Raw genomic sequence first — 70,900 nt, forward strand, 5'->3', positions numbered from 1 at the left:
CTTCATTTCTATCTTAGTCGCTTTCGCTTTCCTATATGTACTCAAAATTCCAAATTTAATAAATTTGTTACTTTTATAAACTTCATTCATGATCAAGTTAATAATGTTTCCAGTACAAGAATTTAATTTTTCCTATGAACCCTAACAAATAAAAACAAAAAAAAAAGTTTCTTATAAGCCTTTATCAGATCATTATCTTTTACATTGTCAACTTGAAGAATTTCACCTATCTCTAAGTATACATTTTTTTTATAAAATTTATCTTTATCTAATTTGTTTGCAATTTATTTAAAAAAAGAGATAATTTTTTTTGGGTTTTCAGTTTTTCTAACATAAATTCTAGATTTTTTTGTAATAATTTAATTTTTTTTAGATACATATGTTTTTTTTTTCAATTTATCATTTTTTATATTTTAAAAGTTTATTAAATGATGAAATAGTAATCATTTCACATGATAGTGGTGTGCATAAATTAGATTAAACCCCTATTCAAAGCAAACCAAAATATTTTATGCAAGAAGTCAAGAACATATTATGTTAACATATTATTCCTTATAAGACTTTTAAACATTCATGACATAAATATGAAAAAGAAATTATGTGTATTATAGAGTAATTGATTAAACCAATGTCTTACCTATTAAACTTCATTATTACAAATATGTTCAACATGACTAAAGATCTGTAACATGTTTGTAGCCAGTTAAGTGTTGACTATTTTGTTGCTAAGTTACAAATTTCAGAGTTCGTCTTTATCTCACTAATTTTTGCCTCTGTTCCCTATTTGACCCATCCTTGTTGTATTGCATCATTTCATGGAAAATGAAGATGCATTATAATGAATTATCCAAAGAAATAAACTTATTGTATCTTCCTTTTAAATCAATCTCAGAACATGTGGTTTTACTTCAAAGATGAAGTAAATATATCATCATAGATAATGGACGACTTTTTATATTACCTGAATTTCATTTTTCGTAAGTATCGAATATACAATCCTGGTAATATTCAAATAGAACTTGAAGAAATTAAATATAAATACATATTTATTAAAAACATGATTTTTAAGTTTTAACCCGATTATTTACTGAGGCAATACGTTGAAGAGCTGAAAGTGAGTAGAATAAGAGAAGCACAAAGACAAAAAAAATAACCATCTGCATGTTTCTTGCCTTGGGAGCAAGAAACATGTAATCCAAACAGAGGCATTACAAAATCTGTCCAATGAGACATCAACAGGAGTAAATTGAACATTGCAAACTTAGCAAAGGAAAACAACTGTTTCACCCTATTTTTTGGGGATGCAATGAACTGCACATTACAAAAAGGAAGAAGAGGAAGGGTTTACAACTAGCCACTCACATTATCCTCACTTCCTCTCCCTTCCAATGCTTAAATAGAATGCCGTCTACTCTTTTTCCTTTAGGACCTCCTTTTGTAACCAGAGCTTCCTGCTTCCCCATAACTGCTTGCTCCTGCAATGAGTGAGATCATAGCAACATGAAAACCGGCTACTCCCTATAGGGGTGAGAAAAGGGGGTTGAATGACCTTTCTTTCTTCCTTAACCAAAGGCTTAATCAATAACTTGACCGTAAAGTCTCAACAATAATGCCCAACGGCAGCAAGCTATGAACATTGGAGCACTCAAAACAAGTTCGGCACTTATGGGTTAAAATTAATATCCTACTTCAAGTAGCCAAAGATCAATCAAACAGGCTAAACCAGTATTTGCACATGCAGTTGTTGCATATATTTTATTTGGGTTATTCAAATGCAGTGCTGATGTTCCAAGGGGACTGAATAAGCTGTGCCTGTCATGGAGTTTTTAACAGTTGATTCTCTATTCCATAGGACAGCAAGAATTATCTGAAAAAAGAAGTCATGTGTTACTGAGGACTTGAGCATGTCCATAATTTGTTAACAAGAAAAGCCAATTATTAACAAATTAAAATTTATAATACTACTAAAAGATAAACATACAAATTATTGGGTGTGAATTCAAGGAACCAGAAAGGACAGTTTCTACATTTTTCTAGTTAGTAATGCAATGTGCCTAGCTGAATTCAACTCTATGAGTTCCATTGGAAAGACATGTTCTTGCAATTATGCTACATGCATGATGACATTTAGTCGTTCTCTAGAGGCCCCAGAGGAAGCTTAAAGCTCAGATTGATTACTTTCTGTGGAATCGGGGCATATAAACTTACACACTCTTGTTATGTACCATGTACCCAAGAGTTTTAAAGGTAAAAGATGAACTGAAAGGTGCATTATATGCTTAAGTTGCTAACAACGCCGGCTAGAAGAACTAATAATTTTCATCTTCAATCTCAGTAGTTCTACACAATACTTTCCTGTACCTAAAATATAACAAGAAAGAAAAGTACAATAACACACATCCATAAATATAACAAAATTTATATAATACACAAATAATTAATACGATTAACAGAAAACCAATGTGCTTATTGTAAGAACTACTCAAAATGAACAGATTCTGCAACTGGAGGAGAGTTATGTGTCCTCTCAAGGTGTCAAGTCTCAACCACCAATCAAGGTTTCAATTGTAACTTCTCCTCCTTAAATGGTTGCGTCGATGCATCAGACAAACTCGGTAACCTTGAAACACTGCCCTTGCCTTTCCTTGCATTAGGCCCTATCTCCTCTATCATGTATTTCCACCCATCAATAGGTCTCCTCCGGCTAAATATGTGAGTCTTAATAAAACTAGCTATCTGTATAATTTCAGATAGCCAAAGGCAGCTTCAATGTTAGAGTTCAATAGACCAAAGTACCCATGACAAGAAGCTCGTAAATAACAACACCACACACACACACACCTGGAATTTACAGTAAGCAATTCGGCGATCAAATTCTTGGAGGAGAATATCTTCTTCCCTCTGTGACATCTCCCACACGTTTCCATCAGGAGCTTTTGATGTTGTTTCCCAACCATCAGGCTTAGTTTTTAACTCAGAAGAGCTTGGAACTCTTGAATTCTCCAAGTCAGCATTGGTAGAGTCAAAAATCCTTCACAATATACATTATGTGTCAAATCCCACAAGTACAGCAATAAATTGCTGGTAGAACCTAAAGATGTTGTTAGCTATGATATGAAGACAAGTTTCAATATGGAAAGTAACAGAAACCAAAAACCCTTCCAAAATATCACATTAAACCAACATAACGAGGAAACAAAGTGTATAAAAGAAAAGACATACACAGAGCAGCTATCAAGCAATCTATCAATATCATCCGCAGAATCTCCCAATTTAGCTTCTTCCAATTTGTCAATCTCCTTCATCCACAACCCAGCATGGATTCTCTGCTTCTTCAACCTATAATCTTTCTTTATGTTCTCCAAACTATACAATCCACCACCCTCTCCTTTCCCCTCCTTTTCTGCTTCCTCTTTCTGCTTCTGCTTAGGTGACTTTCGTCTCTCATTCCAATTCTCATTCATGTCTTCGACAAATGCCTTGGTTTCAGCATCTACGTCCGATGAAAGCGCCATTTTTGCTGATTCTTCATTAGAAGGGAAGTTAACATCAGCTTCCCAAGGAGCTCTGTTCTTGGGAGAAATGTCATCAGGGAGCCAAGCTGTTTCCCAGGCATCGTTCCAAGAGTCATCTTTGCCATTTTGAGGAGGTTTAGTGGAGAGAGTTTTGAAAAGGGTAGTCAGATTCAAGTGGGGTTTACCAAATTTCGAGTGAATTGTGTACATCACTGGCTTTGTGATGGATTTGGCAATCCAATTAAAGGAGTACATCATTTTAGGGTTTACGGCAAGCAAGTTTATAGCTTTAAAGAAATAGAAGTTAAAGATGTAGAGAAACAGAAGCAAGCTATGATATTTTTACTAAAATCAATTGTGAACGAGAACAAGAACCAGGGCGTCAATGCAAAGGTAGTGCCATTCAATAAAAACATAAACTTACTACTAATTATAAAAGATCACCCTTCTTCCTCTGAATCTCCTACCAAATTGGTTACCACACAACACCGAAACTGCAAACGTAAAGCTCTGATCAAATGCAAATTTCCAAGACAGAATAAGCAAGGAAACGCTAAAAAACTCTCCAAATTATACTAAAGCCAAAACATTAATAAAGAAATATTACTAAAGGGAATGACATGAAGCCATCATGGGCTGGGCCAGGCCAGGCCCAAAAATTTTTCAGGCCGCTCCCTATGCCCGGGCCGGGGCCCAGCCCGTTGAAAAAATATGAAGCCCGGGCCCAACCCGGCCCGACCCATTTTTTTGGTCAAGCAGTAAACTAAATTAAACCTTGAATAAAAATTTTAGAAAAAGGAGAAAATGGAGCAAATCTTTTGACATAGAATGTAAATTGCCCGCTAATTTGTCGAATTGAAGCAATAGCTGCCATTATTATATCACAAAATTAATATATGAAGCTCTAAGACTCGATTTCAGAGACTCGGATGATTCATTCATTTTGCTTAACAGAGAGAACGTTAAAGATAATCAATAACATATCACATAATGTCTAGCAAACAAAATGGTAGTTCAGTCCAATCCTTGAAACCAGTAAATTAGAGGTGCTCATGGGCCGGGCCGGGCCCAAAAATTTTCAGCCCACTTCCTAGGCCCGGGCCCAGCCCAAAATATGGGTCTGAGATTTTGTCCAGGCCCGTCCTGGGGAAAAAATATGAAGCCCAGGCCCGGCCCTTTTTTTTTTGCTTTGTTTAAAACTAATTGTTATTAAAATTATATCAAATTATTTCTTTTTGTATATAATGAACAAAAAAATACAATAAGATTACTTATTTTTTTCCATTAGATTAAAATTCACTAACTATTTAATAAATCACCATTAGATTAGAATTCACTAACTATTTAATTAATTATGACCCGATTAAGAATAACATCAACCGAATAAAACACTTAATACATGTAAATAGGGGTGAGCATTCGATCGAATCGAATCGAAAATTTTCAAGTTAATCGAGTTTTCGAATCTCATTTTATCATCCTAACTTTATTTGAAATTTTATTGAATCGAATCGAGTGAGATAGAAATCGAATCGAATCGAATCAAATTATTTGTTTGAGTTAAGTTTAAAAATAAAATAAAATTATTGTTGTTTATTTTTATGTAATTTTTCAAAAAATAATTTTCTTTAAAGTTTTTAAACATAATCATACAACAAAAAGTTGAAGTAAATAAGTGAATAAATAAAAGTAACACAACATCAACCCAAATAAACAACATGATTCCAAAAAAATAACAAACATAATACAAAAAGATTATAATAAAAAACATAAGTAAAAGTCCAAGTAAATAGCATGAGTCGAAATAAACAACATTATAATAAAAAAACAAAACATAAGCATCAAGCTTACTTGTCTTCAATAATCAATTGTTTGAAATTTACTAAAAAGTCATCCAAAACTGCCATTTCATACTTCACAGTTTTATTGAACATATAAACCAATCAAAACTTGGGGGTTCATATCAGCTGCAATCAACTTTGCTGTAATTGCAATCAACCTCAGTATTTATAGTATTTTTGTGTGTGTATATTCAAGTGAATTGGATGAGTAAAAGAGAGACAGAAATAAGGTATATAAATGCCCAAACATCAAAAGAACAATGAGATTAATGAAAAATTGTCTAGTCACAATCATCAAATGCAAGTTCAACAAATAGTTCCATCCTTAACATAAGTAAAATCCTAATACTGAAATCAGATGCTTCTGAACCTAGTTCACAAGCTGGAAGAACACAGATCCATAAAGTTAGACCACAAATACAATTTTGAAAGTTCATGCTACAATATGTAGGACAACTAGGGATTATTAGATACTGTTAAGTTGGCCGGTTGAACTATATTGTGAGAAAAACAAGGGAATAGGGATTTAACCGTGTAACGTTTTATCCTTGCAGTATGTTAGGAAGCCAGTCGACTTGAATTATAGAAAAAAGATGGCTCTTTCACATTCCATATACCTAGCCTCCCTTTACAAGATCTGAATCCAAATCCTCCAAGTTGAAGTCCCAAGTTCTAAAAATTATAGTGTTCCTTTATTCACTTGAAATAAGGTTCACCTACATGTTGGAGACACAAGGTGAGGGTGTTTTTAGCTTTGAATCTAGTACCTTTCATCCTGTTATTTCCACCTAATTTCATCTTTCTAAGTTTGTTGAATCCTTTATGAAACATATCAACAGCATGCGTGCTAAGGTTACATTAAAGGTAGCTATTTTATGAATTATGAAGTTACAATTAATATGCTTCTTCCATTAGGATTTAAATACCGGTGGGAGTGTAATAGTATTGAATTTAAAACAGTTAAACATTCCATCAAGAAATTCTATGTTAAACAGTTACAACTAATATGTAAGCCTTTTACAAGAGTAATTAGCTAAAGGCAAATGTGTATACTGCATCACAGAAAAAAGAACACAATACAATTATGAAGACCAAAAAGCAGCAAAAGAGAAAAGGAATAAATCAAATTTGGATACAATTAAACAAATACGCAAGGACAGACAGGCAGACACATAAACATATTGCTTACTTGTACAAGTGAAGGCTTATATCGCAGCTTCAGTTTGGGAAAGGCATGCCCGTTAAACGCTGGAGATGTCTGAACTAGTATATCTGAAAATCTGTCATCTTCTTTTAACCATTCAACATATGCAAAAGAATGTTTTGAGGGCCCACTATACTGCAAAATGAAGGCGTACAGAAGAAATTATTAGTGGCAAAACATGAACTACTCCAAGGAATCTGATAGGCATTATGCACTGCAAACCAAGCTATGCAACTTTCTAGCACTGCCATCAATATCAATCATTTACTTGCATTCAAGAAATACTCTGCCCTTGTTTTTCCAAACAACATACGACTTGAGTACTTTAAAAGGAAAGGAGGAATGGGAGGGAAAGAAGAGAACAAAAAAGACCAAACTATACTATCTTCTACAATTAATCAATATGCTGGAAGGAACTAAGCACCAAGAGAGTGCTGAATGAAGATAGGAAAAATATGCCTGTACATACATGGAAAAGCATATGAGAACTATATGCATTTTCAATTACTAAAATTTCTGTAGTTTAAATTTGAAAATAACTGTACAAGGTCAAAAATGAAGCAAGCACTAGCATTTGCAACCTAATATTTCATTTTCGTTAGCAAAAAAAAAGGGATAAAAAACACCCTTTTGTTTAGTCGAGCATGAAAAATCGAATGAGCAGAAAAACAATGTCGATTCATCACCAAATTATGGAGTGGTAGAATATGACAGTAATGACAATGCTCAAATCGCCTTGAATAATGGAATGTAATTATTTGCTCAATTATTAATTAATAAAAAACGCAAGGGGCGACTGACAAAGTACCTGTGCGTTAATCCCTTGTTCGTTTATACAGATTCGGCCATGTATGTCCAAACCCTGAAAATAAAATTGAAAAAATAAATAAATGAAACGCCTGGTAGAGCAGAAGAAAGGAGTTTGGTTATCGACGATTTGAGTTTGGATTTGAGTTTGGTTTATGTACCGAAAACTATATCTGAGTTTCTGAAAGAAGTTTCGAAGATCAAAAATGGGTTTCAAAGGTTATCCAAGATTACGGATTATCTTCAAAGATTGGAAGATGAGATGAAGAAAATTGATGGATCAGTGTAAGGAGGAAGAAATACAGTGTAAAGAAATACAGTGTAAGGAAATGAATAAAAGTTAACAGACCTTTGAAATTCAAAGGTAGAAGACGTAGAACGGTAGAAGCACTGCTCTAACCTCTGATTCTGGAATTGGGTGGAGCCGTGTGGTGGACGGGAGGTGGATCGGTGGAGGTGGATTGGGTAAAAAAGGGCAGAGGAAGAGGGCATGGGCTGCTTAGGGATTTTAGAAGTGACTTTTGTTTTAAATGTAGGTGTATTTTAAAAATAAAAAAAATATGGTTTATATTCGAATTATTTGAATTATTCCAATTCGAAAATTCAACTCGATTCAAACTCGAAATTCGAAAAAAATTCGAATTGATTCGATTAACTCGATTCGCTTAACTTAAAATTCGATTTTTTTTCGAATCGAATCGAATTTTACTAACCCTTACATGTAAACGCTCCAAAATGTTTATGGGACTTGTAAAAGAAATTTGCAAATCCAATAAAGGCATAGGTTTCTTTTCTTTTCTTTTTTTTATTTTATTTCCACTGGCATGCATGGCCAACATATCACTTTCTAGGCTTGTGAGTACACGACTTTCCCAAACCATACATATTCACAAACAAGCATTTCTGGGCCACTCAATTTTGTCATTTGCTTCGACTTAGATAGCATAATTTGCAATAATTTCTTTCCCCAGAATCATAATGCTTAAGAATCAAAGTATTCTGATACAACCCTTTCATACATATACTGTTTATTTTCTGACCTATTCTATAGTCATTTTCAATAACAAGTATCAATTGAATATTCTCCATAAAATATTATAAGAACAATTAGGGAAAAATAAAACTGGGAATCAGATGTAAACATGAAGAAAAAGAAAGCTAGGGATTGATTGGAAGCATGCAACAAATAACCATCTGTATACTTAAAAAATTAAAAATAATTTGACAAATTATAGAAAAACACCCCAGGGTACGAACATAACATGTCTAATAAGCTAAATTAAATTTTAAACATTTAGAAAGAAAGAATCTTAAAATCTGCAACATTTAGAAAGAAAGTATCTTAAAATTTAAAAATTTAGAAAGAAATTAAGCAAAATACAACGCGAAAATTAAGCAAAATACAACGACAATTAAGTAAATTAAAATCTGCTAAGAACTCAACACATAGACAGACTTCTTTACCTTGAATCCAATTCAAACTGCATAAATTAGAACATGTGTGTTGGCAACACATTCTAACTCAACTGAAATTCCAAATCAAGTTTATGGCTTAAATTATGAATTAGCTTGAGATTTGCTATTGACTAAGTTGTAGGCTTTCAAAACATGCTCAAATCACCTAAACTCAAATTACTGAGTCATCCCAAAACATGCTCAATATCTCTACTTCTTCAAAATACAACGCGAAAATTAAACAAAATACAACGGAAATCAAGTGAATTAAAATCTGCTAAGCTCAAACCTTATTTTAATACCGCAGTCCGGAGAAATAAGCATAGGGTAAAACCATTCTCAGGACATAGAAATTAGAATCGTAGAAATCCATCATTTAGATTATAAAAGAAAAAAATAATAATTATTCAATAATCAATATCTCTACTTCTTTCCACAGAGGCACAGTCATTAACAAATAAAATTAGCAACATTATTACCCAAAAAAATCAAAATAATTAACATAAAAAATCTTATGAACATCAACGAATCAAAAAAAATTATATTAACATTATTACCCAAAAAATCAAAATAATTAACATAAAAAGTCTTTTTACCCTTAAACGCCTGATTCTGGAACTGGGTGCAGGACCGGAGGTAGCTTGATGCCTTGATTTTGGAATTGGGAAAAAAAAGGAGGAGGGCACGATAGGGTTAGGGATTTGGAAGACTGTCGGGCAGTAAAGCAAAAGTTAAAATTCTTGGAGGAGAATATCTTCTTCCCTCAGTGACATCTCCCACACGTTTCCATCAGGAGCTTTTGATGTTGTTTCCCAACCATCAGGCTTAGTTTTTAACTCAAAAGAGCTTGGAACTCTTGAATTCTCCAAGTCAGCATTGGTAGAGTCAAAAATCCTTCACAATATACATTATGTGTCAAATCCCACAAGTACAGCAATAAATTGCTGGTAGAACCTAAAGATGTTGTTAGCTATGATATGAAGACAAGTTTCAATATGGAAAGTAACAGAAACCAAAAACCCTTCCAAAATTATCACATTAAACCAACATAGCAAGGAAACAAAGTGTATAAAAGAAAAGACATACTCAGAGCAGCTATCAAGCAATCTATCAATATCATCCGCAGAATCTCCCAATTTAGCTTCTTCCAATTTGTCAATCTCCTTCATCCACAACCCAGCATGGATTCTCTGCTTCTTCAACCTATAATCTTTCTTTATGTTATCCAAACTATACAATCCACCACCCTCTCCTTTCCCCTCCTTCTCTGCTTCCTCTTTCTGCTTCTGCTTAGGTGACTTTCGTCTCTCATTCCAATTCTCATTCATGTCTTCGACAAATGCCTTGGTTTCAGCATCGACGTCCGATGAAAGCGCCATTTTTGCTGATTCTTCATTAGAAGGGAAGTTAACATCAGCTTCCCAAGGAGCTCTGTTCTTGGGAGAAATGTCATCAGGGAGCCAAGCTGTTTCCCAGGCATCGTTCCAAGAGTCATCTTTGCCATTTTGAGGAGGTTTAGTGGAGAGAGTTTTGAAAAGGGAAGTCAGATTCAAGTGGGGTTTACCAAATTTCGAGTGAATTGTGTACATCACTGGCTTTGTGATGGATTTGGCAATCCAATTAAAGGAGTACATCATTTTAGGGTTTACGGCAAGCAAGTTTATAGCTTTAAAGAAATAGAAGTTAAAGATGTAGAGAAACAGAAGCAAGCTATGATATTTTTACTAAAATCAATTGTGAACGAGAACAAGAACCAGGGCGTCAATGCAAAGCTAGTGCCATTCAATAAAAACATAAACTTACTACTAATTATGAAAGATCACCCTTCTTCCTCTGAATCTCCTACCAAATTGGTTACTACACAACACCGAAACTGCAAACGTAAAGCTCTGATCAAATGCAAATTTCCAAGACAGAAGAAGCAAGGAAAAACTAAAAAACTCTCCAAATTATACCAAAGCCAAAACATTAATAAATAAATATTACTAAAGGGAATGACATGAAGCCATCACCCCTCACCAAAAGACTACTTTCGTGGCAATGCTTTAAATGTTTTCAAAAATAATTTTAAATTCTAGAAAGTTTAAAATAAAAAAAAATATCTATATACAAATTTTAATTTTTTTATCCAATTTTCAAGTAAGAGAAAATCAATAGATAAAGGAAATGGTAACACATGTCATTGAAACTTCCCTTCATTGTTCATTAGCCAAACAAAGTTAACCTGTAATGGTAATAGATTATTTCAAGTTTCAGGTTTATAATGGGCGCTTCAGATTTACTTTTTAACATCCAATATATATTTAGTTACGTACGTATAGAGATTGCACCACTAAATAATCGAGATCAAATTTTACTATTGTAAATGAAGTCATATTATGCAGAAGTTGTATATCTAATGCATTAGCTTTCAATTCTATTATCAATAAAATTAAAATTTTTAACATATCAAAGTATATGAGTCACGCATATATAGTTTGTCACTTATTTAAGATTGAGGTAAGTCACACTATGAACGTTACAAGTGAATAAATCCAATAAGCGAATCTAGGATAAATTCAACTTGAGTCTTATTTAATGTATTGTCAGTCTAAACAATCACACCTAAGAGTCATCCGCTCTGGTACCCAAGATAAGATATGTCCCAATTTGGACTTGATAGATATATAATAGTAATTAAACTATAGACAATTTAGATTACCTACTAATATAAATTGTTTTCTCGCATTATAATCTGTCTATATAATGCAACTTAATATTAGTTAAACGTAAATGAGGTAATATTTGTTTATACATTTTGTTTTGGGTGCAAAAATTAATAAACACATGCAAATGATAGTAATGTGAATGCTGAAATTTTATTAAACCAATTTCTTACAAAGTTATAAGTATATACGAAAAATTACACTAAAAACACTAAAGCCCAACATTCCTAAGGAAACTTGATGACTTTATCCTTTTAAAATCTTGCATTTCTCTTCTTAACTCTTAAATTTATTCTTCAAAAATATCCTCGTCAAGTTGTTGACTTTTTCGTTTACGATGATCTATAGGATTGCCCTTGCTCCAAGGGTTACATTGCTACCTATGCGTGAAATGGGTTGTTTCATCTTCTTGAGGATCTTGCCTTTAGACATCCCAAATTGCCTCCAATTCCTTAATGATTTTCTCATTTCTCATTTCTTAAGTTCATTTATCGTTGTCTCTGTAGTTGTTCTTGAAGAAACCTTTGTTGCTCCTAATATAGTTTCTATTGGGAAGACAATTGCTTTTCCAAGTGTTTTCATATTCTCTTGCATTTCTATAAACTACTGTGAACCTGATTGAGAATTTTAGGAATTTTGATCAATCGGGGGGGCACTGGCATGGTTTTGAGGTTATTGGCCATAGTATTAAGGTGGTGGGTATTGATAATATTGTTGATAGGGGTTGAAATGCATGTATTGTATTTCCTGAGTTGCCTTCTCGGTAGTTGTTTGAGGTTAGTCATGACTCATGAGTGATGTTTCTTGGGGGTGTTTGGAAATTGGTGGGATGGTATCTAGGTCAATCATAGTCAGTCTATACTCATCGCATCAATTGTTGATGATGAAACCAACAAAGGAAGAAGGATGATAAGAGAGGTGACAGTCCACCCATGGGGGAAGCTATTGTGTTACGGTGGTGAAACGGTGGTGAGGATAGCAGGAAATGTTGTAAGAGAGGAATGCTAAATAGTTAAGGGTTGGTTTATACTTTGAATGTTGCTTCCGAAGTAATAAGAAAGTTTATATAAGGGGATGGCATGCTTCGGACCTCACTGACGACAAAGTCATATATTGTCTCTTTGCAGAGATGACAATGTGATCCTATAGATCAGTGATGTGACATCATAGAATAATTTGGTAATCAATGAGCGTGAAGCTCTTTGTGGTCCTGACGAGGGTAGTGCACATCAGAGGTTTGTTTGTCGTGAGGTCCACTCAAGGGTAGTTCCATATTAGAGGCTCGCTTAATGTGAGGTTCACTTGTGACACGTGTAACTGTTTGCAAATGTGGTATAACAAAAATTTTGATGAAATCCTTTAGTCTATTTATTTCTCATTCTTTTTTCTAGTAATACAGAGAATTACAAGGATTCTAATCAAACTCCCCATGGCAACCCAAAATTTTATACAAATTCCAAGCAATGATAATTTAACTTTGAAGAATAATTTTTTTTGACTCTGTGATGCTCTGTTACACCACCTAGTAATGCAGGCTGGCACCATGAAACGTGCAGATAGTAAGTTTAAAATCAGGCCGTCTTTGTATTCAAGTATGTGAAGATGATGGCAGTGAGGAAGGGGAGGAGAAACACAGCCCATATGGCGCATTTGAGCTCGAACGACAAGGGGATCGAAAGAGTGTGGGTGAATGCAGCTGCTGCCAGGAGGAGAGCAAGTTTCTGCAATGCATTTGAAGTTGTGGTGCAATATGGGTTGATAAAGAAAGCACCCAACATCAAAATGAAGGTAAGTAGAACAAGGAAGGAAAGCAAAACCATGGGAAATGGGAGGTGTTGATTGGACTGATGGGGTGTCGCATATTGGAGGGATACACCCAGTGCATATGAAAAGCAAAATGCTATTACTGTATTTTGCCATTGTTGATGGCTCTGGAGTGCAAGTAAAGGGTGTAGCTGAGAGGGCAATTGAGGTTGCGGGGATGATGATGATGGCTGACGTTCGATGTCGATACTGGCTACGGTTGCTGGCCGTGGCAGAGATGGTGGCTCTTCTTGCTGGTATAATTCAGGACAGAGTCTGGTGAAAATTGCTACAATCGAAACAAGAAACGTCTGAAGCTTTTGGGGAAAGTCCATATTGATTGGTGTAATGAAGAAAGAAGATAAAGACACACACACACATACACACACATATATATATATAGTGGAGGCGGAGCTGAGAGAAGAGGAAAGAAAAAAAGGAGAGAAGATACTTTTCTATACTATTTTTATTGCCATATCGGATCATCCGGAGTTTGGTTAAATTATTACTGAAGAAACCTTGAAAGGTTAAATTCACATATTGGAAATAATTTGAATATGCTAAGCAGTTAAAATAAAATGAAAAATGTAAGGGGGTTGGAGCTCCGGCTTCTGTATTTGTCTTCATGCTGTGATAGCCCACAAAAAAATGTAGGTCTTCCATATTGAACCGAAGAGGACAACAAGGACTTCTGTTTTGGCTGTTGTTGCTACTTTTTCTTTGCTTGAATTAATGCATGTCTAGCTTAGACTATAGTTAGGAAGTTTCTGTTTCGTAACCCTTTTTTCCCTTTCTCTTTTTAAATTCCAATTTCAGATTTAGCGGTTCTGTCTGCGTTTCAGATTTTGCTAGATTGTGCCATGGATGAAATTTTTTATTTAATAAATTTATTAAAGAATTAATATAAAAATCAAATGTTACGAGATGATAAAATTGAATTGATAAAAATTATGTTGGTGTTTTGAGTTCAAATATTATATATATATATATATTAGAGTTTATATAAAATGTGAAAGGACAAAATTAATATTATTTTGTAAAAATAATGAAATTTTTAGTAATTTCAAAATTAAATTAGAATCTAGTTGCTGTGTGATACCAATTTAATCAAATTCTTAAATATAAGTATAACAAATAATAATAATAATAAAATTCATTAAATTAGTAAATCGATCTAAAATAACTAATTGTGTAATTTGAGTTTAATGTAAATAAAATATGATTTCAATATTATGTATTTATTTTTGTTGGAATCAATCTGTATAAACAATGAAATAGAAAAGGTGGAGAAGATCGAACACACAAATTTTACGTGAAAAACTCCTCCAAAGAGTATAAAAATTACGGGCAAAGGAAGCTCCAACTTTTCAGTAAATGAGTAAACAAACGAGAGTACAATACAAAGAAAATAAACTTAAATGTATTAAACGTACAAACTCAAACCCCGGAAACAAAGCCCTAACTCTCATAGAGTTCTCTCAAAAGGGGTACAAAAATTCTCTTCATAGTTACCACGAAAATTCATCAGCGACTACATCTTGTCGCCCCCAAAAAGAAAGTTCTATAGTACTACATTCTTAATTGCCCTCTCAAAACAAGGATACAATGCCAATTTAAATAGACTAAGATTAGAGGTCTGATCATATTAAAATATCTCTAAAGTAATCAAAATTTAATGGACAAAATAGCATAGTTTAATTGGGATAAGAAACCCGATTTATGTGGGAAACACATTGCAACGTCCCCATTCACGTAATCCATTATCGCAACATTGAAAAACTTCTTATTATGATATCGTCGTCTGTTCGACCGAAAATACGAAGTAGAACCCACAATTTTATTTAGGAGGTTTGGTTAAGAAGAAATCAAAACTTAAAGAGTGCAACACCATGCAACACAAAACAACACTTTTCAATGTTCACATTGCATCCGAAATCAATTAAATACAATCAAAACCAATTTTCATTATTCTATATTTGCTTTTGACCATTGCCCACACGCATTTATATACAACACAAAGATCCGACTCCTGTTTTCGTCTGATACAGTGATAAGTTCAATAAAGTCAAAAAGGAGTATCCTCAACTTATGACAAAAGACTATGCAATGCATTTGCTAGACCCTTGAGGTACCCATAAATTTCTTTTTCTCATAATATGCGGTCAATTTTTATAAATTTTTTAAATGACTTGATCTCAACTTTGACAGTAATTTGTATTTAGTTTTTCTTTTTGTCAATTTAGTCATTTTAATTAAGATAATTACGTTAAAAATTTTATTAATCTATGACTTTTTTTTACTTTTGACTAAAATTAGGGACCTCTCTAGAATTAGTCCACAATATTTTTTTAGCTTATTTGCAACATAAAGATTTCAATAATTACACCATCAACATTGGATCCTCAAGGAATCCAACGACAGCAACAATGAACCATGACCCCACCTTTTCCAATAAGCCCATCGGCCATTCTACCGCCACCAATAATCACGACGACAATGTCTTTATTGTTACTTCAAGTAAAGCTTCTCTCTTTGTAATACTCCGAAAATTTTTACAGTAAGATATTATCTTTGATATAATAAGGAAATAAAGTGACAAAAAGGATAATTTTGAGTTATGACAACATTGGAAAGTATATTATGACATATTAATTAAAGAAAGGATTAAATTGTAAAAGTGAGAAAAGTTTTGTTACCCAAGAATAATACTCAAAATTTGAGGGATTCAAGTGTAAATATGAAAAAGTTGAAGGACCAATAGTGTAAATATTTTAAGGGTGAAATAATCTAGAAACTAAGGAAAATTGATGAATTGGGACCAAATTGAATAGATGAAGAATTATAAGGGACTAAATCGTAATTTTACCAAATTAAGTGATGACTTAATGATGGAATTTTAAAAGATCTAAAGGGCAAAATGATCAATTAGAAGAAAGAGAAATCTAGAAAATAATGATAATGTTGGAGATATTTTAGATTAAATAAATAAATAAGTATTAGTTTATTAATATTTTAATTTGATTTTTAAATGACATTTTATCATTTTATTATTATTTTATTTAGTATATATATATGGAAGAAAAGATGAAGAATCATCATCTTCTCCCATGCATTCCAACGTATGAAGAGAAAAGAAAGAAAGAAACTTTCTTTTCTTTACAATTTAGTCCTCTCACTAAAAATTCACCATTTTCACTTAGAAATCAAAGAAATTTCCATAGCCACCAAGAGAGAAAATTGATAAGGAGACCATGGGGAGCTAGAATATCAAGTTAGATTCAAGAAATAGAGGCTGGAGGAGAGATAAAATCAAGTTAAAGATTGAAATCAATAGAGCAAGGTAAGAACATCAAGATTTCAATATATTTTTGAGTTTGATATTATTGAAAAAGTATGAAATTGATGTTAATGTAGGGTTTTATTATATAAGGTTCTATGTTCTTGATATGTTAGTGAAGGGAAACAAGAGGAATTGATAGAAAATATTGTAGAGAAAGGAAATGAGGGTGTTATAAATTTGATTATCAACATCTTGCACTAAAATAGTTTTGGACAGCAGCATAGGTTAACTTTGAAAAATCACCATAAATCTTATAAATTGAATTAGAGGATGAAAAAAAATATGGAATTAAAGCTTATTGAGTCTAGTTTCTCATAGAAGAAATGGTGTAAGCAATAGAATTACAAATCATGAGTTATAATAAATTTTGTGAGATAAGGTCAGAATGATTTTAGGCTCCCCTGTTTTGAATTTGGAAAATCATCAAAAATTGGATAAAAATTATTAGGGGCTTAAATTTATATGTTTAAAATCTTGAATGAGTTTATTTTCAATAGAAACAGACGGTAACATTATCCGAATCCTGTACAAGGAGATAATTAATTTTTAGTGAAGAAGGGATAGCAGAATAGGGATGAATTTAAAGAATAAACTGTACTTATTGGTTAAACCAAAAATTCTAAAAATTTTATAGTAAGAAGATATGTGAGTCTAGTTTCATATAAAATTAACGGATCTCAATTTGGAGTTACATAGCTCAAGATATAAATAATTTTGTGACTATGACTCAAGTGGACAGCTTTGAATGAACAAATAAGTAAATAATGAAATTATAAATAATGTTACATATAAGCATGTTATATACATTAAGGATGTGGAATGGAGAGGAGGAGGAGGAAAATATATGATTATTCAACTAGCATGAATTTTCATTAAAAATGACTAATTTGCATGTTTTAGGTTCAGGGACTAAATTGAATAAAAGTAATATTTTAAGGGTAATTTTTTAAAAATGTCAAAAAGTGATCAAATTGCATGAAATGAATTGCTTTATTATTTAAATTAATAAATTGAATGAAATATTAATTTAGATCAAGATTGGATGGAAATTCGAGGAAAATAGAAAATTACCAAAATGTCCATGAATTTTGATATTTCTGCAATTTAGCATGGTAAGTTCGTGTAACTTGAATTATATTCTTAAATGCTTGAAACATATTTTTCTTGATGTGAATATGATTTGGATGTTTATTGTATGATAATTGATGAAGTATTGATATTCTTGATGAAAAGAGAAAATAAATCTCGGTTGAATGAAAGGAAAATTCGATGGATCTCTAAAAAGGAATTGACGGTAAAAAGGATCTAGCCCGGATGGGTGATCCTATCCTGATATAGCCCTCTCGAAGAATTTGTGGAAAATGGAGTTAGCCCAGACGGGTAATCCGAATTAGTGTATGAATTTAGCCTGGACTGGTAATTCAGATCCAAGCTCATTAAAGTAATTGTCATTGCAGGGGATTTAGCCTAGACTGATTATCCCGACAATACTCTATGAGTTTATATTACAGAGGATTTAGCCTGGACTAGTAATCCCGTTGTAAAGATAAGGTTCGCGGGAGTGTGCTCTCTGAAATGGAAATGTGCACACATGAATATGAATTGACAGACCCGGATTTGTACACTTAGGTGTACCCTTGAAAATCCATCGAAATTCCAAGTAGTTCAATGGGATAAATATGGAAAAATAACAAGGGAGTGGAAATCATGGAATTGATGAGCTCATCAATCATGGTATATGTATTATTGATACACGGAAATTATTGAACTAACTTGAATGTGGAGTTTGTGCATGTTAGGAGAATAATGCATTGAATGATATGTATAAGTTAAATTGGCCAACGCTACCTCATTAATATTTTGATTTTGTTTGGTTTTAAATATGAATGCTTGATGAAATGAAATGTCTTTAAATTAATTTGTAAACTCCGGTAATGCTCTATAACCCTATTCTGGCAATAGATATGGGTTAGGGGTGTTACACTCTTTTACTTCTTTTTTTTTTATTTGTTTGATAACTATATTTTTCTACAATTTTATATTTTTATTTGTTTGTTTGATGTTGAGATTGCAGCAATTGAAAAAAACAACAACAACACTTAGGAGCTTATTGATCTTCCAAAGGGGAAAAAGACAATTAGAGTGAAATGGGTTTATAAAACCAAATTCAATGAGAATGGTGAAATCAACAAATATAAGGCAGGTTTGGTGGCCAAATGTTACAAGCAAGAGTTTGGTGTTGATTATAAAAAAGTATTTGCTCTAGTAGTTAGACTTGATACATCAAATTAGTGGTGGCACTAACAGCTCTGGTCAATTTATCAGTTAAACGTGAAATCAGTCTTTCTACATGGAGAGTTGCAAGAGCAAGTATTTATCGATCAATGCTCTGATTATACGAAGCATGGAAGTGAACATAAAGTTTATAGACTAAAAAGGGCGTTATATAAGTTAAAACAAGCTCCAATAATTTGGTACAGTTGTATTGATGCTATATCAATATGACAGGTTTTCAAAAATGTCCATATGAGCAGACATATTTTACAAAATTTAAAGATCTTATATGTTGATGATTTGATTTATACTAGGAATTATCTTACACGGCTTAAAAATTTTAAGCATTCAATGATGACCGAGTTTGATATATCAAACCTAGTTTAATGCATTATTTACTGGTGGAATTTTTATTTACAAACAAATATGTTCAGTTTATTTTAGAAAGGTTTGGGATGCAAAATTGTATTTTTGTCACCACACCTACAAATCTGAGGCTGAAGTTAGAGAAGAATTTTTCAAGATTGACATCACTCTTTACAAACAGATTGTAGGAAGTCTAATGTATTTAGCAACCACTAGACCTGACATAATGTACTCTATTAGTCTTATTAGCAGGTACATGGAGAATCCAAAAGAAACTCATTTGTTGGCTGCTAAAAGAATTCTCAAGTATTTGCATTTTGTACAAGAAAAGAGAGAAGTACTTCGAGTTGTTCGTAATGCAAAATTAGAAATATTTTTTTAAAATATTTTCTATTGTAGAATTTTTTTTCAATTGAGGAAAATCTTCTGATTGTTGCAGAATATTTTTGGTTGAGGAAAATATTTTATTATATTTAAAAATTGACACTGTTATTTTACCATTTTACCCTTCTAAAAAAATATAAATAGTAGGCTACTTTTCTCATTTTTCACAACACACGAAAATAAGAAAACTCGGTTCTCTCTTTTCTCTCCATTCTTGTTCTCTAAAAATTCTAAAGGTTTACTAAATTACATTAGTGCAATATTTTGTCTAAGAGATTGTGTTTTAAGCGGGATGTCTGTGACCCATCCAATCCTGGGAATCAAACCTAGTACGGTTTACCCGAGTTTCTTTCAATTTATTTCCCGACTTTTACGAGAAGAGCAATCCTTTTGAGTTTCATTTTCCTCATTCAGTTGTACGAATTACATTTAGTTTGATTTCCTGTCAGTGCTAATGGTTTTGTTTGCAATAGTATATTTCCAACCCGAGTTATGTGTTTATGCTAGGTTGGAGCTGGTTCATAACAAATTGTTACGCTATCTAGCATAGAAGTAGAATTTGTGACTGCAACTATTTGTGATACTCAAGCCATTTGGTTGAAGAACATACTTGCAAAGATTTCCACAGCAAGAACCAACCACAACTTACTCTAATTACGGTTCAACAATTAAACTTTCGAAGAATCCAGTATTGTATAGGAGAAGCAAACACATAAATGTAGAATTTCACTTTCCACGAGATCTCACCGAGGAGAAGATCATTGGTGTTGTTTATTGCAAAAGTGAGGACCAGGTTGCAGATATCTTTACCAAGCCCCTCAAAGTTGTTGCATTCACAAAGCTTAGGTGTGCTCTAGGCATTTGTAACATGAAGAATTTGATGACGAGCTTAAACTGAAGCTAACCTTCAATGATTTCAGTTTATGAGAAGGTGTTAGATATATTTACTCATGTTCCTGAGTTTATTGATGTAATTGCCTATACAAGACACTCTTTTGATGAAATAATTTAATTACATTTCAGCTTATTATTTTCTTTTACTTTCTAACAGATACACAGACAACTTCAATTCTATAGAAAACTATACCCACTTCATGCCAAGGAATGACAGTGATCATAATCGCACACTACATTTCAACAGTTTTGAATACGGATAGCGTATTTTTTCTCAATCAAGGAACCCTAGTGTGCTTTCTATATCCCCTCCAGCATTACTTGCAAAACATAGTCCGGCATCTACTCGATATCAGATTCAATTTTATATTTGGAATTTTTTAGAAATGTAGTATCCCCGTTCCAAGTTTCCAAATGAGTGACCAACTATTTCAAGTTTGATAATGGTACAGGTTGAGGAAGGTAACCCAACTGCACTTCTACAAGATGAATCCTCCATATTTTCAAGCTTTGCTAAAGCGTCTATAATGTAAATAGATGGTTGATCTACAACTACCACTCCAAATGTAAGTTTTATGCAGTTGCTTTCGGAAAGCATCTATCACACAACTTGTTTTAAGAGATTAGTTCTTCAATCCTCCATAACTTCTGTAACATAGGTTTCTTTTCTAAATTGCAGAAAATATAGTTAGCAAAAAAAAATGGAAGAAAATCTTTACTTGATTTACTTGAAGTAATAATAGAGACTGCGTCATCATGGTCATCAGCAGTGGTAGGGTGAACAGTGGTGTTATGCTAGCAAGTGAGCTCATCAGAAAAGATGGGGTCATGGTCATAGCTCCTTATAATTATCGTGTAACATGTGGCAGCATATGATTGGTTGAATATTTTAGTTGTTAGTTTTTAATGTCCAAATGACTGAACTGAGAACATAACTCGAGTAATAAATATGACAACTCGAAATCATTGATGATTATTACATAACTTTTAATAATTGAATGATTAAATTTTAATATTAAGACCGTTTCTTTAATTTTAATAAAAAATTATTTAATCATTCCCTTCAAACACCATCGTAATTGACATAAATGTTAACTCATTGTCATATAATAACATGGATGACGGACGATAGAGAAGAAGAAGAAGAATGACTGAAATCTCTGAAACTGCCATGTCATTGGAAAGACAATGAGATCCATGCCATAGCTTGGAGGGGAACCAGTTCGTGTAATATGTCACGGAATGCATTTTAATCCTTATATTTTAAAAATGAAGTTGTTTTGTAACAATGGGGAAACAAAGTTAATTATGAAGTGGTGTTTTAATTAAATGATGCAGCATTAGTAAGAGATGCTACAAACACAACCAATTACATTTTATTCACAATTTTCTTTCCAACAGCTATAAACATAATCATGTTACTTTCTTCTTCTTTTTTCCAATAGCTTGCAAAATTCTTTTACATAATAAAGAGAAGTAGAGTATTCTAACCATGACCAGACGCCCCATGGAAACCCAAAATTTCGTACAGACTACAAGCAATCTATTAACAGAAATGCAACTTTGAAGTTCTTTCGACTCTGTAATGTAATGCAGGCTGGATCCGTGAAACAAGCAGATAGTAAGTTTTAAAATCAGGCCGTCTTTGTATTCAAGTATGTGAAGATGATGGCAGCGAGGAAGGGGAGGAGAAACACAGCCCATATGGTGCATTTGAGCTCGAACGACAAGGGGATTGAAAGAGTGTGGGCGAATGCAGCTGCTGAAAGGAGGAGAGCAACTTTCTGCAATGCATTTGAGGTTGTGGTGCAATATGGGTTGATAAAGAAAGCACCCAACATCAAAATGAAGATAAGTAGGACAAGGAAGGAAAGCAAAACCATGGCAAATGGTAGGTGTTGATCGGACTGATGGGGTGTTGCATATTGGAGGGATACACCCAGTGCATATGAAAAGCAAAATGCTATTACTGTATTTTGCCATTGTTGATGGTTCTGGAGTGCAAGTAAAGGGTGTAGCTGAGAGGGCAATTGGGGTTGTGGGGATGGTGATGGCATTGGCATTGGCATCCTCACTGCCTGACCTTCGATGTCCACACCAGCTATGATCGCTGGCTGTGATAGTGATGGTAGCTGTTCTTGCAGTCTTTGCAGGTATAAAAATTCAGGACGGAATCGGATGAAAGTTGCTGTAATTGAAAAAAGAAATGTCTGAAACTTTTGTTGGAAAATCATATTGATTGGTGCAATGAAGAAAGAAGATAAACACACACACAGATACATATATATATGTGTGTGTAGACTGCAGTGGGGCCCAGCTTGATATAAAAAAAAGAATGAAAGGTAAAGAAAAGTAAGGGTGCACTTCTTTTTTAAAAACACAAACTTGGACATCCGAATTTGTTGAACTAAGTATATAGGGTTTGGATGTTAGATTTATCACGTCTTGTTCGTTGTTTAGATTTGGCAACATGACAGGAAAGCAACCCCTTTTCCCTTTTCAGATGATTTGTTTTTTTAAGTATTTTATCACACATTTGAATAATCATATAATCATCATTGTTTACAGTTCCGGAGGTCCGCCTCCTGTATTGGTTTTGTCAAATGCGCATGGTTTAAAATAAAGAAAGAAGCCAAAGGTTGGAAAAAGAAAGGGTAAAGGGAAGGACTTCTGGAATGGTCTTTCCTTGGCAAATTAAAGTTTTTTATAAAATGGAAACTCCATGACCATGAACACCAAAATCATATTATATTGGGGGAGCGAAGTGGAGCCCCGATTACTCTATTAGTCTTTGTGCTGTTTGATAATAGGTCAAAGTCATATATCTCTGTCTTCTAATAATCGATAACCACCAAAGGACTGTCTTTTATCTTGTACTCATGGTTAGAGATGTTTAAAGTGTTAATCATTCGGTTAATTAAACTGAATTAGTATTAATTAAATTAATTAAAATTTTTAATCTTTAATCATTAATAAAATTGAAATTTTTTCAAAAAATAATTTAATAAGGAAGATGTTAATGTTTTGTTTATATTTTTAATTTTTAAGAGATTAAATTGTAGTTTTATCATGTTAAATGTATTATTTCAGTTTTTTTTAAGGGATTAAACACTTTTTTTAAGAAAGTCAAAATATAATTTTACCACATATTAGTTTTTAAATTTTTTTGAAGAATTTTTTTTAAATCCATTTTTTGGAACAAGTCCCTTCCCTGAACTTGAATTTGCCCCTGGTTAAAGATAAGAAACATATTAATCAAGTACTTTGTGATAAGTTGATGTAAAGTGTGACTCGTGGTTGACATGAGAAATTCAGAAACCATCTTTTAATCGGACAATGGACAAGTCCGAAACAAAGTTGGCCCCATTATTTTGTAGTGACAACATGGAGAAAGATCAAAGGCATAAGGAAAATTTTGTATGACATGTTTTTCACCCTTTGTGCTCAAAAAGTTACTAATACTGCGTTTTTTGTCACCATTTTGACATAATTTATGTTGTTTTGGTGATGATTTTCTTTTCGAATATTTGTTAAAGGAGAAGAGCCGAAAAGGAAAGAGATGTTTGGAATGTTGAATTTAGTGTTGTGGTATCATAAAATTGAAACTAAGATGTCCCTCAACTAACTACTAACATATTTGGGCATCAACCTCGCCACTTTGCATAAGTTGTGGGTTTAGTTTTTGTACATTGATTTGATTAATTTTAGTCCTTATAATTTTCAAATTTATCAATTTTAATCCCTACACTTTTGAATTTTTAAATTTCAGTCATGACCAAACGGCAACAACTAAATTTATTTGGTTAAATAATGTTATTAGTCTTGTATTATACGTAAATTTATACATTTGGTCGATGTTCTCCATTTGGATCATTCTTGCTCTCTATACAAATTCTGAAATTTTAGTCTTGACACACAATAGTAGTTAAATCAATTAAATTATTTTTTTAAAATATTATTTGAATATAGCAAGCCGACATGATATTATACATTTAATAATATATTTGTTGCATTAGATTTTGAAAGCAGTAGAACTTAATTTAATGAATTTAATAGCTACAATTTGTCCAAAATAAAAATTTTAAATTTTAAAAAGTATAAGATTTAAAAATGACCAACTTAAAATACAAGGATTAAATACACAATTTACGCATATTATAATTATTAATATTATTATATTTTTAATTATTTTTAGAGAGTAAAACGGGTAAATCATTAAACAAATTTAATTAAATTAGCTTTGCATATTGTCATTCATCAATAACCTTTCAATTAATTCTCTAGAGAACAGAGTTGGAATCCTCGAAACAAGCTGTCCGAACAAATTGATTAAATCGACGATCCAATAACTTTGACCATCGATCTAGTTTTAAAAACCTAAATTTCAGATTACTTATTTATCTAATTTATAGCTTGAGTTGACTGATAATGTAAGTAGTTAGGTTGTCAATATCTTATCATATATTGTCACTAATGTTGGTCTCTCTCAAGTGTCAACATACATCAATATTATTAAGGGTGTTTACAACCTATGTATTCTAATCTCACATGTTCATGTGTTGATGTTGGATTTCCTTTTTCTTTTTCTTTTTTTTTTCTTTTTTTATTGAGGATTGGGTTAATTTACTCCTTTAATAGACTTAAATGTCAAATAATTACATTATATTTATATTGTAAATAAAATATCGAACCGAAATGAATATATTTAAAATACTAATTAAACCAAATTTTATAAAACCGAATTGACTTCATTTTTTTTTCTCAGCTCTACTTATATCATAATATGGCAACATTTGGGGGGGGGGACCCCAGAAATGTTGTAAAAAAGTGGGAAAATAATGATTTAACAATACAAGGGGCAAATGTTGAACATGGATGCAAATTGGCCTCTCTATTAAAGGCAAGAAAACAGAGTGATGCAGATTTCTCACATGGACATGGGGGCCTAACCCATACTTTTCTTGGCTCTATGCTCCTTTCTTACCAAGGATATATTCTCTTCTCTCTTTTTTTTTTTTTTGTATAATAGATTGCAATTTGTAATTATGTCTATAAACATATTGGAGATAGTTCAACTTATCTTTTAATCATTTATTCAACCAATCAATTTAAGAAAACCGTTTAATTATGATTTTAGTCCCATTTATTGTGCTAAATTTTGGGTTTAGTCCTCTAAGTTGACATGAATTAGTCCCTTTACTGATATAATGTTATTAGAGCCTAGCAGTTAATCATTTATTCACCTCAATTAACTTCAAAAAATGATTCAGTTATTGTCTTAGTCCCTCTACTATACTGAAATTTAGGATTTAATCCCTCTATTTCAATTTGATATATTTTGATATTTCTGCTATTATAACGTTATCAGTATGTCCAAATTGTTAAGCCTGTTAGTTATTGCAATTAATCATTCACCCAATCAACTTTAAAAAAGAAAACCGTAATTCTTCTACTTTTATAATGTTATTAATAGGTCCAAATCGATAACACCATTAGTTGATATCGTTAAAGTGATAACATAAAATTTTCTTTTTAAAACAATCTTAAATATGTGATCAACATGCAAATTTATATCGACTGAATATAATTGATTGAATATTTTTCCCTGACCCTAAATATAGAATCAACTAACAGTAATAATAAGATACGATGAATTTAAATCTACTAATAATAATATAAAAATAAAACATCAAATTATGCTAAATTTGAAGGAATTAATAAAGTCATTATAACAACTCCAAAAACTCATCATGGAAGAAAGAGGAGTAATTTAATTTATGACAGAACATGTTTTATTTAGATCTAATGGTTACCTAACCTTTCTTTTTTTTTAATTAGAGAATCATTTACAATGTGTCTTGGCATATGCATGGCAGATCTACTTTCATAGTTTTGTGTGATTTGTTTTAATATTTTTTTCCTATTAATTGTAATTTATTTTAATAGGCTAAATATGCAGGACCATCCATGATTTTGACATTTAACTAGTAAACCACACCAAGCTCATAAAAGGAATATTTATTTTATTCTCCTTTTTTTTTTGTTCATCATTTATTCTTGATAGCAATGGTGACTTCCATTTGGAATATATTTTTAAAGTGATTCTTCTAGCTATATTAGGGTTGAGTTAAATTTAAAGTCGGAAATTCATAAGTTTTGAATTTAAAATCTTAAAATAAGTAATTAATCCGAATAAATTTAAAACAAAATCTGTAAAACTTGACTTAAAATCTCGAAATTTTTAATTTTATTACTAAACCGAATATTCATTAATCAAAATTTTTTTTCGGGTATTTACTATAATAATTCAAACTTAATGTAAAATAATAATAATAATAAAGTTTCCCTTAAGAAAATTGTTAGCTTGATGGATAAGGTATGGGGAATATGGCTGATGGATGTTTATTAATTTAATTTGTTATGATAAAAGGATAAGCAACCAAACATCATAAATTTTGAATGGAAATTGTCGTTGAAATTTGGAAACAGTAGCCTCAAGTGTCGGATGTGTTTGGTGTTTTGATGAGACCCATTACCTTCTTACATTTACATGATCCAATGACTATACTTAAAAAAAATAAAAATTTGAACAGCAGAAATTAAATTTTAATTTTTATGATAGTAAAAATATAATTTGATCATCTGAATAATATATATTTTTATAATTTTTAAAAGATTAAAACAAAATATTATTATTTTTAAGGGATCAAAGTGTAATTTTAACTTTATTAATTTAAAATTTTAAAATTTTTAAAAGACATAAATAAAAAAAATTTCCATTTTAGGGGGTCAGCTGTCGACTCCTCTTGGCTACACCCCTATACTCCATGCTAGACCTATCATATGTGTTTTTCTTATATTGTTTTTTAATAATATAACCATATTTAAAACAATGTATAAATAATATACTTCATAGGATCAAACATTGGATACCATATTAATATTTGAACCCATATTCAATAAGTTATCACAGTACGTGTATATATATAAGTTGAGTAATTATTCATTATTTTATCATTTTAACCATAATCACGTGTGTTTTAGTCCTTTTATTATATTGAAAGTTAGGGTCTAATCCCTTAAATTGGTATAATTTGATTCATCTATTTTTATAATGTTATTGGTAGATCTAAATTGTAGGGTTACTGGTATGGATCTACTGGTAAAATTATAAACATAAAAGGGCCGTATTATATTGAATTTAAAGAAGAGATGATCCCAAATTTCAACACAATAGGGGGACTAAAACCACAATTAAGGAGTGTAGCCAATGGCCACCACCTTTGCTTAACTTATTGATAAGCCCACTTTAATCAATTTCATAATGATGGTTTAAGTTACCTTAATTAGAAGAAATCAACTGCATCTGCTCTGCTCCAACCGTTGACCAACATTAGTTGGCAAGTTTCCCAAATTCTCATCTTCATCTGACGCTGACGTGGCAATATTCCAGTGGGTACCTGCTCTACATTGGGTCTTTCATCTTTGTTTTAGCATTGGAGTTAGCCACCAAATCAACCACTAACCCCACACCAAAAACAGCCAAAGCTTTATATAATAATAACAATAAGCCTTCACTGTGAAAGAAAACAAATTATTTTCCATCAAAAAGAGAGAGAAAAAAGCTTGTGAAGAATCTATGCCATGAAAGGAAGAGAATTGAAGCTCAAAGATTGAAACTTTGTTGCAAAGTTTTGTTCTTTTCACCTCTGCTGCTTGAAGAAGGCAAAAAACAGAGAGGTAAAAAGGACCCTCTTTTTAAAGCTTTCTTCTTTGTATTTGTTTGTTGATTCTTGAGTTAGATTGGGATATTTCATATTTCTATGTCAATATAGAAGATATTGAATTTATTTGAAAAAAAAAGTGAGCATATGGTGTAATAGTGAATTGAAAAATGCGTGGTCTTAAGCTAATAGAGAGGTTCAAAGGCACTCAAGTTCATGCCTTGAATCCACCAGATACCACTGTTGTTAACTCTACTGGTTCTTCTTCCACATCCAGTAAGATTGGTAACCATAGGGTTAAATTTATAGGGTCAAAACTGAAATCCAATAAGGCCCGCTCTGGTTCAGGAGCTAAAACATTGCTTCCTTTCGGACTCCCTAGGACTGACCTTCTTGAACCACCCATAGAACCTCACTTGAAATCCATCCAGTTGGTAGAAACCTTATCCAACCTATATCGCCGGTTCGAGACTTGTTCAGAGTCGGAGAAATCGTTGGTATGCATCGAGCAGTACTCGGTTTTGAGTAGCCTTGGTGATCCTAAGTTACTTAGGAGGTGCCTCCGTGCTGCGAGGCAACATGCCTTTGATTTGCACTCCAAAGTAGTTTTGTCGGCTTGGTTAAGGTATGAGAGGAGAGAACATGAGCTTGATGGTGTATCGCCGATGGATTGTAGTAGGTTCGTTCTTGAATGTCCTAAGGCTGCCCTCGTATCTGGGTACGATCCAAATTCTATTTATGACCACTGCAAGTGTTATCAAGAGCGTAGTGAGTTCACACAAGTCTCTAAGGGGGATGAGTTTTTGGCATTGGAAGAAGATAGTGATATCTGTTTTCGTGTTGGCAATGAGGATATTAATTGTATTCGATTTAAGATTGCTGCGCTTTCAACCCCATTTAAGGCTATGCTATACGGGAGTTTCACGGAGTCGAAAAGTTATAGAATTGATTTTTCGCAAAATGATATCTCTGTGGAGGGAATGAGAGGTGTGGATTTGTACAGTAGGACTAGGAGGGTGGACTCGTTGTCTCCCGAGATTGTTCTGGAGCTATTGTCTTTTGCAAATAGGTTCTGTTGTGAGGATATGAAGTCTGCTTGTGATATTCACTTAGCTTCTTTGGTCAGTTGCATAGAGGATGCTTTGGATCTTATCGAATACGGGTTAGAGGAAAGGGCGAATGCTCTAATAGCTTCTTGTTTGCAAGTGTTGCTAAGGGAGCTCCCAAGTTCTCTTTACAACCCCAAAGTGATGAAAATATTTTGTAGCTTCGAGGCCAGGGAGAGATTGGCTTCAGCCGGGCATGCTTCTTTCCTCTTGTATTATTTCCTAAGCCAGGTGGCTATGGGAGACAGTATGGTGTCGAATGCAACAGTGATGTTGTTAGAAAGGCTGGGAGAATGTGCCACGGAAAAGTGGCAGAAGGCTCTAGCTTTGCATCAACTGGGTTGTGTGTTGCTGGAGAGGAAAGAGTACGTAAGTGCTCAATGTTGCTTCGAAGCAGCTAGTGAGGCGGGTCATGTTTATTCATTAGCTGGCATGGCAAGATGCAGGTACAAACAAGGGCAACAGTATTCAGCCTATCGGTTGACAAGCTCTCTTATCTCTGAGTATAAAGCTGTTGGGTGGATGTATCAGGAACGGTCTTTGTATAACGTTGGGAAGGATAAGATTGCCGATTTGGAAACTGCAACTGAGTTGGATCCCACCCTGCCATTCCCATATAAATATAGAGCAGTCTCAAAGGCCGAGGAGAAGCAAACCATGGCTGCTATTTCGGAGATTGACAGAATCATCGGTTTCAAGCTTGTTCCGGACTGCCTGGAATTGAGAGCCTGGTTCTTAATGGCGATTGAGGATTATGGAAGTGCTTTGAGAGATATTAGAGCAGTGTTAACTTTGGATCCAAGTTACAAGATGTTCAATGAGCAAGTAAGAGGGGATATTTTGATTGAGTTCCTTAACTATAAGGTTCAGCTAGGAAGTCAAGCTGACTGCTGGATGCAACTTTATGATCGATGGTCTTCCGTAGATGATATTGGTTCTCTAGCTGTCATTCACCAGATGCTGGTTAATGATCCCGGAAATAGCCTCCTTAGGTTTCGGCAATCTCTGTTACTTTTGAGGTAAGCCTTATGTTATCAAGTTTTCGTTTAGTGAAATTCTTATTCTCTATGTCGATTTTTAGTGAGGTTGTGAAACCATAGTCAATCACTGCTGTCGTATGCCAGGATTGTTCAAGTCTCGTTTTCTGGGATTTTGCTGTTCACAGCTTTGGTCCTACCACATTTGATTAGATGAGCAAATACTGAATGTACATAACATTGCAGGCTAAATTGTCAGAAGGCTGCTATGCGATGTTTGCGGTTAGCCCGTAACCATTCTAGTTCTGAGCATGAAAAGTTAGTTTACGAGGGATGGATTTTATACGACATTGGCCATCGTGAAGAAGCTCTTGCTAGAGCTGAGAAGTCCATTTCGATTCAGAGGTCATTCGAAGCGTTTTTCCTGAAATCATACACATTAGCAGACTCCAGTTTGGATCCCGAGTCTTCTTCTTATGTCATTCAGCTTCTGCAGGAAGCCCTTCAATGCCCTTCAGACGGTCTTCGGAAAGGACAAGTGAGTAACTCTACGCTCAGACTATGTCATTGGACAACCTTCTTCATACTATTTGATTGCTTTTGGTCATATTTTACAGGCACTCAACAATTTAGGCACAATCTATGTGGATTGTGGTAAACTGGATCAAGCTGCAACCTGCTATATGAATGCCCTTGAAATCAAGCACACAAGAGCTCACCAAGGATTAGCACGCGTATACTTTTTAAGAAATCAGCGGAAAGCTGCATACAACGAGATGTCCAAACTAATAGAGAAGGCACATAATAATGCCTCGGCATATGAAAAGCGATCTGAATATTGCGATCGTGAGACAGCAAAGAATGATCTCAACATGGCAACGAAACTGGATCCACTTAGAACTTATCCATACAGATTCAGGGCTGCTGGTAATTTTCAAATTTTTGTTTCTCAGTTTCTTAAATTTGATTCTTGTTTGAGACCCGGATTTTTCCTTATCGTTCTTTAGCCGACTCAACTCCTCACATACGAAGAAAAACTAGTTGAGAATCTGAAACTGCTTGCATTCTAAACTAGTCTGGCTATCATAAGAAGGGCTTGAAATTCATAACTAGATATATATACATATGATCTAATAAATCTCAAAGTCAATACTGACATGCTGCATTGTATGATTACTTTGTTAGTGTTAATGGATGACCAAAAGGAAACTGAAGCAGTTGAAGAGCTTTCAAAAGCCATAGCTTTCAAGCCTGACTTGCAAATGCTTCATCTTCGAGCGGCATTTTACGAGTCGATGGGTGATATGAAGTCAGCTCTCTGTGATTGTGAAGCAGCACTCTGCTTGGAACCGAACCATATGGACACGCTCGATCTGTATAATAGAGCACGAGACAGAGCCATCAATCCACAAGAAATGTGAGAGGCATCATCGTCATTACATTTCTGATAAACTTGCCGGATGTAGCAGTCAGTTACAAGGAAAAAGAATCATGGAGTCTTTTCACATCGAGCTGCTGACTGACCCTCACCGTGGAAAGGAAAGGACCCAGAGAGAGTTGCTTGTAAATGCGAACAGGCCTTATGGAATCAGGTGTACCTTGCCACATAAGAAAAGATTTAGCCTTGTAGGTTAAAAGGGGTCACACTGTTGTGACTTTATTCATTCCTTACAAAAGGAAAACGTATGCAAGTTCAGACCCGTTTAGGGGTTGACCAACTCTTCATGGACAACACTTCGAATATTCAGTTTCGTGTTAGATAGTAAAATGAACCCTGATTGTTACATTTTATTTGGAAATATGGGAAAAGAGCAGCTATTTGTGGGAATATGACAAATGCCAAGGACAGTAAAATGGAACTTGTGCTTTTTCTTTTTCCAAAAAAAAGGATTGAATTCTGATTTTGGACCACTCTATTATGCTCAATTTTGCAATTTAGTCCTTATATTCTATTTTTATGATGTCATTAGTCCAAACTAAGTTAGTACTTTTAAGTTTTAACAAGAATAAGGATCAAACTATAAAAATGCATTATAAAAATAGAGGATTAAATTATATGAAATTAAAATGCAATAACTAAATATCAGATTTAAACATAATAAAGGAAGGAGAATCAATTCTTTTATTTGGTTTTTAGCTCAAAAATCAGTAATTTCGGTGGAGAATGATAAAGCCATTTGTTAGCAGCACCCAGTGTAGATGGCACTAAAAAGATGCCATGAAATGGACAGTCCATCATGAAAGAACCAAGAATAATTTGATAGGGTATGTTTGGATGGTAATGGCAATACTTTGCAGTAGAAGAAGAAAAAAGAGTGATATAATGATATGTTTACACATGGAGGGGCAGAGGGACTGGACCCATGCTCTGGTTTGTGGACCAGTGATTGCTTAAAACCAGCTGCTGTTTGGTTTATGAGTAGAATCGGACACATCACCTGAAGTGGGGTTTGTTTACCTCCTAAAAGAGACAAGACAACCTTGGTAGATGATGTTGATGTGATGACAACATTTCCATTGATTGGCTCTGCTTATTACTGCTATAGTAAGTGGTTTAAGTCTCAAAGGCATGGCCCAAACTGATGCTATTGTAACTTTGCAGTTTCGAAATGGGTTTTTTGGATAGGAAAAACCATAAAAGAATTGAGTCCTAAAATAGCCCATAAAGAGTGTTTTGAGATGAGAAAGGGGTTGTGAGGTTAGAATTTTCATCTCGTAATCCGTATGATCTTAGTTAAATTTTTAGAGTTCAAATCTGTCTAAGTTAACTTTAACTCTAGAATTATTAATGGAAATTTTTCAGAGCACTGAAAATAAATCTAGAGAAGCTCAAAACGAAAGAGCAACGAAAAAATAAAAAAAATGCCACAAAAAAGCAACGCATACAAGATGTTCGAATAAATGCTCTCAAAATATCTCTATTACTTTAAAAGATTACAAATGAAAGGGAAGGTTAAGCTCCCCAAATCCAATTGTAGAAATCGAATTACATTAAAGGTTGAGATTAGTATCTATCTACAAGATGAGAATCCTAATAACTCAAGTTTTATTGAAGTGTCTTATTGAGTCACAAGACTTCAAGTAGATGAAGTTTTTCATATGTATATTTGTTAGGGGATTTGATTTACAGCCCGTAACACTTTCTAATAGTAATATGGTTCACCCAACCCATTTCAAGTTTCTGTTGTTTAGATTCAAGGTTTGGTTCGAATTTTTTTAAGTAAGTTATTACGAATTTAAATAGTTTAACTACAAATCCATTTAGGTTCGAGTGAGATTGGGACTGGATTAATTAGATTAGAAGTCATTTTCAAGGTTTTTGTCCATGTCTACTGCTACAACCATCATCAATTCAATATTAACCCTCCATATCCCTTTCTATAAAGGTTACATAGTTTATTCAACATAAGCTGGAAATTGCCCATATGGAGCAATCATTTTTATTAGGAGTGAGATAGGATCGGTTGGGGTCAATTTTAGAAATAAAGAAAAAAAAATTTACGATTATCTTGTAAAAATTTGGTTTTTAATTTAAATAATTTGTATACACTTTTTAAAGTTATTTTTATTTTAAATATTTATTTTTAGATATCATAGAATATTTATTTTTATATCCTAAAAAGGAAATTGATAAAAATTAATTTCACTTGGATAACAATAATAATTTGTTTACTTTGTAAATAAAAAATCAAATTGAACTAAAATAATTTAAATTTAAATAGTAAAGAATTAAGATCGAATAAATTTAGATTTAAATAGAGATCGAGTTGAATACTACAACTCAAAAATAAAATGAAATCAATAACAGATTCAAATATCCAAATACATTAAAAATAAATATTTAAACATTAATATCTAAATATACAACATGTGATGTCCTGATAAACAAAGGTGTTATTGTCTTAGACGTGACTTGGGTTCGAATGGCGTTAGTTACATTGATTGTTCAGATTTTACCATGTTAACGTAATTCACAAAAAAAAAATCCTTCCATCACTTAAATTTGGAACTATCCAACATGATCCCACCAAGGAACTCAATTATTCAAATGGCAAAATCCAAAATCATAAACTTAAATGAAGCCAGCCCAAAACCTAGAGTAGAAATCATTTAAACCCTAAATCAAGACTAACCCAAGTAATTACGGGTGACAAGACAAACAAGATAAAAAAACTGCCCGTAAATCCTGGATCCATGCTCACCCAGCTTTTCTTCTCTTCATTATCAAGCCTACTAATTATGGAAAGAATCTCTTTAACATGCACGAACCCAGATTTTTTTGGCCTCAAATAGGAACCCCTGTTATGCGGACAAACCCCAACATATGTTCTTGCAAACCATTATTTTATTTATTACTGCTTTCCCATCTTTCAAAACATCATTCTAAACAGTTCCAGGGAATGTAATAACAAGAAGACCTTGTAAGAAAGTACTAGTTGTTCATGATAATTGAATAATAATAGGGAAAAAAAAGAAAAAAAAAACTCTACCCATTAACACTAAAATCAATTACAGTTACACAAAACTTAAGCATGCTAAATGCTACTGTTCGTCCCTTTCAATGTTCACTGCTTTTTAATGCTACAAAAATTACAAAAAAAGTCAGTTTTTTATTGTTGGAATCCAACGTTAACGTCAGTAGCTAGATTGGACTCCCATTAAATTCAGAATCAATCCAAGTCAGAGCTATAATGGAATAGGATAAGAGATCGAGCTACAGCTAGAGCCATAAGCGAAAATTTTCCCTTTTATAGTTAAAGAAAAAGGTGTTAATTTTTTTTTAGAGGGGAGCATAAGAGCAAGAAGGGCACCTGATGAGACCATTTTCGTTACAGTCCGTACAAATCTTGAACCCAGATTTTTCAGTGTAAATTTTACGGCTACCGTTACACTCGTCGCACAACACGAACCTGTAACCGCCGCAGACGCCGCAGGTAGCGGGTTCGGCCGCCGACAGTCCTTCCATTAACTTCTTGAGTTCGCCGGTCTCGTGTAGCTGCTTGATTTCCTCCGCCCCGCCCAAATACCTTCCTCCGATGAACACCCGCGGCAAGGACAACTTGCTTTTCCCCAAGATCCCCTTCAACTCGTCCAAGAACCGTGAGTCCATCGACAGATCTCGCTCGTCAATCGAGACACGGAACCCCCGGAGGATCGATCGTACGGCTTTGCAGTCCTCGAAGGTCGACCGGACCACGCGCAGGCTGGTGTAGTAGACCACAATGCGCTTATCGGCGTCCCGGATCGAAACGGAAACGGATCGATCCGAAACCGAATCCAGTAACTTCCTGTTGGATTCGGGCCGAGTTTCGCCCCAGGCGCGGAGTATAGAGTTGGCGATCCGGACACGGTGGAAGACATTGGCGGTTCTTTTGGCTGCCGAAGAGAGGGGAAGAGAAGAAGAAGAAGGAGAATAATCCTCAGCGCAAAGGTGTAGGATATCTTTGAAAGACGAGCAGGAGAAAGGAGATGACATGTCGTGAATCCGCCGCACCGGTGATTTTTTGCTGCTACCCCACGGCCGCCACATTTGATCGATATTTTTTTCCCCTTACCAAGACTCAATTTGAAATTGAAAACACCATTAAAGAATAAAAGAAAGCTTGTTTTAGGTTCTTGGGGGCTTGTTTGGTTAAAGGAAGAAGGGCAACGATCGAAGAAGGAGGTGCAAATGGGGGGGGGTTAGGGTTTTTTATCAGTATTCTTTTTTGTTTGGAGGTTTGGCAGTGGCTCTGCGGGGAGGAGGGAGGTGGGCAGTTGGTCTATTGGTGAAGGTGGTTGAGAGGGTGGGTTTTGTTTATTTTAGCTTTGAAAAGGGGTTTAAAAAGAGGTATCAAACTGTAACAAGGAGATGGGCATTACATTTTGGGTTTCTATATTCATAATACCCGGCAAGTCCACTTGATTATGGATAGGATGAACTCTACTTATTTTAAAATTTAAAATAATCGTGATTGAGTATTAACTCGGTTAATATTAATATTATAATTACTGTAATGATATAAAATGCATAACTTTAAATTTAAAAGTTATAGATAAAAATGATATAAAAAACAAAGTTAATTTTGTTTTAAGTTTAGGGTCAATTTTGGATTTGTTTCATTTTCATGTCAATTTCAATTTCAATTCATTTTGAGTTTAAATAAGTTGACTTTTTAAGGATTAAATCGAGTTAATTAAATTTTAGCTCAGGTTTCCTTTGTTTTTATTGTTTTTGCTTTTTGGTATATCGCATGTGTTTTCATTCATTTTACGGTTTTTGAGATTAATTTTGTTTAAATAAAAGGTGGTATTCAAGTAAAATTCTTCCAACAATCACAACTCCAAGATTTGAACTTAGTTCAAATAGCTGAGGAAAAAGTTCACTTCCACTCCTTCCAACTACTTCTTGGTGCACTCCTTTGTATTTGAGGATGTGAGCTAGACGAATCGGACAAAGTCGTGACTCCAACTCTGACATAGAATATTGTAAATTTACAAGTAAATTTAAAAAATTGTCTCGTGTTTTGTTTCTCTTCATGTTTTTTTTTAATATATCCTAAAAAGATAAATGTAGTGAATAAACTTCTTTACACTTTAGCCTAATTATTTATATTAGATTATAACACATCCACAATGCGGATGGAAAGCTTCATATAACATATACTTATAAAAAATTATATAAAATTTAAACGAGGCTTTAGTTGAAATGATAAAGTTAAGATATTAGATACCATAATGTTTTAGGTTTAAAATTGTATTATATATATTTTTAAATTTTATATAAAAATATAAAAAAAACACTCGCAATAATATTTATTATTTTTTAATTTTTTTAACTGAATTAAAATTCAATGGGCTATTTGATTCTTTTAATTAAATTTTAATTTTAATTAACCCCCTGCCCTCGTCATTCATCTTTCATTATAGATATTTCCAGTCACACTTCTTTTTATCTAGCATTCTTTGGTGGGACATTAGGTTTGGATTCAATCTTGAGTCGAGCAAAAATTATAATTTATGCACCATTATATTAAATTATTTAAATATTATATAATTAAACTAGTTTTTAATTTTTTTCATTATTATGTTCCAAAATGCTATTTTAATCTTTAATTATATTTTTTTTGGCAGCAATGGATAACTGTAAAAATTAACAAATCACACCTTTTCACAATATTTTTATCGGCTAAATTATGCTTTCAGTCCTTATACATTATAAAAATTGTGAATTTATTCCTTATACTTTAATTTGGTTATTTGTAGTCCCTATATTTTCTAAATTTTAAAATTTCAGTCATCACCCGACACCAAACAATAACCGTTAAATTTATTTAAGTTAAGTTCTGTTATTTCTAAAATCTAATGCATCAAACATATTATCATATGTGTAACGTCACGCCAGCTTATTATTTTCACATATTACTCACTTAAAAATTCAGTTAATAGATTAGTGATCGTCATGTACACTGAAATTTCAAAAATTCAAAAAGTATTTAGAATAATCCAATTGGTGAAAATAGACTAAATCTATACTGTACAAATAGCATGTGTCTAGTAATTGAATTTAACCAAATGAATTTAACTGCTACTATTTGAATCAGGACTAAAATTGATCAATTCGAAAAGTATACAAAATAAAATTAACTAATTTGAAAACAACATAAACTAAATCTAAAAAAAATTATAAAATACAAAAAGTAACGAAGAAGTAGCACTAAATCCCTTACCACTTCATCCATCAATCCGATCTAACTCTTATATAATGCATTATTACCACTAACGCGTTTTCACTTCACAATCACATCCCAACAAGATGCCCCCAAAAAAATTTGGAGGGTTCAGGTTAAATGGAATAAGGGTTTAGTAGAAAATGAGTTTTGGACAGCATCTGCATTCAACATTTATGTCTTTTTGTACATAAAAGATACCTTATTCTGATGCCTTAAAAAATCTCACTTCAGCTTAACCTGCTTCTTAACTAAATTTACTTCATGGAAAACACATTAAATTTTGGCCATTTATCAAGCAGATGGGAAATTATGTATTTGCAGGCTTATTTTTGACGTAACATTAATGAAAAACATGGACATGTTAGTGAGAGATTGTTGTTCTTTTAATACTCCTATGACACAGTAGCACCTCTCTGCAAAATAGTGAGATTTTTAAGACAATGAATTAACATTGGAAAGGGAGGGACAAAGATGGATTCTGACATGTGGTGTTTGGGACCGTAACCCCATCCATAATGCCTGTAACAGTGGGACAAAAGTGTTTCGATGGACTGAATCAATTTTTTTACTAAAGTTAAAGGTTAAAAAGATAATATATATATGTTTTTAAAAAAGTCAAATTATAATTTTGATTCCTTTTTATGCTTAAAATTTTAAATTTAATTTAGTATAATTCAATCATATAGTATCATTAGCTAATCGATATTTTAACCACAGTAATTAAGATAATAACTGTTTGAATCAACTAATACTATGATTGGAATTGAGGGATCAAATTATAACATATTAAAATACAAGGATTAAAATTTTAAGTATAATAGTTTGACCCAACCAAAGTGAGTGGACTCTGAAAAGTTTCACATGGTTGGAGGAAGAAAGTGGAGAAGGGATAACATAATCCACATGCTGATTGATGGAAAATAAATTCTTTGGTTTGTGCTTCCCAAAAAAGACCAAAATTTGTATTTTCTTTTCCCATTGTTAATGGATTCTTGTAGCGAGGACACTTAATTAAGGCAAGTTGTCTTTTGCATACTTTGGTCATTGGATTCCAATGTTTTTCACACTGGGAAAAGAAAATTTCATCAGCTGAAACTGGTTTCTCAAATTCCAAATACTAAGAGTGAATTTAGAAGGGAGGTGTGTTTATCTGTGATTAGTATAAAAATAGTGATGGTAACGATATCAGATACTATAACGATACTGTAACGTAAGACAAAAAGTAAACTAAACGTACCACATCACACACCGCCTATCCAAATCTACCTTAGAAAATGTAAATTTTGGAGATGAAATTTGAAATGTGGATGGGGAATCCCAATCATTACACTAAGAAATCATTGGTAAATTCACGTGACCAGCACAAGCTCAAATATTTTATCATATATGTATATACATAGGTGAATATATTTGATAGATACTTTTATTATAGAGATTAACTCAAATTAGTTTCTTTATTACTAAAAAATTAATTAAATGAGATTAAATTTTAATAGACTTATCATTTATAGTTCAATAAAATGTTTGTTTAATAGAGTTAATATGTTGAAAGTTTTTATGGTTCTTAAAAATATTTTTTTTTGTTTAGAGTTAAACTGGGAAATAAAAAAGAAATACCAAAGAGTATTTTATCTATTTAATAGTAGAGTAATTTGATTCGGCCTTTACAATAGGGGGACTTAGCAGGTATTTTCACCGTATTTATAATATTATTTAAGAGTATGACTGAGTTCGTATCCTTCATCAACCAAATTTTAAGTCAATTGAAAAATTATAAAAAAAAAACCTATTTTATACAAAGCAACAAATATTATGGTGTTTTTTTTTCAATATTTTTATACAAAATCTAGAATATATATAATGAGATTTCAACTTGAAATAGTGTAATTTTTAATATATTAATTTACTATTTCAACCAAAACTTTTTTAAATTTATTTTTTTATAAATATATTTAGGATTTTTTTTATCAGCATAGTGCATGTGTGATAATATAATCTTGGCTTAATATATAGATTGGCCCTAGACTTAATAATTTTTCTCACATTGGCCTCTTAACTTTATTTTGGACCACATTGATCCTTGAGGTTAGCATCCCTTACATGGATCTATTCCTACACTAACACCAATTGTTTTTGAAGAATTTTGCTGACATGGACAAATATGGAGGTGACATGTGGATAAACAAGGAGACAATGCGTGGATTTGTTTTTAATTATTCTAAAGAATTAAAGAAAAACCTTAAAATCTCAAAAAATATTTTTTTTTAAAAATATAAGAAACTAGTTTTATTTCCCATGCAATGCATGTGCTTATAGCGTGTATTATTTAATTTTTTAAAAATATTTGTAATACATAAAATTTTTTTGATAATATTGTAATAAAAAATTAAAAATATATTTTTCGTGATCGTATTTATTTTTCAGGCTAATGTAATAATAATAAATTTATTTTTCTTTGATAATTATTTTCAACAAAATAAAATTTATAATTACTTAAATGATTTATTTGATTTGTGATTGAAAGACAATAAAAATGATAGGATCTAATTTTGTAATTTTAATAAAATAATTTCTTAAATTTTAAAGGGTTGGAAATAATGAGGATTTAAATTATGAATGAAATGTGTGGAATGACATATCTGACTATACATGCTCAAAAATTATTCCCTTTGTCACTACGTAAATTATATTGATACACTGTTAATATTTATCAATTTCCACAATGTTAATATTTGCAAATAAGGAACTTAAGAAATTTGTTTATTTAAATTTTCAAATATTCACTAATTAATTTCCATAATGTATGTTTTAATTCCTTAGTAATAGTGTTTTATTTCAGTAATTTCACCCAATAAAGATTAAAGTATTATAAACAAATAAATATTTAACAATAAAATGTGTCCTGCCTTTATTTGTCATTTTACACATATCAACTTTCAACTATCAGTTAAGTCTTACCAAACACTTTTTAAATAAACAGTTAATAGAATCAGATAGTCAAATCAATTAATAGAATCAGTTAGTCAAACCAGCCACTGCAATCAACAATCAGCTATCAGCTAATTGCGACACAGGGCCTATGTCATATAAGATTTGACATGCCATTTAACAGTTAAATTAATGATTTTAATAATGGAATGACTTGATTGATATAACATTAATAGTTTGAAGATGTAATTAAAATGTTTAAAATTTAGGGACTAATTTAAAATGAGAACTATAGTTCAAGGATGTTTAGTACAATTAACTCAACAATATAAACAAATTATTATAGAAACATAAACATTAATGCACACTTTAGTGCCTAAAGTATAGTGTTCTCTACTTTGGTCCTTAAAAATTATTTTTGGTCCACTTTAATCTCTAACATTATTAGATGTTCTTCATTTGAACATTAAAAATTTAATGGTTGAAATATTCAATGAATCATATGTTACCACACGTGATGTGATGATGTCATAATGATATCATTGAAAAACTTAAAAAATCTTTAAAAATGAAAAAAATATAAAAGAATTTAAAAAATATATTAAAATACAAAAAAAATTATAAAACTAAAACAACACTATAGAAATTTTAATATTTTTAAAATTTTATAAATCATATCTACCCGAGTTTAAACACGCGATTGTTGTCTCTTAAAAGTATACCACCTATAATAACTTTGGATAAATTTTTTTTCCAAATTATTTAAATAATGAAAGTAATGTTATTTCAATTAAATAATATTTTTAATTATTTCAATAACAAATTTTACAATCTTTTACAAGTTGTAATAATTTTTATAAATAGTTTTATTACCTTTACAATCTATACTAAAGGAATGCCTTCTTTACTTGACACATGTCGATTTCCCTTTTTTCTTTCAATGGCTAAATTTCAATTCTAATCCCTCTGTTTTTTTAGATTATATAAAAATAGTTAATTTTCAATTTTGATTCCTATATTTTGCTCAAATTTGAGATTTAATCTCTATACTTTAATTTTGATATAATTTGGTACCTCAACTCTTATAATGCCATTAGTTAGTCTAAATATTTTTTTCCGATTAAAATGTTGATATGAATTTTTAAGAATTGCTAACACTGTTAAAATAAGGTCAATTACAATGGCATTTTGTTACATGAATACCAAGTGAGTAATTTTGTTTAATTTCTAATTGTCGCACTAACAAATTTAACAAATGAATTTTAACAACGTTAATAAATAAACTTACATTTTTAAACTCGAAAAGTAGGACTAAGTTATTGAAAATAAAAGTATGAAGACTAAATTCCAAATATATGAATAGTACAAGAATTTAGAGCATTCTGCAACTTTTAAATTTTTAATCTATGATTAGCAAAAAAAAAATATTTAACCCAATGCGAAGCGTGAGTGAGAATCATACTAGTTTTATTAAAAAGTATAACATATTTTTAAAATTTTTAAACAAATTAATATAAATATAATTTCTTAAATTTTTAAATTTTAAAAAAAATTTAGGTTATTTTGGATGTCGACTTCATTGTGACATAAATATACCTGTTCATGGGCCGAATTATCCACCCAGGATTGAAGGTCTGCCCAAATTTTGGGAGAATTTGAGAAAAAAATATTAGACACGAAAAATAGATTTGGACAAAAAAAATGGACCCGTTTAAAATATGGATCGAGCTCGAGGTTGAACATTTAAGGTCCAAGCCTGACTTGACTTGTTTTTCCAAGTTTGTAATGCTTTATATGATGTTATTTTTATATATTATGTAATTTATAAAATATAAAAATTAATTCTATAATAATATATAATACTATAATGTAAACTTTAAAAAGAATTAAGATGACTATATATAAAATATATAAATAAAAAATGTATTAAGCTATTAAATAATAAATTAAAATAAATATAAAAAATATAGACAGACCCAAAATAAGTTTGGGTTAACCATTTATAAATATGAGTAGACTTGAGTAATATGTTAGGCTCATATTTTAGGCCATTTATGATTGGTTGGATATCCCGACCATTTTTTTTAACTTCCAAAGGATTGAATTGGAAACATTAAGAGTTGAATTGAAAATTCCGAATAACATTAATGGTTGAAGTGAGTAAAAAAAAACTTAGATCGAAGTGAGAAAAATGATATACTTTAATGACTAAAGTATACATTAAACCTTTATAAATTATTACAACAAAATCAAATATTTAAACTAATTTCAACAAAAATTTTAATGAAAATGATGAAATTTTTACTTATAAACTCTATTTCGATTATTGCATACCAATCAAATTTGTCAGTTCAAAATTCGGTTGGTGGATGTGATCTACTTCTCACGACCATCGCTATACAAATGAAACAAATGGAATAACAATATGCCCACTCTTTGTGTCACCCAATTTTCAAAGCTAAATCCAAGGCCAAATTCAGGGTTGTAGAAATTAAACATTTTTTTGTGGTCAGATGCATCAGAAACTTCTACTGAATGAAGAAAGGGTTAGGAGAAATTTAACAGATGATGCCGGATGTATTATGTGGGGTGACACAAGAATCCATACTCCATGTTTTGAGGGACTGCCATGGTGCGAATGTTGTGTGGAGTCAGGTGATATCTCAAAATTCTTTATTCTATTTCTATTTATTAGATTTGTTTGGTTGGATTAAAGCAAATTTGAAAGGGCGAGATAAAATTTCGGAATGGGAGTGTTGATTCTAGTATAAATTTTGCTGGTTTGTGTTGGCTATTGTGGAAGAATAGAAATATGTATATTTTCCAACAATATAACAACACTACTGAGGAGTTAATCTGTAGCTCAAAGACTGTTGTTAGCACGATCAAAGATGCTGTTGCAAATACAGATAGATCGAGACTAAGTCGGCCAGTGCGGGTTAAATGGTGTCCATCTAGTTCGGGTTGGGTTGAAATAAACACTGATGGAGCTTTTAATAGAGATGGTAACAGATTAGCAGCTGTAGGAGTGATACGGGATTCACACAGTAACTGGGTGGTAGGATTTAAAAGGTTTAGTGGTTGAGAAAATGTGGTTAACTTGGAGTTATGGGTTATCCTACATAGGCTTGAAATAGCTCGGACGATAAATTGCACTAAAGTAATCATGGAGAGTGATTGTTTGATAGCTATTGAATTGATAAAGGAGAGCAACGCGAATCTTTCTTCTTACACGCTTATTAGGAAGATAAACGAAGTAACAAGACACGTCCAAATTGGTAAATTCCAATATATTCCAAGAGAAGGAAATATGATACGGATCGACTAGCTAAATCTTGTATTTGTGAGGACGTTGAACACAGAATTATTGATTTCCCGAATTTTTAAGTTAACTATTTCTAAAGGATAAAATAAGTCCATTTCATGTAAGAGATCGTTGATTAAGACTATTTATTTTGCCTTCTTTTTATTATTAAAAAAAACAAAAATTAAGGGTTTAGTTTTAATTAGTCAAAGTTTTTTATCTTTTTCAAATAGCCTATAATAATTAGATTTGATTTAGTTTTTGGTATTTTCAAATTAAATTTAAGTTTTAAATTTGTGAACCTTATTTTAATAAAAAATATAGTTTTTAATATTATTTAATAAAGTTTTGAGGTGTTTTACATAAATATTTTTAAAAAGAAAATTAACTTTTTAAGTAAAAAAATAATCAATATTATTTTTTTGAAAATAATTTTCTTATATAGAAAATTCAAATTGTTTTTACTATCTTTAAATATTTTATTTTTTACAAAAAAATGATAAAAAAACAATAAAATTAATGGCAAAATAGAAAAAAAGAAGAGCATTAAGATGTTTAAAGTCATTGCAGACTTTTAAACTATGTAAAGCTCAAAAACACTGCGAAGCTGACGCATAAAAGCGAAACAACCTTGTTCCAAATACCAGTTGAAGAACTTCCAATCAATCGAAGAACCAATCAAAATGAGCAAAGACGATGGTGAAAGCAGCGCAGATATCAACATAACTGTGAAGTTCAGCGGAAGATCCATACCAATTTCCATACCTAAGGATTCAACCATCAAACAACTCAAATCCCATCTCCAGCCTCTCACCAATGTTCTTCCTCGCGGCCAAAAGCTTATTTTCAAAGGTTCTTTCTCTCTCTCTCTCTCTTTTTTTTTTAAAATTTCTTGTTTAATTTTTTGGGAAACCCTTTTTATTTCTTTTTTTTTGTCGTTCTTGATTCTTTATTGTTTGGGATTTTTGTTTGTTTGTTTTTCTTTCAATAAGATTTCTGGGTTTTCTCTAATATTTTATAATTCTACAGTTTTTAAAAAATAATTTTGTGGTTTGAAGGGAAGCTTTTGGTGGATGCAATGACGTTGAAGGAATCAGAGGTCATGAATGGAGCCAAGCTCATGCTTATGGCTTCCCAGGGTTTACACCAAGGGGTAATTTTTCATAAAGGAATTCTCTTTTAATACTTTGGGATTGTTGAAAGTATCAAACTGAAGAACTTGAAACTTGAACTTTGATTTCATATAATTGATTATATGAAATTTTGATTTGATTTAGTTTGTAAACCACTATTATGATTATCAATGTAATTAAAATAAATGGACATACCAACAGTTGAATCAAAATCAAAGTCTTGTATGTACAATTGAACCGAAATCATGGTTGCACCAAATCAAAAGCTTATCCATTACATTACATTGATGTTTGATCAAAGTTCATATGTGAATTCGAGATTTCTCCTTTATTGTTTTGAATGAACAGGGTGGTCCTATTCTAAAAGAAGCTCAAACTCGGCCTATTTCAAGGGGGAAAGAAACTGAGTATAAAAGACCTGATGCGAGGACTGAAATTGTCATGGAAAAAGACCGTTTGCAACGATGGAAAACTACCGGAGTTATTGCATTAGCAGACTGTAATTTGAAGGTATTTTCACGATGATTTAGGAGCACTGTATTACTCAGTTAATCTTTTTTGTTTGTATTCATAGTTTTAAGTGTGATGTTTTTTGCCTATTTATTTACTTATTATAGCTTGAAGAAACCATGTTCTTTCATTGACTAACAATTTTTTATGTTCAACAATTACCCAATTATTATTTTGTTGATTTGATTTTGTAAGGCCATACCCAATGAAGTATGGGATTGCGGATCTTCTGCAAGAGTCCTAGATGTCAATAACAACAGCATCCAAGATGTACCAAACAAAATCAGCTGTTTGAATTCCATTCAGGTAAAAATGACCTTTTAGTTTCCCTTCATGTTCCACAAATGTCATTTGAGATACTCTGTGTTAATTTGTTCCTATACTATTTCATATGTATTAGTTTTTGAACCTCAATGCTTTGTAGAAACTGTTCCTCGATGGTAATGGCATTTCGGATGAAGCCATTCGATGGGAAGGATTGGCATCTTTGAAGTATTTAACAGTTCTATCCTTCACTCGGAACCAGTGAGTTCTTTTGCCTCTTGTTATCAACTTTTTTTCTTTTGTTGGATTTGAACCGTGTTCCCAATGTACTATCCCATGGTTTTACTTGCAATACCAGGCAAAATCTTCAGTTTCCTATCTTTTTCACTTTTGACTAAAGGATTTTGATGAATAAATGTGACTCTTTAAGGTCATGGTTCTACTCACTTTATCAATATTAAGTCTCCTTTCCAACTCAAAAGGCTTAGACCTTTGATCTAAACCTGCTATAATGCTTATGAAAAAGTATTTTATGGTTAGATTCCACTTTTATGAAACAAATTTCCAATTTTCGTTTCAATTGTTTGTGAAAGCCATGCATTTTAAGTGCTAGTTGCTGCTGAAGCCCGTCTTTGAGGTATTAATGAGTTTTGGTCATTGTTCTCTGTACTAAGCATAATTCATTGGTTATTTGCTGCATTGTATTGCTCATAATATGACAGCATTTCCATGGTGAAGGGTCAGAAATGTTAATGACGAATTCGATCTGCAGGTTGATGAATTTACCTTCTGCACTTGGTTCTCTGACTTCTCTAAGGCAACTCCATGTCGCCAACAATAAGTTGACTAGCCTTCCAAATGAAATAGGCATGCTAACTCGGCTTGAAGTTTTGAAGGCCAATAATAATAGGTAGGTAATAGTTTGATTAGGATGCATTAAAGGCTGCTAAATAGTCTTCTTTTCTTTGCATTATAAAATCACTTGCTATGTTCCTTGGACTTCCATTTTTTGTGAAGTACCCTTGTTTGACACATGGATATGGCGATATGATATCCGAGGATCCTCAAAATATATGATATGTTTAGAAAAATCTAATTGTACCCATATGGGATACATATCCATATCCGATGTTTGCATCCAAGTCCGAGTAATATAGATCACTTGTGTTTCAGTTGGTGTTACTCGTTTTTTGGTATTCAGGATAACCACTGTTCCAGAATGCATTGGAGAATGTAGTTCTCTTATTGAGGTATAGTATTCGTTGCCCTTGTCTTTGCTTGTAATCTATAGTACACTAACCAAGTGAAGTGCATAGTTTAACCGAACTGCTTAATATGCTTCAGGTCGATCTTTCAGCGAATCTTCTGTCAGAGCTTCCGGACACATTGGGCAATTTGCACAATTTAAAGGTCTCCACTAGGTTCTTTATTCTATCAGTTTTATCTGCTAATGCGCACACATATAATTGTGTGTGTATATCAATTTGGCTCGAAATATGTTGTCAGTACATGTACTTGAAGAAAGTTTGAGATTTAGTTCATGTATGTAAAAATTAAAAATAAGTCTAGTTACTTTTTCAATTTAACAATCTTAATCTAATCATTGACACCTATAGTTTTTTTGGTCAAAATTTGCCATCAATACCCATGCCATCATACTATCTTAAGAAGCGAATCCTTATAGACTTGGTATACCTAGTAGTAAGCAAAATCTGACGGGAAATACCGATGGTGTCAATGATTAGACTAAAATTTTTAAATAAAAAAGTAACTGAATTTGATTTTTAAGTAGAAGAAACTAAATTTTAAATTTCAAGGTGGCATATTTTGTTCATCAATTTGCTCTATGTTGTTTTAACTCATGTATTTACTGCATGTCTGCAGGCTTTGCATCTCAGTAATAATGGCCTGAAGTCCCTGCCTTGTACATTATTCAAGCACTGTCTGCAGCTCGCAACATTGGATCTCCACAACACAGAAATCACAATGGATGTGCTACGCCAGGTGTGTGTGCGTACTTTTCTTCTTATATTATGTTATTGGTTGAACCAGGCCCCATTTTCAGTTTTAGTCATTTGAGATTCCTAATAACGACTAACCTTTGAATAGTTTGAAGGGTGGGAAGAATTTGATGAACGCCGGCGCTCAAAGCATCAGAAGCAGCTGGATTTTAGAGTTGTTAGCTCTGCTCAATTCGATGAAGGCGCTGATAAAAACTAATTCCTTCTCTTACATCACTTTGTAGTTTGCTGCAGGAAACAAGAAAAGAAAAATTTGCAGACATTGATTCTGTTTACGCTTTAAATAGTTCAAAACCTTAGTTTCGTTTTTGAAAACAGTGCTATGTTGTTCATACCAAATTAGGTTCGGCTTGAATGGATTTGAACTGCCTGCTGTTTATCATCAAACTGGATTGAATTTGTAGTTTTAGTTCTTTATCAAAATGGGTCGGATTGAATTTTATAGTTTTACTAAGGAAAGCATCTGAGAAAGTCAAATTAATTTAATCCTTTTATTATGGAAAATAATAAATATTTACTGTTTAAAAATGTAAATCTATGTTTTTGATGCATTTAAATTTAAGCTGGATCCTATATCATATCACCCGTAAATACAGGTGGATAAAGGTAAAATATAGAAATGCAATCTATGGGAATCTTTCCACTGGATGAAGAAGATTATTACACGTGATGAACAGCAAATCAAAACAAGATGAGGACCAAACAATTAGGGAAGAACATCATATTGGAAACTTAAAAGTTACGATGAATTTACTTTAAAAAAGAAATATCCATTTTAATAACACTGTAAAAGTTTTGTGCTTTTAGATCACAACCCCAAGCAGCAGGGAATGAGAGATGAGAAAAACAACCTTAGGCCTTAGCTGAAGTAGATGGAAACCTGAGGAATGTCGACATCATTGTCGTCGTCGTCCTCACAAGCCACGACCACATCAAGATGCTTTCTATTCGGAGGCAGTTCTGCCTTTGCCACTTCCCGGGCTAGATCTACCACCTTCTTGTCCATTCGCTCCCTGTGCCGAGGGAACATACTATTATACAGCAAGCAACTTCCGTAAGATATGCTGTAGGCATTCAAGCCCTTATCCTTCAGCCATTGGATGAGTTCTCTCAAAGTTGGGTTGTCTCTCAGGATCCATCGGTCCCAAACGGTCCAGCTCATGTCACCGTGTTTGATGACTTTGGGTAGAACTGGCTCAGCCATGGAGAACAGAGGCAGTGCAAGGTTTGCAAAAGTGTTGCGGTAGTCCTCTACCTTGTGGCCTCCATCAAGAGCCTTGTAAAGCTCTAGGCAGACAAGACCGGTGGCCATGGCTGTGGAGGTAGCAATTGCTGGGATGATTCTCCCAGCAATAAACTTGGCTTTGAGCTTATCCACCTCAGGAATGCTGTAGTTCCTGGCCCTCATGTTTGCAAGCCCAGCTATTAGATCCATGTGGTAGTTTGTATCATCATCCTGTAAATTCATGAATCGATATTAACGCATTTGTTCCAATTCTCATGAGTGTTAATCAGACCAAGAAATACGACAAACCTTTTCAAACTGAATAGGTTTCATCTTGAATCCTTGAGGCAATTTTTTTGTGCAAAGTTCTAGCTTGAAGATGAGTTCGTTGATAACTCCTGCATCATCAATAGATGCAGTTGAGAGAGTAGTAGCCTTCTCATCTGTTACTATTTTCGCATCTTTCTTTGGCTGGAAATCTGGGACTGTCACTTTGTCAACAGCCTCTGCCAACATCTGTGGATGCTTAACCCAATCAGGAATTTGAATGCCAAATGTTTCAGCACGCAGGATAGAAGCAGCCATAACAAACTGCAGGTGGCTTGGATCAGCTGTTGAGAATTGAAGTGGATGAGGGAATCGTTTTGGAGCAGACCAGAAGGGAGCCCCAGTACTGGTTGCAGCATCTTCGGGAAATGTATAAATCAGCTGCTTTACACGATTCACAAAATAGTCCTCAAATCTGAGCAGAAAAGAAGGATAAAGTCAAACAAATGCAACAAAAACACTATCGTCGATAATGAACATAAAATTAGATCAAACATCAAAAGAAGTACCTTAGACGAGCCCAGGAGATGCAATCCTGGAATGTCACACACTTCTCTTTCTCGAGGCATTCAAGAATACGTTCCAAATTATCTCTTGCCTGAGCATCGCCAGCAGTCCTTTGTGCAGTTTTATACTCAACTGGGTTGGACAGATAAGCATTCACTTCAGCAGGAGTTTTCTCCAGTAGACCCTCAAACTCAGACCGAGCCCATGTCAGACAATGGTCAATATTGTGAGGAAATGAGTGCACTGTGCACATAGGAGCTTGTTTCTCAGGTGGGTCTCTTGAAGCACCATAGTTTTCAGTTAGGTGAGGAATAACCATCTGTGTGTTGCATTTGGCACCAAGAGTTCCAGACTCGAGAAGCGGTTTCTGGAAATATAAGCACCTCTGATCAACATAAAGCCTGGCATTCACGTTATCCAATGCATTAATAACCACTGTTAAATTCTCCCAGAAGGTATCATCGAATACGTTTTCAGTTTCAGGACCGACACGGTTTTGCAAAGCTTCAATTTTTAAACAGGGATTTATTGATGCTGCAGCAGAAGCAGCAACTGTGGATTTGGCCTGCCCAATGTTCCAATCCCGGAAAAGGAACTGCCTGCTGAGGTTGCTCTTCTCAATAACATCATCATCTGTGATTGTCAGCTTTCCTTGGTTACCACATGAAACTCCCATCAGAGCAATATTTTTTAGGAACTCACAACCTAGCGCACCAGATCCCACAATAAACGCTTTTGCATCCTCCAGTTTCTTTTGAAGCTTGGACCCAAACACTGAAATTTGTGCATCATAACGGCTATTCAGCGGTCTGAAATCACTAGGGTCCACAGGCTCAGTTGGAAGCGACTCCACAGAATCAAAATAAAAGAACTGTAATGACAGAAAATTAGTTGAAGAGAAAGGGGGAAGGGGAGTTGTACAAGTTTCAATAAACTGTAAAGAAAAATTAATCAATGCTCATTTTGAAGTTTCTGATACTGTAATAAAAATGAGGAATATGGGGAGGGAACATATTTGAGATACAAATCAAGGTATTCCATCCTATTCTTAAGTGTAACACCTTTCTTTCCAAGACCAAGATTAAAATTTTAATCTGATACAACCTCTCTTTTCCTAATCTATGCCAAAACTAATCAAATTTAACCTTTTCATTTCCTACTCAAAGAGAATCGCTCAAAGCGCATATAGTACCGAAAATAATGTGCAAGGGTGAGCGTGAGTGGGATAAATTCTAACTTATCCATTCCAACTAAAATAAAATTGCAAAAGGAACAATGAACACTGACCTGAAAGACGGGATGAAACTTTCCAGAGCATGCTTTGACAACCTCTTGTCCCACAATTCCCCCAAACATGGCAGCCATGGGATTCAGCACAGCCCTGGAACCAAAGGCAAATTGTCGCAAAAGTTTTGGGTTGATATCTTCCAATCTACCATCTCCCAAGCTCTCATTCATGTTCCCAGCAATAGAAATAAGCTTATTAGCATCCCCTTCTGAACCAGCAACAGGAAAGCGTCCCAAATCGGAGACAAACTTATCCAATGCTTGGAATGCTAAGTGTAACAGAGGTGGACGATCAAATTTTGAAAAATCACTCAGCAGAAAATCACCAGGGTCTTTGATAGCATCTCTTAGTGGTTTGAAATTTAATACCTTGGGCTGTTTCACTTGTGTAACAATACCACCTTTTATATACGTACCGAACTGGGTGGTATCCTCCTCAAGAGTAAAAGAATATGGCTTTGCATTCTTAACCTTCCTTGGTTTTCCATCATTTAGTTCTGTCATTCCATGAACTTCAGAGAAGACAACAAGATCCCCATCTTGAAACTCGAGCCTTTCGTCGTCAACACATGATACAAGTGCTGGGTTGTCATTGCTAATAGATGCAATTATACCCGTGTGAGGATCCTCTCCATCAACATCAACTACAGTGAACTTAGGTCCAAAATCACAAAATATAGAACCAAAAAGACCTCTAACTTCAGCCTTGATGAAAGAGATGGGAGGTTGATGATTATGACAGTAATCATTGAACTCAATGGCCTTCTCAAAACTGATATCAGTAAATACAACAGCCTGCAAAACAGCGATGTAAATGAGTTATGTGATGAAATATGCAAAGACATAAAACCATCAAAAATACAAATGCAATATCAGCAAGATTTCAGATCAGATTGCAAACACTTTCCTAGAATAAAGATGCTTTCCCTCTCCTTTACACCTCATATCTTCCCAGCTTAAAAGCACCTGAACTTAGTTTTATTCCTAAATCCTAAACTGAATTAGACGTAAATAGTGGAATTTTGAGATGATGATAACGAATCTTCAGCATTCTTCTCTAGGTTTCTTATGAAATATAAGGTAGCTATTCCAAATTCAGTTAACCTCCAATACTGAAAATATAGCACGGTAAGTAATAGTAAATTAGGAGACCCAAAGGCAAGGAAATACCTGAAAGTCAGAAAGTTGTTCCTTCGTTAATTTTGTTGTTAAGGTGGAAATGATCACTGCATTGTTAAGCTCTTGTAACTTCTGGACAGAGGCAAGAGCCCTGTTTTTACCAACATCACTCTCGGAGAACACAAAGTTACTGGACAAATCCCACAACTCCACAGCCCCTTCATCATGCAAGGTCACAGACTTGACACCAGCAAGAATGAGATTTTTTGCTGCACAAGCAGAATAAATATAAATATAAATATCAGTGAGGATATCAGCCCTGAAAAAGGCACCAAAACAAATCTAGGATATCAACACCCATTCTGTTATTAATTATGGCACAGTGTCAACCTATAAGCATCATATATTGCATCATACAAGGTAACAAGAAAAGAGCCTTAAACCCATGGGATAAAGAACCATGCATTCTATAAAGATCATAGACTTATTAGTTCTAGAAGATTACCCTCACTATTTTAACGATCATTTAGAAACTCAAATACCAATCTTTGCCCAAGAAAGTTCAGAGAAAGAGACGACCCATCAAATGGGATTATCATAAACAAGACAAAAACAAATTTTAGAACCCTAAACATCGACTCCTTAAAATCTAATCAACTTCTACATTACTTCTCATCACTCCGAGCAACCTTGATACAAAAGGAAAAACAACCATGACTGTGATACGACAAAAATCAATAAACAAATCCTCGAAATTTCGTAAAAGGTAACCGAAAAAGAGTTTTAAACCCAAGGGACTAGGAATCATGCATTCCATAAAGAGAATATGTTTATTAGTTCTGGAATAATTTCAAGCTCATTAATTTCAACGTATGCAGATGACTTTCCCACACTTTTTTTAACGACCACTAAGAAACTCAAATACCGATGTTTGCACGAGAAAAACCACAGAAAGAAACGACCCACTATATGAAATCAGAACAAAATTTAGGAACCCTAACATCGATTAACAACTGGGTCTATCTTGATACAAAAGGAGATGATACAAATCAAATAACCAATTACGGGGGAAAAATGATTTAAGTTTTGAAAATTCATACCAATCTCAGCACCAAGACCCTGCATCCCTGAAACAATAATATTCGACGCAAAAAGCCGCCTCATAGTCTCACGTCCATAGACGGCAAGCTGCCGGCTATGGAGATCCTCATCAATTTCAGCATGATTGGAATCGCCGAGAGCCATGGTCGACGTTGAAGATCCAACAACTCTACTATCACACCGATCTCCTTTTCCTCCTCTTATTCCACTCTTATCCCCGTTCTCAGCCGTTGATCTGTTACCGGCGGCGGCGACTACGCAGCTATCACGGCGGTGCTTCTTGAAGGACGATGCGGTGGCACCGTTGTTGTTGGAAGTTTCGGGGTCAGCAGCTTCTTTAACAACAACTTCACCAGAAGCGGTTCTCTTTCTAGAACGCATATAGAGAGGTAAACTGCCGAAAATGCCACAGAAACCCATGGAAATTACGGTGAGTGCCACGATACAACAATATAATAAAATTAATAAACAGCTACGGTGGGTGAAAGGATCGAAGTTTTGGTAGAAATATCCGATAAAGATCGGCACAGAAACTATAATAAAGCCCACCCAAAACCCTAATTTCAGCATTTGATTCTAAGCCAAAGCAGAGAAGCAAAAAGATAGCACACCGATTTAGACAATCACCAACTGAAGAATAGAATCTTTTAAGAGTTAGCTCAGGAAGATAAGTTTTTTAATAGATTGTTATGAAATCTTTCAGGGGATTAAATTATTCAAAGAAAATTGCCCTGAAGAAACGAAGGTAAAGGTAAAAGGCCTTACACTGAAAGGGGGAAGGACACAGAATCGGGGGCTGTGGTTTTATTGTAGTACCTTGTGGGGACTCAGTGAGTCTGAGATATATAGAGGAATGACTGTTTTTTATTGGGTTACAACATCTTGGTTAATACATTTCATTGTCGAGAATTTATAAAAATAATATAATTGGTTAATGTTTTTGTTATTCCTACACCACGCGTTGCTCCACATGTCCTATAAAGGTGAATCGCTCGTCACAAGCGAATTTCTAGTGTCGAACCTCGTATCATGGCGTACTGGCAAACTTGCATAAGATCATCTTCGGTAGACATATATGGACTGTATGTGGTGGTCCAAACTCATTAATTATCCTGTTGTCTTAATAAGTTGTATTCTAAGACTTCACATCATTGTTGCTGTAAGGAAACAATGTATGACCTTACTATCAGCAGGCTCTAGACATTTAGACATCTTGGCCTCCTAATATATAAGCTCTTGATAACAACTAATGAGGGATAAGTCTTTCTTCTCTCAGAAACCTTCCACCAGAAAACCCATACAGACTTCACTATTACTCAAATAACCGTAATCTCCTTCTTGTTAATTTCATTGGTTAACAATTTGGTACAATAAGCGTGGACAACCATGGACAATCCAGGTACCAGTGTCCCTCCCATCAATGAGCTTAACCCTGCCAACGATCAACAAACACGAGATCCTCTGGCTGGCATACCATCTCAAGATATACCATCTCAAACCTAGATAAATCCTACACAAGATCCCTTGTATGTAAGCCAAAATCCTCATCAGCAAATACGATCAAACCCTAACCAGCAAACCCAGAGTAATCCCCATCAGTTTAACCCATTCCAACAGTATTATCAATATCCTTCCCCATGGTATTATAATTATCCACCACAAGCTCCAGCTGATGCTTCTCCAGCCGGTCAAGGTTCACAAACCCATAGTCGAGGTTTTAACAATACAGTGACATGCAGGAAAGAATGAAAGCAATGAATGAGCAAATTTTCTCACAACAAAGAAGATATGAAAAGCAACAGGAGTTCATCCAAGAGCAAACAGAGAGACAAAGACAGGCAAATATAAGGAATGACAGAAACGAAAAGCTTATCGAGGAGTTGAGAACAACTAGAGTTGCTCGGAACAAGATCCATTGGATAGATAGAAGGAAACTGTTCATTCCACCCGTAGACATCAACATATTAGCAGGGATAATGTTGATCTTGATGATGAAGATGACATCCAAAGTTGGGAGCCAAGTCAAAACACGTTGGAAGAAAGAATAAAGTAGTTAAAAAAGGACATACAAAGTTACTAGAAGTCGGAATCAACAAGGTTGACCAAAAAATATACAAATGAGCCTCTAGCTATTGAGATATTGCGTTTTCATGTCCCTCCAACCTTCAAATTTTCCAAGATGTATGACGGACTAGGAGACCCTCAAGATCATTTGGCGCACTATATTAACCACATGAGTATTCTGGCTACCTCGGATAAGGTAAAATGCAGAGCATTTTCGATGACCCTCAAAAACTTCGCTCAAACTTGGTATATGGCGCTTCCGCAATATTCCATTTCCAATTTTGAACAGCTGGAGGAATTATTCATGAGCAGGTTTCTGGTGAACAAAACACTTCAACAATCACCAACATATTTGATGTCCATTAAGCAACATGAGGATGAACCTCTGTGGGACTTTGTGAAGCGGTTTAATGCAGCAACCATGATTATACAAGATGTACTGGAAGAGTTTTCCATTCAGGCCTTTATATCAGGTACTAATCATCAGTTTTTGAAGTATAACCTGGTTGATAAACCTCCTGCGAGGTTGTTTGTTCTTTATGAGACAGTACATAGGCTTGTTGAGAGCAATGAAATCTAGAAAGCCAATACTTGATCCTAGCGGAGTTCACAGCGAACCATGAGGAATTTCAGTACTACCAGGTAAGGCAGACCCCTATTAGGAGACAAATCCATGAGAGATTATTCAAGCCACCTATACTTAGGGGCAACAAGTTTATGATTCTGGTGACTTCTATAATTTGCTTATAACGGCAAGAGATGACAAACCCCACCAACTACAGCAAAGATAGCAACATAGGGATCCCTACAATAAATTTCATTCCTATCATGATCTGACAACCTCGCCAGCACAAATTCTTAGTCAAATTGAACAACAAGGGATACTCCAACCTCCACCTCCATTAAGATCTAGCATTCATAGAGAAAGTTCTAGAGGAATGTGTGAATTCCACCTTGCACTTAGGCATAGATCAGAAGAATATGTTCATTTGAAGAATGCGATTGAATCAACAATATGTCGGGGCGGTTGAAGCAATTTCTGACCCGTCCAGGGTAGGCATCCAGGTTCAAGGATTCTAACAGAGCTAAAGATTCTTCAGGTTTGTGCCAAGATGACAGAGATAAAGGAAAACAAGTTGTTAAAAGAATGATGAATGCCATTATTGGCTCTAATGAAAAGTGGACGAAGTCTAACATAAAGAGGAAGACTTATTTGCGCAGTGTTATCTCTGTATCAACCCCAATAAAGAAGCCTCATTCGACTCAAACATGGAGAGTAGGTTTTTCCGAACATGATGCAGCGGACCTGCTTAGCACTAGAGGTTATAATCCGTTAGTTGTTTCGGCTCTCGTTGCAGGTTTTAAGGTGAAAAGAATTTTGATAGATACGGGAAGTATTATCGAAGTGCTGAGTTGGCAAGCATTTAGGCAAATGGGATTGACAGATTCCGCATTAAAACGAGCCAACTTCATTTATGGCTTCAACAATCAGCCAATAGAAGTCAAAGGATCAGTACTGTTGCTAGTGGTATTTGGAGACGACGAGCATACAATCACTGAAATGGTAGAATTCTTAGTTGTGGATCATCCAACGGCTTATAATGCTATTTTTGGCAAACCCTTTGATGAAGATGACTCAGACGGTTGTAGCAACTTGTTTGAAAGTCAAGTTCCCAACTCCTACAGGAGAAGGATTCATGAAGTTAGATCAACAAGTAGCATGACAGTGTAACATCTTCTCTTTGCAGTTGACAGAAATAGAGAAGGGTCATTCTCATGCACCAACAGGAACGGGTTCTTCCGGAGGTGAACCAGATGTCAACCTCACCAATAAATCTATGATTAACATGGAGAGCTTGGATGTAAGAACAGAAGAAAAATTCAATAAGGCTGAACCTGCAAAAAAGACAAACTATTGAACTCTTTCACGATGACAAGGAGTGGACTACCAAAATAACATCCCTGTTATCAAAATCCGAACGAAGAATGCTAATTAATTTGCTGAGGAACAATGTGAATGTATTTGCTTGGTCAGCGGTAGACATGCCAAGTATTCATCCTTCAGTCATTCAGCATCATTTGAATGATAATCCAACTGTTAAACCGATTAAGCAAAAAAAAAAAAGAAGAGTCGCTAAGGTTAAGATTCAAACAAGCAGGCAAGAAAGGCAGAAGTTGTAATCGGTGGATTTTATCAAAGTTTCTTACCCTGAGCGAGTGTCTAATGTCGTCATGGTGGTAAAGACTAATGACAAATGTATATGAGTTTTGTAGATACCTTTTCAAGCTATAATCAGATCCAGATAAGAGAAGACAACTATTATCACTGAAGATGGTTTATTCTGATACAAGTTCATGCCTTTTGGGCTTAAGAATTTAAGAGTATCCTGTCGGAGGCAGGTTAATAAACTTTTTAGAAATTAAATTGGTCTTTGTTTTCAGTGATATTGAAAATAGTTTCAAAACTCATTTTTCGATGATTGAGCTAATAAATATTAAATATTTATATTTATAATTTTATATAAGAGTTATATTAAATTCTGGTCCTAAAATTTTAGTGATTAGTTAATTAATTAATGTATAAGAATTAAATCATAAAAATTGTAAAAATCAATCGCATAAAAAAGGCTTATTAAACTATTTATCAAGGTTTAAAATTATAATTATACCCTTATGAATTTTAATGGCTGATTGGTGGACTTTATTTTAGATTATGTTATTAATTTAAGTTAAAATAATGATAAAACAAAAATAAAAAAGCTATTATCTTTAATCTTTGTCTTCCCCAACCGCCCAACACCAAAAAAGAAGGAAGGAATAGCCATTTTTTAAGCTCAAATTTGGGTCGCTGCATGTAACTGGTTTTTAAGCTTCTTCTTTTTTTTATTTTATATTTTTGAGACCGTTGTAGTTTAGTCTAATTAACCCGAGTACTAAATCGTAAAACTATCAAAGACTTTAAAAGTTACTATTATTGCTTTTGAAGCTTTTTGGATGTTAATGGTTGAGTTTGGAACTTTGATGTGAAATATGACTATTTTATAAAGTAAATTTTGTTAGTTGTGAGTTTAGGGACTAAAGGAAAAATATATTTAAATTGGCATGAAATCTTTATAAACATAGATGCTTGAGGACTGTTTAAGGATGAGATTAAAGTTGGATTAAAAGTTTGGGGTTTAAATGTGAAATATACGTTTGTTTCGATTTTAGGAACTAAATTGAATAAACTGTAAAACTTTAGGAAAATTATAAAAAGTGATAATAAGATATCATATGCATGAAATAAGTTACTATAAGGTATACAAACTGATAATTTGAAATGAATTATTGTATAAATCAAGAAACGAATCAACCTATATATAATCGAGGAAAAGGAAAAATAGCATATTAGTCCCTAACACTTCTACTATAGTTCCTTTTACCTAAGTTCATATGGTATGGTTTTATGTATTCTGTAATGTTTATGTTGAATTGTGTATTTTGAATGTTCGAATGTATACTTAAATGTTGCAAATTGGTATGCATGTGAAAAAAAAAGGCTGAATTGAAAAGTGTTATACTGATATTTGTACTGAACCCAAATGAACATAGGATAGGATACAATTGGCATGCTAATAGGGTTATTTCGCGCGCTGTACGGGTTTGATATGAGATGGGATGATGACGTACTATTTATTCACTAAATGTACCGGAATCCAACATTTGTTGCGAATTACTAAGTTATCTTTACAATGATTAAGTGCGCTTAAGGGGGGATGTGTAGTATATGGGCTTGGCACTTAGTGCCTAGCTGTGTTTTTGGATGGTATGGCTCGTATAAGCAATCATGTGTATTTTGGATGATTACCCACGTATCCGTATCTGTTCATTATAGTTCACCGAGCTAAACTGATATGGCTATTGAATAATGATGAACTGTAAAAGTATTATAATGAGATAAAGTATAATTTTATAAGGTAAAAGTGCATATGTTCAATGGTTTGATGTTATAGCTTCGATTGAGATTGAATTATATTGAATCAAATGTTTCATGCGTTATATATCCGATGAACTCACCTGATGATATGAATTATGGTAACAGGGAAAATTGTTTAGTTAACTGTGTTATTTGTAATTGTGGAAACTATGGTAAGTTATATGCTTCAACCTATGAACTTACTAAGCTTATTAAAAGCTTACTCGGAATCGTTAGTTATCGTTTTGCGGAACTCAGTGATCGGATCAACTTGTAGATCACACTACCTAGCCTCCCTTTTTGGTAGACTTTTAATCGTTCAACTCGGTTATGTGACGTATAAATAGGAGTTGAATTGTATATAAGTGTTTTGTAAAAGCTAATTGTGGATGGTAATAAATAATGTATGTGTGCTTAATAGCATTTGAGTTATGTTTGTTCATGGCTTGAAATGGTAACTTGGAAGGTGGTTGTTAATCTCGAGAAATGTGATAAATTAACATGAATGTTTGGCATGTTGGGATAATAGGGAATGTTTGAATAGGTGAGATTACTTTGGAAATTATGGCATAAAAGTTTAATGATTGATATGGATGTTTTAGGTATGATATGTGGAGTGGATCTTAATTTCAATGTTATAGGTTGTGGAATTGATCTTTTTGGGTCTATAATAGATGATTGAAAGTTGTATTTTGTTTGTGTATAAGGTACGTGTTTGGTCACTTTCTATATTGGCATGAATGGGGTTGAATTTTGGTATTGATTCATGTTGCGTGATGGTGCCTTGAGGCATATTGGTTAGAATTAGGAATATGATATGTTCTGGCATGCATTTGTGCAATTTGAATAGGTCTAAAAATTGGTTAAGTGCATTCTTATGTCATATGTAAAAATTTGGTTTCGTAACTTGCACAATAGGATACCTAATTGCATACACGAGCTAATACACAACCGTGTGCTGTTTATGAATTGGGAGGTTTTAGGTAAACATAGTTTCAGTTTGTTACATAGGCTGGCCACACGCCCTTGTGGTACTGTACATATGGTTAATGGATTTTTCACACGATCTCAAACTCTCACATGGCCCAGCCACACGACCGTGTGATTGTTTGTAAGTTTTTGCATTTAGGTCCTCACAGCTTCAATGAGTTACATGGCCTGGATACACAGTCGTGTGACTCCATCTTTACACAATTGCAATTTGTAATACGGCCTAGGCACCCACCCGTGCGACCCTATTTTGTGATTTTTTCCTAATTGTTTAAAAGTTTACAATTTAGTTTTTATTTGTACTCGAGTCAACATAAGAGCTTTCATAAGCTTGATTAAGACTCAGAATTGTTTGTAAATCATGTTAAATATGAATTATGAATGGTTTTGTTGATTTATTGAATGTTAAAGTTAAAAATGTATTTGATTTGTTTTGTTAACTATTGTAGCATCCTGTAACTTGAGTTCGGAGGCCAGACCGAGTAAAGGGTGTTATAGGTCGAAACATGAAGATATATGTAGATGACATGTTAACCAAAAGGCCCACCATGGAGCAGCATGTAGTTGATTTGCAGGAAACTTTTGATGTCTTGGGGTTGTATGGCATAAAGTTAAATATGAAAAAATGTGCTTTTAAAGTTGGTGCAGAAAATTTTTTGAGTTTCATAATTTATAAGAGAGGAATAAAGGTGATGGAAGATTAAGGCTATTTTGGGATCTCAATTCGCCTAGAAACACAATCCAATGTTTAAATGGTAAGATTGTAGCCTTAAATAGGCTTCTCAAATATGGTTAATAAATGTTTGCCTTTCTTTAAAGCATTGAAGGTCCATTTCCCGTGGACAGAAGAATGTCAATAATCTTTTTGAATAGTTAAAGATTTATTCAACAAAACCTCCTTTGTTAACTTTGCCATCATTGGGAGACTCATTGTGTTTGTACATGTTGCAAAATTAAATTTAGAAAACGCATCAGAAAATAAATTTAGAGAAAAATTAAAATTTTTTTAAAAAAATTAAATAAGAACTTGGTTTTGATATCTAAAATAATAAAAACTTAATCAAAATTATACATTTTCGATTCGTCTAGGATGAACGCTTCGACCAAGTAATCTTCTCTGCAATCCTCAAACTCACGTCTACCGACTGTGGGTTCATTTCGAATCAGAAATCTTTCACAAAAAATTACTTATGGGATAATTTCGCTATTTCTCTAAATCTTTGGGCCAAATTATAAATAACAAAATATCTCTATAATTTTTCTGAAATAATCTCTTTTGAGAATTTTCTCTCTACAATTTTATCTTAAATTTAAGTGTGTGAAAAATAATGACTCAAGACTCTCTATATATAATGAAAGTTTAGAAAGTTCAACTATAATTAAACTTAATCACTTTAATATTAAATTAATAAATACTATTAAGATAAATGGTAAATTAAATTTAATATTAAATATATTAATATAATATTATTTTTGAAATAGTTAATCTAAAATTAAATTCTCTAGTAGAGTCTTAGTAGGAGTGTAATTCTTCCACTGCTCAACCACCGAAGGCTCAACGTCGCCAACCATTTTTTAGCTATCGAAATGCCGCTGTCGTAGCCACCAGCACCCCGAGCTGGTTCAGGTCCTGTCGATTCGGTTCGAACCAATTATATCATGCCACATCAGCCTTATTTTTTTGATTTTAATATTAATATTAATTAATAATTAATATTAAAAAAACTCTCCCCCGCCCTCTCTCGGCTCCCGCCCACTGCCACCGCTCTCCCCTCTCTCTCCCTCTCCCCCACCGTTCCTCTCTCCTCCCCTCCCCCACTAGCTGCCTGGATGGATTCAACTGAATCTATAAGACATAAGCATCACATAAATCATTAAATTAAGAAAATTATCTCCAACATATGTCCAAAATAAAGAAAGAGAAAGTATGACAAGAGAATAAGCAACAATGTAAAATTACAGGAAACCTGGGAGGAAAGAGCGATGGTGGGAGGGGAGAGCGGCCATGGTGGGAAGGGGGCGGGAAGAGAAATATTTTTAAATATTAATATAATTATTTTTAATTAATATTAATATCGATATAAAATTATAAAATAAAAATATTATTGGTCAATGATTTTTTTTAACGTGTTAAGATTTGGGATGATTTAAGTTCTGCCAAAAAAAATATCAAATGTTGAGAAAAAAATATAATTTGAAGTGCAATTTGTGAATAAAACCTTTAAATAAATCTTCTAATTGAATCTTACAGTAATCTAATCTTTCTACCAGTCAAATGCTTAACATACCGAAAACATTTGAAGAAGGTTTAAACACTATATGTGCATAAACTTAAATATATAGTTTTTGAGTTATAATTTAAATATACTTAAATCTAAGCAATTTGAATATACTCCATATCAAATGACAATAAACGCTCAAGTTAGTGATTAAACCAATAAAAAAAATTAACTAATACACTGTATTAATACTTTTTTAAATTCCAATAAAAATGATCAACGTAAATTTTGGTTATTTATAAGAGAAAACTACCAGACATGGTGGGAATAAAGTTACCTAAAACAAAATATAACAATATAAAAAGAAAGATGCATGCATGGCCAAGAAATAATATTAAAAGAAAAGGTAAAATGACAAGATTATATAAATATTCTGCAACTAAAAGTACTTCAAATTTCATATAAAGTTTGCACAATGTACTCCATTGTGTATGCTCAAATCACTATAAAACCGGAATGGAAGCCAGCCTGCTCTGAGAATTTTCTCATCCTCAACTCTAAATAATTTGGAGGTTCGAACGAAATAACTCAGCCATAGTAGATGGATACCTGAGGAATGTCGATATCATTGTCATCATCATCCTCGCATGCCACCACCACATCCAGGTGGGATCGGTAAGGAGGCAATTCTGCCTTGGCAATTTCCCGAGCCACGTCAACTACTTTCTTGTCCAATCTCTCTTTGTGTCTCGGGAACATGCTGTTGAAGAGCAGGCAACTTCCATATGATATACTGTAAGCATTCAAACCCTTATCTTTAAGCCATTGAATGAGTTCCCTCAATGTCGGATTATCTTTCAAGATCCATCGGTCCCATACTGTCCAGCTCATGTCACGGTGTTTCATGACCTTGGGTGGAACTGGCTCGGCCATAGAGAATAAAGGCAGTGCTAAGTTTGCGAATGTGTTTCGATAGTCTTCCACTTTATGTGCTCCGTCCAGAACCTTGTATAGCTCGAGGCAGACAAGGCCAGTCGCCATAGCGGTGGATGTGGCAATTGCTGGTATGATTCTCCCTGCAATGAACTTGGCTTTAAGCTTATCCACCTCAGGAATACTATAGTTCCTTGCCCTCATGTTGGCAAGCCCAGCAATAAGATCCATGTGATAGTTTGTATCATCATCCTGCAATTCATGGAATTACATTAGCATCAATCACACTAACACTACCACAAAAACTCCTCAAAGTTCCTTTCCTACTAATCAGTTGTATACCAAAATCCCCAGCCTACCACAACCAGATTAGACAACATTGACTAACCGTCTACCATGACAGCTATAAAATGTTTCTACAAATTATAATCCAGAACAAGTAGAAAAAGATTATTATAAGATATCAAAACAAATAAGATGCAAGCAAACCTTTTCGAAAGAGATTGGTTTCATCCTGAATCCTGATGGCAGATTGTTCCTACAAAGTTCCAATTTGAGGAGTAATTCATTAATAACAGCTGCATCGTCCACAGAGGCAGTGGAAAGACTTGCGGCCTTCTCATCTGTCTCAATTTTCACACCTTCCCTTGGCTGGAAATCAGGTACTATTACTTTATCGACTGCCTCAGACAACATCTTAGGATTCTTGACCCAATCGGGGACTGAGATACCAAATGTTTCGGCCCTAAGAATAGATGCTGCAATAATGAAGTTGAGATGGCTAGTATCAGCAGCTGAAAACTGAAGTGGATGTGGGAATCGTTTTGGAGCAGACCAGAAGGGAGCACCGGTGCTGGTTGCAGCTTCTTCAGGAAATGTAAATATCAACTGCTTGACCCGGTTAACGAAATAATCTTCAAACCTGAATACAGAAGCAGCATAATGTCATATCTCCAAAAATTAAGTTAAATAAAGCACTTTCCTCAACCATTTGGAGTACTACCTTAAGCGAGCCCAGGTGATGCAATCCTGGAATGTCTCACATTTTTCACGGTCAAGGCACTCAAGGACGCGTTCTAAGTTGTCCTTAGCCTGAGCATCACCAGCATTTTTCATTGAAGAGGCATATTCAACCGGGTTGGATAGATAGGCATTCACTTCAGCAGGAGTTTTCTCGAGCAAGCCCTCAAACTCGGATCGGGCCCATGTCAAGCAGTGGTCAATATTGTGTGGAAATGAGTGCACAGTGCACATGGGTGCTTGTTTCTCAGGTGGGTCTCTTGAGGCACCATAGTTCTCAGTTAGATGAGGAATCACCATTTGGGTGTTGCATTTAGCACCAAGAGTTCCTGATTCAAGAAGAGGTTTCTGGAAATATAAGCACCTCTGATCAACATACAGCCTAGCATTGACATTATCTAATGCATTAATGACCACTGTTAGTTTCTCCCAGAAGGTGTCATTAAACACGCCCTCAGTTTCAGGACCCACACGGTTTTGCAAGGCTTCGATTTTAAGCCGAGGGTTGATAGATGCAGCTGCAGAAGCAGCAACAGTTGATTTAGCTTGCCCAATGTTCCAATCCCGGAACAAAAACTGCCTGCTGAGGTTGCTCTTCTCAATAACATCATCATCAGTGATTGTTAGCTTGCCCTGACTACCACATGAAACGCCCATCAATGCTAAATTTTTCAAGAATTCACAGCCAAGTGCCCCAGATCCAACCATAAACACTTTCGCATCCTCCAGCTTTTTCTGAAGCTTGGAGCCAAAAACCGATATTTGTGCATCATAACGGCTATTCAATGGTTTAAAATCACTGGGGTCCAAGGGCTCAGCAGGAAGAGACTCCACTGAGTCAAAATAGAAGAACTGTTGAAAACAAAGTGATCTACAGTTAATTTCCCACTACAAATGGAGCTTGAAGCAATCAAAGCTATATATATGCTGTGAAAAAATTCAAAATTAAATAAGTTGAACAAACAGCCCAGACCAAGTTTCTTGGGGAAATAAAAAAAAAGCCAGACACTCTAATTAGCAAAGCCTCCAATTATCATAAAACCAAACTGCCTGTTCTAACAGATTAATATTAAGAGGTTCTCAAACAAACTAGGTCCACAAATTTGCTAATAGATGGACTTAAAAGTTCCAACAGCATAGGCAAAAAGACTAATAGACATGCACATGTAGAGCACATGCATACAACAAAGAGAAACATATGAGTGAGTGAGAGAGAGAGAGAGAGAGAGAGAGAGTAATTTCTACCAACCTGAAAAAGAGGATGAAATTTTCCAGAACATGCTTTGACAACCTCTTGTCCCACAATTCCTCCAAACATGGCAGCCATGGGATTCAGTACTGCCTTGGCACCAAAGGCAAATTGCCTCAGAAGCTTGGGATTAATATCTTCCACTTTCCCCTCTCCAAGGCACTCATTGATATTAGCAGCAATTGATGCAAGCTTCTGGGCATCCTCTTCTGATCCAGCAACAGGAAAGCGGCCAAAATCAGAAATAAATTTATCCAGGGCTTGGAATGCTATGTGCAGGAGAAGGGGGCGGTCAAACTTTGCAAAGTCACTTAGAAGGAAATCACCAGGTTCTTTAAGTGCTTCTCTCAGTGGCTTGAAGTTCAACATTTTGGGTTGTTTCACCTGTGTTACAATGCCACCTTTCACATATGTACCAAAAGCTGTGGTGTTCTCCTCAAGAGTAAATGAGTATGGCCTAGCACTTTTAATCTTCCTTGGCTTTCCATCATTAAGTTCCGTCATTCCATGAACTTCAGAAAACACAACAAGATCCCCGTCCTGGAACTCCAGCCTTTCATCATCAACACATGATACTAGGGCAGGATTGTCATTGCTGATGGATGCAATTATACCCGTGTGTGGTTCCTCTCCATCAACATCAAAAACGGTAAACGCAGGACCAAAGTCACAAAAGACAGTACCAAAGAGGCCTCTTACTTCAGACTTGATGAAGGAAATGGGAGGTTGATGGTTATGGCAGTAGTCATTAAACTCAATGGCTTTCTCAAGACTAATATCAGTGAATACAACAGCCTGGATTGATTAGAAAAATAAAAATCTCAAAAAGATCGACACAAGGAAGAAAACATAACACAGGAAAGCACACAAAGGAATCCATGATGGCACAAGCCTAGACTTTAGTAAACAAATATTATTCTTCCAAGTTCCATATCCCAATCTCTGGTTTACTAGCAACTCTAGTAGAACAATTAGTTAACAAATTACATTTTTATCCCCAATGCTAGGATTCAGCAGTAACAACAAAAATCACATAAAAATTTAACTTAGGCAAGAACTAGGCCCATCAATGAGAGACTTAAGTGAGGCAACTACCTGGAAATTTGAAAGTTGTTCTTTTGTCAACTTTGTTGTTAAGGTAGAAATGACAACAGCATTGTTTAGCTCCTGCAACTTCTGCACAGAAGCAAGTGCCCTGTTCTTACCAACATCATCCTCAGAGAATACAAAATTACTGGACAACTCCCACAGCTCCACCACTCCTTCATCATGCAAGGTCACAGACTTGACACCAGCAAGAATGAGATTCTTTGCTGTAGAAAGCAAAAACCACAGTGAAACAATAAAAAATCCGGCAGTCATAGCTTAACACTGCAAATATTAAACTCAAATCAAATTAAAGATTAGTACACTATACCCCTGCAGTGGAGTTCATATGCTTGTGACATGTTTGTTTAACATTAACTTAATAATCTGATTTATTTATTAATAGTTAGGCACACAGAAAGCATATAAACCAGCTTGTCTGGTTTAAACTTCACTGACAATATAAAGACAATAATCCATAAATTTAAACAATTGTTTACTACATACTACAAAACAAAGAAAGGCATGTCTTGAACTGAATACACAGATTCGTTCTCAGAACCCACAATGACACATTAATGAAATTAAAACATCAAAGTCGAATTCAACATGCAGCACTAAAGCAAATTGCCGAAGAACGACAAAAGAGAAAACACGAACAGAACAGTCAGATAACATTTTAAAAAAAAAGTGCCACATAAAAACACAAGAAAATCTGGGAAAAAAAGTATAAAACCATTACCAATTTCAGCACCGAGCCCCTGCATCCCCGAGACGAGTACATTAGAGGCAAAAAGCCGCCGCATCGTCTCGCGGCCATACACGGCAAGCTGCCTACTGTGCAGATCCTCGTCTATATCATTATGATTCGAGTCACCAGGAGCCATGGCTGGCTCGACCACGCTACTGCTACCGCTACTGTTCCTTATGGCAAAGGTGTCGTCGTTAACTGTCGAATCAGCTGCAGCGGTGTCAGAGATACGATGCCTCTTGACCGGCGACGTGACGGAGACGTATTTTATAGTGTTGCTGTTATTGTTGTTTTCAGTCTCTCCTTCTACAACGTCTCCTTGACCTTCTCTCTTTCTAGGAAGCATATAGTGCAGTAAACTGCCGAAAATACCACAAATGTACACACAATTTCACATCATCATCCATCTCAAACATATCATTTCAAAAAAAAGAAGGATCCGTAAACCCTAAGCCTAATCTTAACATGATTATTCTTTTTTTATTATCCCACCAATTAGAAGAATGAAAATAAAAAAAGAATTAAAAGACGTACCGATTAGAACACTGATTAAACAAATTCTTAAAGAATCGGAAAGAACGGAGGAGAAAGATTTAAAGCGATGAGAATTATTTTTGCAGTACGTTTATGGTTCAAGTTGTGAGGAAATGAGAATGGGGGTTTGGGGCTGATATATAAGGAGAAATGAAGGAAGGGTATTTATGGATTTGCAGTGAGGCTTAGGGTTTTTAGGCCATTTTGGGCTTTGGGCAGCAAACCAACCATTCATCTTTTGAAAGAGACGAAAGGAGAGTATAGGAAGTTTATTTACTCATGGGGAACTACATTTTGAATTGTTTGTCAAAATTAACCCTGATACATTAATTTAAGACAAAACTTACTTGTCATATAACCAAGCTAAGTTTAATTTTATGGTAACTCGCAACTATGGTTGAATTTTTAAAATATTTTAATTATGTTATCTACCAATTATTCTATTAGCCTAATGTTAGCCATTCGGATTTATTTAAGGTTAATTAAATAATAAATACATCTATATTTCTATATAATTTAATATGTTAAAAAAATATTTCATTAAAATTTAGGAGATTATTTTTTTAATTTTTAGATTCAAATTATTTATATAATATATAAAATCACAAGTTCAAAAATAAAATTTAATAGTAAAAACTGAAGTAAAATAAAAATGGTAATAATTATATATTTAAAAATAATTATAATTTAATTTACAATTATTAATTAAAAAATATTGTGTTAATCAGCTATTGTTTGGAATAAGGTTATTTTGCATTAATTAACTAAAATAAAATTATATTATACGTTGAATATGTAAAAATATGTTAATTATGATTTGGAACTTTTTTGAATTAATAAGTAATTATTTTTAATTATTTTCAATAATTCAAATAAAAATATTATTTTACCTTAATTACTGTAATTATAAATATAAAATTTAAAAACTTATTAAATATTAAAAGTGTAATTCATGTTGCATGTTACATTAAAATTTAATTCATGAGATAAATACATACATGTTTAAAATTTGATTTATGTGCTTTATGTTTCACTTTATATTCGAGTTAACATTTAGTACTCAAACCGACAATTAGGCTAACAAAACATTATTGTTATGATACTTAAATTGAGCTACTGACATTATTATTATGATACCTAAAAGCCTAGTATCAAAAAATTGAAGCAAGGGACCAAAATTATATGTCAAAAACATCTTCAAATCACCTCAATATGCCTCCTAATAAAAAAATTCACATAACATACTCAAAATTTCATTTAAAAATCATATAAATTCAACTCAAAACATATCTAAACTTAAGTAATGCGCAAATGTCTTTGATGCAAGCATTGGTTGTAACGACCTGATTTTTAGATGGTGTCAAAAAATGCGGTTTCAAAATTTAATTTCGTAAATCGAGTTAGTAAAAATATGAATAGAATAATTTACAAAGCTATTATGAAAATATATTAAAGAACGACCGAGGAATTAAATTAATAAAATTATTAATTATAGGGACTAAATTGTAAAATTTAAATCGCTCTTGATTTTTAAACTGAAAAATACTTGAGGACTCAATTAGTAATTAACCAAATGACCTAAATGGTTATTAAATTATTATTTTTATATGATAGTGAAAGAATATGATAATCTCCGCCTAGCGTTTATATTATAATTATAATGTAAATATATGTCTTAAATTAATAAATTAAGTAAGATCAATTAAGTTAATTACAATCTTAATCTTAGTATATATAACAAGTGAGTGGGAGAGAGATAAGAATCATAATCTTCCTATTGTTTTGTCATCCAAGTGAAGAATAAAGAAAGAAGCTCATTTATACTCTCTTTACAAATTGGTCCAAAATCCCTAAGGTATTTAAGTCTTTTCTTTGAAATTTTTATGTTTTCATGATCATCTAAGTTTGATTAAACTTACTCGTTCATTAGATTTTTCAATTTTTAAATGTTTATCAAGTTGTCATTAATAGGTATTTAATGAATTTGAGTTTGATTTTGATGGGAATTTGAAGTATAAGTTTTGAGCATGTTAGGACTAAGTTAGAAGGTAGTGAAATTTGATGGAATTGATTAGAAATTTAACTAAGCTTGATAGTTTATGTTGTGACATTGGGGACTAAATTGAATAAAATAAAATGTATTAAGAAATTATGTTATAGATTAAAAGTACAAGGTCATTAATGGAAGGATATGAAATTGGATTTTGATTCGATGTTAAATATCGAAAAATATGAGCAATTCGAGTATAACAACTAAAATGAATAA

At 33.6% G+C, this 70,900-nt stretch overlaps 7 protein-coding genes across 12 annotated transcripts; 2 read left to right on the top strand and 5 right to left on the bottom strand.

Moving 5' to 3' along the window:
- Window positions 1–1,225: 1,225 nt before the first annotated feature.
- Window positions 1,226–3,972, bottom strand: LOC107927121 (protein GAMETE CELL DEFECTIVE 1, mitochondrial). 2 transcript variants are annotated; one of them, XM_041090414.1, is made up of 4 exons: window positions 3,223–3,946; window positions 2,842–3,031; window positions 2,525–2,736; window positions 1,226–1,475 (listed from the first exon to the last, which is right to left on the bottom strand). In XM_041090414.1, exons 1-3 carry the CDS (start codon window positions 3,771–3,773, stop codon window positions 2,554–2,556), a joined length of 924 nt encoding a protein of 307 aa, XP_040946348.1. In that variant the 5' UTR covers window positions 3,774–3,946; the 3' UTR covers window positions 1,226–1,475; window positions 2,525–2,553. The 2 variants fall into 2 exon arrangements, with proteins under 2 accessions (XP_040946348.1, XP_040946349.1); XM_041090415.1 differs by lacking the exon at window positions 1,226–1,475 and having other exon boundaries at window positions 2,302–2,736; window positions 3,223–3,972.
- On the bottom strand, window positions 1,226–10,822 carry LOC107927122 (protein GAMETE CELL DEFECTIVE 1, mitochondrial). Of its 3 annotated transcripts, XM_041090416.1 has the most exons (6): window positions 9,909–10,822; window positions 9,419–9,716; window positions 7,369–7,422; window positions 6,546–6,695; window positions 3,940–4,009; window positions 2,946–3,031 (listed from the first exon to the last, which is right to left on the bottom strand). In XM_041090416.1, exons 1-2 carry the CDS (start codon window positions 10,457–10,459, stop codon window positions 9,554–9,556), a joined length of 714 nt encoding a protein of 237 aa, XP_040946350.1. In that variant the 5' UTR covers window positions 10,460–10,822; the 3' UTR covers window positions 2,946–3,031; window positions 3,940–4,009; window positions 6,546–6,695; window positions 7,369–7,422; window positions 9,419–9,553. The 3 variants fall into 3 exon arrangements, with proteins under 3 accessions (XP_040946352.1, XP_040946350.1, XP_040946351.1); XM_041090418.1 differs by lacking the exons at window positions 2,946–3,031; window positions 3,940–4,009 and adding an exon at window positions 1,226–1,867; XM_041090417.1 differs by lacking the exons at window positions 2,946–3,031; window positions 3,940–4,009 and adding an exon at window positions 5,261–5,497.
- A 17,269-nt stretch (window positions 10,823–28,091) lies between these two features.
- Window positions 28,092–32,306, top strand: LOC107927117 (ethylene-overproduction protein 1). The gene is made up of 4 exons (XM_016858113.2): window positions 28,092–30,437; window positions 30,642–30,933; window positions 31,013–31,322; window positions 31,581–32,306. The coding sequence occupies exons 1-4, from the start codon at window positions 28,483–28,485 to the stop codon at window positions 31,814–31,816; spliced, it is 2,793 nt and encodes a 930-aa protein (XP_016713602.2). The 5' UTR covers window positions 28,092–28,482; the 3' UTR covers window positions 31,817–32,306.
- Window positions 32,307–34,725: 2,419 nt separating this feature from the next.
- Window positions 34,726–36,289, bottom strand: LOC107927160 (uncharacterized protein At5g39865). Its single transcript, XM_041090419.1, has one exon. The coding sequence runs from the start codon at window positions 35,923–35,925 to the stop codon at window positions 35,176–35,178; it is 750 nt and encodes a 249-aa protein (XP_040946353.1). The 5' UTR covers window positions 35,926–36,289; the 3' UTR covers window positions 34,726–35,175.
- Window positions 36,290–44,885: 8,596 nt separating this feature from the next.
- LOC107927102 (LRR repeats and ubiquitin-like domain-containing protein At2g30105) lies at window positions 44,886–48,717 on the top strand. Of its 2 annotated transcripts, none has more exons than XM_016858079.2 (10): window positions 44,886–45,191; window positions 45,398–45,492; window positions 45,821–45,982; window positions 46,178–46,288; window positions 46,407–46,507; window positions 47,019–47,156; window positions 47,448–47,496; window positions 47,591–47,656; window positions 48,131–48,250; window positions 48,356–48,717. In XM_016858079.2, exons 1-10 carry the CDS (start codon window positions 45,023–45,025, stop codon window positions 48,464–48,466), a joined length of 1,122 nt encoding a protein of 373 aa, XP_016713568.2. In that variant the 5' UTR covers window positions 44,886–45,022; the 3' UTR covers window positions 48,467–48,717. The 2 variants fall into 2 exon arrangements, with proteins under 2 accessions (XP_016713568.2, XP_016713567.2); XM_016858078.2 differs by having other exon boundaries at window positions 44,908–45,191; window positions 48,363–48,717.
- Window positions 48,718–48,991: 274 nt separating this feature from the next.
- Window positions 48,992–54,786, bottom strand: LOC107927073 (ubiquitin-activating enzyme E1 1). 2 transcript variants are annotated; one of them, XM_041090421.1, is made up of 7 exons: window positions 54,599–54,786; window positions 53,833–54,227; window positions 52,784–53,001; window positions 51,614–52,408; window positions 50,329–51,197; window positions 49,802–50,234; window positions 48,992–49,723 (listed from the first exon to the last, which is right to left on the bottom strand). In XM_041090421.1, exons 2-7 carry the CDS (start codon window positions 54,212–54,214, stop codon window positions 49,127–49,129), a joined length of 3,294 nt encoding a protein of 1,097 aa, XP_040946355.1. In that variant the 5' UTR covers window positions 54,215–54,227; window positions 54,599–54,786; the 3' UTR covers window positions 48,992–49,126. The 2 variants fall into 2 exon arrangements, with proteins under 2 accessions (XP_040946355.1, XP_040946354.1); XM_041090420.1 differs by having other exon boundaries at window positions 53,833–54,666.
- Window positions 54,787–63,455: 8,669 nt separating this feature from the next.
- LOC107927103 (ubiquitin-activating enzyme E1 1) lies at window positions 63,456–68,654 on the bottom strand. Its single transcript, XM_041090422.1, has 7 exons — window positions 68,635–68,654; window positions 68,092–68,459; window positions 67,359–67,576; window positions 66,264–67,058; window positions 64,998–65,866; window positions 64,484–64,916; window positions 63,456–64,246 (listed from the first exon to the last, which is right to left on the bottom strand). Exons 2-7 carry the CDS (start codon window positions 68,444–68,446, stop codon window positions 63,650–63,652), a joined length of 3,267 nt encoding a protein of 1,088 aa, XP_040946356.1. The 5' UTR covers window positions 68,447–68,459; window positions 68,635–68,654; the 3' UTR covers window positions 63,456–63,649.
- Window positions 68,655–70,900: the final 2,246 nt, after the last annotated feature.

This window comes from Gossypium hirsutum, chromosome D03 (genome assembly GCF_007990345.1).
Source record: "Gossypium hirsutum isolate 1008001.06 chromosome D03, Gossypium_hirsutum_v2.1, whole genome shotgun sequence".
NCBI lineage: Eukaryota > Viridiplantae > Streptophyta > Magnoliopsida > Malvales > Malvaceae > Gossypium > Gossypium hirsutum.

Coding starts and splice junctions, on each gene's coding strand:
- LOC107927160 (XM_041090419.1), bottom strand. CDS start 35,925: ATGTGGCGGCCGTGGGGTAGCAGCAAAAAATCACCGGTGCGGCGGATT.
- LOC107927122 (XM_041090418.1), bottom strand. CDS start 10,459: ATGATGTACTCCTTTAATTGGATTGCCAAATCCATCACAAAGCCAGTG. Junction 9,717..9,908: donor TTGCTTGATAGCTGCTCTGA/GTATGTCTTTTC, acceptor TATATTGTGAAG/GATTTTTGACTCTACCAATG.
- LOC107927117 (XM_016858113.2), top strand. CDS start 28,483: ATGCGTGGTCTTAAGCTAATAGAGAGGTTCAAAGGCACTCAAGTTCAT. Junction 30,438..30,641: donor CAATCTCTGTTACTTTTGAG/GTAAGCCTTATG, acceptor ATAACATTGCAG/GCTAAATTGTCAGAAGGCTG. Junction 31,323..31,580: donor ATACAGATTCAGGGCTGCTG/GTAATTTTCAAA, acceptor TTACTTTGTTAG/TGTTAATGGATGACCAAAAG.
- LOC107927103 (XM_041090422.1), bottom strand. CDS start 68,446: ATGCTTCCTAGAAAGAGAGAAGGTCAAGGAGACGTTGTAGAAGGAGAG. Junction 65,867..66,263: donor AATTTCATCCTCTTTTTCAG/GTTGGTAGAAAT, acceptor TGTTTTCAACAG/TTCTTCTATTTTGACTCAGT. Junction 64,917..64,997: donor ATCACCTGGGCTCGCTTAAG/GTAGTACTCCAA, acceptor TTCTGTATTCAG/GTTTGAAGATTATTTCGTTA.
- LOC107927073 (XM_041090420.1), bottom strand. CDS start 54,403: ATGCTGAAATTAGGGTTTTGGGTGGGCTTTATTATAGTTTCTGTGCCG. Junction 52,409..52,783: donor AACAACTTTCTGACTTTCAG/GTATTTCCTTGC, acceptor GCTGTTTTGCAG/GCTGTTGTATTTACTGATAT. Junction 51,198..51,613: donor AGTTTCATCCCGTCTTTCAG/GTCAGTGTTCAT, acceptor CTGTCATTACAG/TTCTTTTATTTTGATTCTGT.
- LOC107927121 (XM_041090414.1), bottom strand. CDS start 3,773: ATGATGTACTCCTTTAATTGGATTGCCAAATCCATCACAAAGCCAGTG. Junction 3,032..3,222: donor TTGCTTGATAGCTGCTCTGT/GTATGTCTTTTC, acceptor TATATTGTGAAG/GATTTTTGACTCTACCAATG. Junction 2,737..2,841: donor TTGCTTACTGTAAATTCCAG/GTGTGTGTGTGT, acceptor GAAATTATACAG/ATAGCTAGTTTTATTAAGAC.
- LOC107927102 (XM_016858078.2), top strand. CDS start 45,023: ATGAGCAAAGACGATGGTGAAAGCAGCGCAGATATCAACATAACTGTG. Junction 45,493..45,820: donor CCCAGGGTTTACACCAAGGG/GTAATTTTTCAT, acceptor TTGAATGAACAG/GGTGGTCCTATTCTAAAAGA. Junction 46,508..47,018: donor CTATCCTTCACTCGGAACCA/GTGAGTTCTTTT, acceptor TTCGATCTGCAG/GTTGATGAATTTACCTTCTG.